Here is a 72,089-nt window from a genome sequence, read left to right as displayed (position 1 = left end):
CAGAGGTATTACACACAATAACTGCACCATTGGCATCCCTGGAAGCAACCAGATACAGGCTCCTCATGATGAGGTTGTGCAGTTGCCTGCCCATGATATCCACTTGTAAGGCCTGTTTGAGTTCCTGAATTTGACGAGGACACCACCTCTATTGCCATAATGTCTATGCCTTCCTCATAAGTTGTCTGATCTGAGGTGGGAAGAAGCCTCTCAAGAGGGTATCATCCACAGCTCCTTGCCACATTTTGGACGATGCAAAGGCTGCACTGGTCTTCCATGCACACAGACTTAGAAGGTGAAACCAACAGGAGAAATCAAAGTATCAACAGGTGATCTGTGCAGCATGACATGATCCTTAGCCTAACATTACAATAAAATAGGATGCATTGTTCAGGAGAGTGGACAACATCGTGAAGTTTACCATTGACAATGACAGCCAGACAGGCTGAGATAGCAATAGGCTTTGGTGCTGTCATGGAATTCTTTAGCATGCAAGGGACCATTAACTGTAGTCATGTGACCATAAAGGCTCCTATTGCGAAGCCAGGGACATTTGTAAACCAGAAAGAATTTCATTCCCTGTGAGTGCAGTTAGAATGTGTTTACAAACTGCACATTCTGCAGCTTGGGTGTGGCTCTGATTCCTATAGCCTCAGACACTCCCAGTTGTCAGGATGATCAAGGCTCCACCCGCAACTGAATGGCTGGTCAACAGGGGACAAGGATTATCTGTTCAGGAGTGTTTAATGACACCAATCAGCCATCCACATTCAGAGACAGAGGAGAGGTAAAATGTGAGTCATTGCAATGAAAGAGGGGACCATTGAGTTGTTAACATGAGATGTTGCTGCCATAGAAATCATAGAAACCCTACAGTGCAGAAGGAGGCCATTCGGCCCATCGAGTCTGCACCGACCACAATCCCACCCAGGCCATGTCCAGTCAGCTGGCACTTTGCAGAATGCACTGGCTCCTTTCAGCTTGATTATTCTTTGCTGTATACTGAACAATTTGGTATTGCAGCAGGGTGGGCTGTAGGGTGGGGTGATGTTATAAAACTTACTTAGGCCATAGCTTTTGTCCATGGGAAGAGTGCTGCTGGATTCTCACGTTGCTCTCTCACACACACACACACTCTCACTCACTCTCATCTCACAATCACACACACTAATCTCACACACAAATACTCACTCTCATCTCTGACACACACTCCCACATCTCTCTCTCTCTCACATACACACACACACATCTCTCTCACACATTCTGATCTCTGACACACAGAGAGGGATTTTCCAGTCATGATTGCCCTGAAACCGGAAAATCCCGCTGAGGTAATGGACGTTTCCATGGCCCGCCCCTCGCCCGCTCCGATTGCTGTGGCGAGTGGAATGGGAAAATTCACGCAACACTTAATTTCAAGATGATACAAAGGGTAAACTGGAGAGTTTCCCATTGGCGCTGGAAACGCTAACTAGGTGGGATTCAACCACTCTTTGGTGGCAAATGAATCCCCATTGAGAAACATGCTGACAAGCCAGACTTCACAGAGATTGAGGTGACTTTTTAAAGGACACCCCTATTTCTGAGTGCAGTGGCAGGCAGTAAAATCCCTGCCCCCTTCAGTTTCCTCACCCTGGTAGTGTCAACCTGGCACTGGCCCCTGCCACTCTGTAGAGATGCCGGCGCTGGACTGGAGTAAACACAGTAAGAAGTCTCACAACACCAGGTTAAAGTCCAACAGGTTTATTTGGTAGCAAAATCCACTAGCTTTCGGAGCGCTGCTCCTTCATGAGGACGACCTCAACCGGGATCTTGGGTTCATGTCACATTATCTGTAACCCCCACGACTTGCCTGGGCTTGCAAACTCTCACTAACTGTCCTGTCTGGAGACATTACACATCTCTTTAGCTTGTGCTTAACGCTCTGTCCACTCACATTGTCTGTACCTTTAGGACTTGATTACCTGTAAAGATTTGCATTCCAACCATTATTTTGTAAATAGAGTTTGTGTCTTTATATGCCCTGTTTGTGAACAGAACTCCCACTTACCTGACGAAGGAGCAGTGCTCCGAAAGCTAGTGGATTTTGCTACCAAATAAATCTGTTGGACTTTAACCTGGTGTTGTGAGACTTCTTACTGTCCCTGCCACTCTGCCAGTGCCACCCTGCCAGTACCACCCTGGCCGTGACACTCTGGCAGTGACATTGTTGCGAGGGTATCACTGCCAGGGTGGCAGGAGTAGAGCCAGGTCACTGTTGAGTCATGTACCTGACCACCTGGGGGCTCCAAATGCCTCTGAGCCTCTCTGGTGTGGTCAGAGAATTTCTATCCAGAGAAATAAACAGTGACTCTAGAAGGTCATCTTTGAAGACCTTTTGAAGGACAATCCCTGAGTTGAGCTTAGTCTATGGCTGAAAACAACTTCCAGTGCAGGCAAACCATTCAGCATAAGCGATTCAGAAAGACACACTATAAAAAGAAAGCAGTCTGACTGAACACCTGTTATTTCTGGGAAGGTCTTCCGATCAAAAGGAAAGCCTGTTTAAAAGGTCTGTGGTTAAAACCAGTGGCTGATCACATGAGAAGGCACTTCAGATCAAAGAGAAAGTCTGTTCAAAATAACTGCTGTTAGAATCCGCAGCAACTCAAGAGAGGAAGTATTTCAGGGTTAGTGGAGAATGAAATGATTATATCAATGATGAAGTCATTCATCTGCTGTGGAGCTGTCCATCAAAGCAGTCCAAAGTGATCAGGCAGCATTTGCAGCTCATTTCGGCTAGAAAGAGGTTTTCCGCTGGTGAAACTGTCCATCAAAGTTCTTCAAGGAGTTCGGGAACACCTGGGGTTTCTGCAATTATCCAAAGACAATCCCTACTCTAGTGCTTCAGTGATTTTGAAGGCTTCCAGGTGTTCAGGGAGCATGGATTTAAAAGTGACCATGTCACTTCAAAGATTTTACAGAACACAGACAAAGGGCCAGATTTTCCGGCCACACTCGCCCCAATGTCGCCTGAGGTCAACAGACCTCTGCATGGCCCATGTTCTGCCTGCTATGAATCCCGTGGTAGGCGGGACAGGAAAATTTCCCAAAGACTTTTACCAGAAAGTTGCCAGAAATTACCACCCTGAGAGTGATTTTCATGTTTCCCAGAGCGTGGTGTCTTCTTGTGAGCTATCTCCAGCATACCCTCTAATTCTACCTTTCACCCTCATTCTATGCTTTTAAAACTTAATTCTAACTCTATGACTGTAACACTATATTCTGCACCTTCCTCTTGCCTTCTCCTCTATGAACAGTATGCTTTGTCCGTACAGTGCGCAAGAAACAACACTTTTCATTGTATCCCAATAAATGTGGCAATAATCAAATCAAATCAAATCAAATTTTAAAAAAGGCAAGAGGAAGAAGTGCAGCCATGAGACCCCATCCCAGGGGATAGTCCTGAGTTCAAACCTTTCCACCCAGTCAGAGACCCCCCCAACCTCCAGGTCCCTTGAGGGACCCTCCCTCTGCAGCTGGGCAGTGACAGAGGGGCAAATGGGCACAATACTTACCTCTTTGCCATCTCCCCCTTCAGAGTTCATGGTGCTTGGTCTACACTTGTCAGGACCAGGAAGGCAGAGAGTGGGGATAAAAGGATCCTTTTCAGGATGGCAGCCAGTGACTAGTGGAGTTCTGCAGGGACCACAGTGTTGGGACCACAACTTTTCACTTTATACATCAATGATCTAGGTGAAGGAACTGAGGGCATTATGGCTAAATTTGCAGATGATGCAAAGATAGGTGGAGGGACAGGTAGCATTGAAGAAACAGGGAGGCTGCAGAAGGACTTGGACAGATTAGGAGAGTGGGCAACGAAGTGGCAGCTGGAATACAATGTGGGAAAGTGTGAGGTTATGCACTTTGGCAGGAAGAATAGAGGCGTAAACTATTTTCTAAATGGGGAGAGAATTCAGAAATTGGTAGCGCAAAGGGACTTGGGAGTCCTAGTTCAGGATTCTCTTAAGGTTAACTTGCCGGTTGAGTTGATAGATTGGAAGGCAAATGCAATGTTAGCATTCATTTTGAGAGAACTAGAATACAAAAATAGGGATGCACTGCTGAGGCTGTATAAGACTCTGGTGAGACCACATTTGGAGTCTTGTGAGCAAATTTGGCACCCATATCTAAGGAAGGATGTGCTGGCTCTGGGGGGAGTCCAGAGGAAGTTCACGAGAATGATCCCACGAATGAAAAGCTTCATGTATGATGAGCGTTTGAGGAATCTGGGGACAAACTTTTCCTGTGCTGCCCACCACAGGAATTATAGCGGACGGGACAGGACCTTTGCAAAGATCTGTTGACCTCAGGCGGGATTTTCCGGTATTGGGACAAGTGCGGCTGGAAAATCCCATCCTGGATCTATACTCGATAGAGCTTAGAAGGATGAGGGGGGACCTTATTGAAACTTACAGAATACTGAAAGGCCTGAATAGAGTGAACATGGGAAAGATGTTTCCATTAGTAGGCAAGACTACGATCCGAAGGCACAGCCTCAGAATAAAGGGATGACGTTTTAGAACTGAGATGAGGAGGAATTTCTTCAGCCAAAGGGTGGTGAATCTGTGGAATTCATTGCCACAGAAGGCTCTGAAAGCCAGGTCATTGAGTATATTTAAAACAGAGGTTGATAGGTTCTTGATTGGTAAGCAGATCAAAGGTTACGGGGAAAAGGCAGTAGAACGTGGTTGATAAACTTATCAATCATGATTGAATGGTGGAGCAGACTCGATGGGCCAAATGGCCTAATTCTGCTCCTATATCTTATGATCTTATGGGGTGGCATTTTACTGTCTCGCTCGAAAGAGACCGGAAATTCCCGTCCGAGGTCAACAGACATTTCCGTTGCCCGCCCCTCGCTGCTCCGATTCTGTTGCAGGCGGGGCGGTAGAATTCCGGTGACGGTCTGATCTCCATGTCCCTGGGTCATGTATCAGGCTTTTAAATCATTGCAGCACTCCATTCTGCAGCTGCGATTTTCTTTTCACCCTGTCAGAAGCTTCAGGTGAGAGTAGACCCCTTGGTATCCTCTGACAGAGAGGAGATGCCAATTTCATTTGGGAGGGAGAGGGGGGTTCTATTCTACACAGCTATGCACCCAGCCCCAGTGTATGCACACAACTTTGATTTGATGTTTCTGAGGCTTCGTAGCAAGCTGTGCTTGTTACCTAGGAGTGAGTTGTGCAGTGACATTCTTCATTGTGCGGTATTATTTTTTATTCACTCACTGGGCCAACATTTATTGCTCACCCCTGAGGACATTTAAGAGAAAACCACATTGCTGTGGATCCAGAGTCAAATGTGGGCCAGAGCAGGAAAGGATGACAGATTTCCTTCTCCAAAAGGCCTTAGTGAACCAGATGGGTTTTTAACAACAAGCATTTCATGGTCATCATTCGACGTTTAATTCCAGACTCTTTGAATTCAATTTCTACCATGGTGGGATTTGAATCCGGGTCCCCAGATCATTATCTCTGGATTACTAGTCCTGTGACAATACCACTATGCCAGTCCTCTTTTTTAGATTATATATATTAATAATCTAGACAGGCTACTTAAGGAAATAACAGTTGGACATTTGGAAAATCATAATACAGTCAAGCAGAGCCAATTTAGATTTAAGTAAGAGACATCACGTTTGACAAATTTATTAAAGTTCCGTAACAAGCAGAGTGTATAAAGGGGAACGAATAGATTTAAAGTATTTGGTTTTCCATTAGGTATGTGAAGATGCCACATAAAAGATTACTATATAAAATAAGAGCTTGTGGTTTTGGGGTTCATATGTCAGCATGGATAGAGGATTGGATAACTAACAGGAAGAGAGTTGGGATCAATGGGCCAGTTTTATTGTAAAAATAGGTTGCACATAACAACAAGTTCAAGTGGAAGAGCAGCGAGCGAGGCTGAGTGCGAAACTCCAACTGCAAAAGCTCAACCAGCAAAGACAGAGAAAGCAGGAAAAACTCCAGCTGTGATTGCAGGAGCTTCAGGAGTGTGGGAGAGAGGGACGTGACTGGAGGAGATGCAAGAAAGCATAGCCTGGATTGGAAAAGCAGCAAGTTCAAACTGGAGGGAGGAGAAATTATGTCCTGAAGCGAGAAGATTGGAAAATAAGGGACTAGACAAGAGCTTGAATTTTCCCCTATCCCTGATTCCACTGCAGAACCTGCTGGGAAAGGCTCGTAAAACTCTGGCCAAGTTTTCAGTGCACCCCTTTCCTTTCCCTTGTGATAGACTGAAGTCGAAATTTTCCTGTCTCCCCCCCCCACTGGAATCGGAGCGGGCGAGGGGCGGATCATGGGAAGGTCCATTGACCTCGAACACGATTTCACGGTTTTGGGCCAAGCGAGGCCATAAAATTCTGCCCTGAGTTTCGGAAGGTGAGACTGCTCAGATTCACAGTTCAGGTTGTACAACAGCAGGAAGAAACAGGGGAAAATACCCCTATAGTCAGTCAGCCTGTGAGGAGAGAGGAGATTTGAACTGAATGAAAGTGATGGGACCCGCGATACAGCAGTGCTCATCTCAGCCTAATCTTGTTCCTACACCAATCACAAATGGGGATCTTGTTAGATTTTCCTTCTCTCTATCCGGTGAGCTAACTGCAGTGGCTGAGATCAGAAAACCAGACCCAGGCTTCTTTCAGCTTGTCTGCTTTTGTTGTGCAACTTTCTTAGCAGTTGAACAGGATTTAGGGAGCTCAGTTTAATGATAAAAAAAACAAATGACTTTATCCAAAAAGATTAACAACTTCAAGCTCTGTGCAATGAACCCAACAGAAACAATAAAAATCAGAAACTGCATTTAAGTTTTTCCAGAGTTCCAGCTCTCTCAGGCATTGTAGTACAGAACAAAGAGGCTGCCAGAAAACACTGTTGATTTACACATTACTTCTTATGACTAACAACCAAAGTCAACAAGCTTTAGCAGGTAAGAGCTGTCGAATTGAATTCAACTCTTCCAGTTGTGCTTTTGTTTTATTTTCTGATTAGGGAAAACGTCACGGCAGTACTGTGAGGGGATATATCCGAGGGTTTGCCCATTGCGTCTATATGAGTTGAACTGAGAAATAAGAAGGGGAAAATCACTTTGATAGGATTGTACTATAGGCTCCCAAATAGTCAGCGGGGAATTGAGGAGCAAATATGTAAGGAGATTACAGATAGCTCCAAGAAAAATAGGGTGGTAATACTTGGGGATTTTAACTTTCCCAACATTGACTGGGACAGCCATAGTATTAGAGGCTTGGATGGGGAGAAATGTGTTGAGTGTATTCAGGAGGAATTTCTCATTCAGTATGTGGATGGCCCGACTAGAGAGGGGGCAAAACTTGACCTCCTCTTGGGAAATAAGGAAGGGCAGGTGACAGAAGTGTCAGTGAGGGATCACTTTGGGACCAGTGACCATACTTCTATTAGATTTAAGATAGCTATGGAGAATGATAGGTCTGTCCCAAAAGTTAATATTCTAAATTGGGGCAAGGCCAATTTTGATGATATCAGGCAGGAACTTTCAAAAGTTAATTGGGGGAGTCTGTGGGAAGGCAAAGGGATGTCTGGTAAGTGGGAGGATTTCAAAAGTGTCTGAACCAGGGTTCAGGGTAAGCACATTGCTCTTAGAGTGAAGGGCAAAGCGTGTAGAAGTAGGGAACCCTGGATGACTTGGGATATTGAGGCCCTGCTCAAGAAGAAGAAGGAGGCACATGACATGCATTGGCAGCTGGGATCAAGTGAATCCCTTGAAGAGTGTAGGAGTAGAGTTAAGAGAGAAATCAGGAGGGCAAAAAGGGGACATGAGATTGTTTTGGCAGATAAGGCAAGGAGAATCCAAAGAACTTCTACAAATACATAAAAGTCAAAAGTGTAACTAGTAGGGAGCAGGGCCTCTTAATGATCAACAAGGTCATCTATGTGTGGATCCACAAGAGGTGGGGAGATCCTAAATGAATATTTCTAATCAGCATTTACTGCTGAGAAAAGCATGGATGTGAGGGAACTGGGGAAATAAATAGTGATGTCTTGAAGAGTGTACATATTACAGAGAAGGAGGTGCTGGAAGCCTTAGAGCGCATCAAGGTAGATAAATCCCTGGGACCTGATGAAGTGTATCCCAGGACATTGTGGGAGGCGAAGGAGGAAACTGCGGGTCCCCTAACAGAGATATTTGAATCATCATTAGTCACAGGTGAGGTGCCTGAAGTTTGGAGAGTGGCAAATGTTGTGCCTTTGTTCAAAAAGGGCTGCAGGGAAAAGCCTGGAAACTACAGACTGGTGAGCCTCACATCTGCAACAGATAAGTTCTTAAAATCCCTACAGCACAGAAAGAGGCCGTTCGGCCCATCGAGTCTGCACCGACCACAATCCCACCCAGGCCCTACCCCCATATCCCTACATATTTACCCACTAATCCCTCTAACCTATGCATCCCAGGACACTAAGGGCAATTTTAGCTTGGCCAATCAACCTAACCCGCACATCTTTGGACTGTGGGAGGAAACCAGAGCACCCGGAGGAAACCCACACAGACACGAGGAGAATGTGCAAACTCCACACAGACAGTGACCCAAGGCAGGAATCGAACCCAGGTCCCTGGAGCTGTGAAGCAGCAGTGCTAACCACTGTGCTACCATGCCGAGTTGTTGGAAGATATTTTGAGAGACAGGATCTACAGGCATTTAGAGAGGCAAGGACTGATTAGGGACACTCAGTATGGCTTTGTGAGTGGAAAATCATGTCTTACAATTTTGACTGAGTTCTTTGAAGGGGTAACCAAGAAGGTAGATGAGGGCAGTGCAGTTGATGTTGTCTACATGGACGATAGCAAGGCCTTTGACAAGGTACCGCATGGTAGGCTGTTGCATAAGGTTAAATCTCATGGGATCCGGGGTGAGGTAGCTAAATGGATCCAAAATTGGCTTCTTGCCAGAAGCCAGAGGGTGGTTGTAGAGGATTGTTTTTCAAACTGGTGGTCTGTGACCAGCGGTGTGCCTTGGGGATCGGTGCTGGGTCCACTGTTATTTGTCATTTATATTAATGATTTGGCTGAGAATATAGGAGGCATGGTTAGTAAGTTTGCAAATGACACCAAGATTGGTGGCATAGTGGACAGTGAAGAAGGTAATCTCGAATTGCAACAGGATCTTGATCAATTGGGCCAGTGGGCTGACGAATGGCAGATGGAGTTTAATTTAGATAAATGCAAGGTGATGCATTTTGGTAGATTGAACCAGGGCAGGACTTACTCAGTTAATGGTAGGGCGTTGAGGAGAGTTTCAGAACAAAGAGATCTAGGGGTACAGGTTCATAGCTCCTTGAAAATTGAGTCACAGGTGGACAGAGTGGTGAAGAAGGCATTCAGCATGCTTGGTTCCATTGGTCAGGAGACTGAATACAGGAGTTAGGACGTTTTGTTGAAGTTGTACAAGACATTGGTAAGGCCACACTTAGAATACTGTGTACAGTTCTGGTCACCCTATTATAGAAAGGATATTATTAAACTAGAAAGAGTTCAGAAGAGATTTACTAGGATGCTACCAGGACACAATAGTTTGAGTTATAAGGAGAGGCTGGGTCGGTTGGGACTTTTTTCTCTGGAGCTTAGGAGGTTGAGGGATGATCTTATAGAGGTCTATAAAATAATGAGGGGCATAGATCAGCTAGAAAGTCAATATCTTTTCCCAAAGATAGGGGAGTCTAAAACTAGAGGGCATAGGTTTAAGGTGAGAGGGGAGAGATACAAAAGGGTCCAGAGGGGCAATTTTTTCACACACAGAGTTGAGTGTCTGGAACAAGCTGCCAGATGTAGTAGTAGAGGCGGGTACAATTTTGTCTTTTAAAAAGCGTTTAGACAGTTACATGGGTAAGATGGGTACAGAGAGATATGGGCCAAATGCCAGTTTAGGGGTTTAAAAAAAAGGGCGGCATGGACAAGTTGGGCTGAAGGGCCTGTTTCCATGCTGTAAACCTCTATGACTCTATGACTCTATGACCCAATGCAGGGAGGGTGTTGATGGAGGTGGGTGTAAATGTTATTCCATTCTTTCAATTCTGTAATATGGGGCATCATTCTCCTTTGCAGATAGTCGTGAATCTTTAACAATTAGTCTTCAAACATAGGGAACAAAAACCCTCCTCCATAAAAAAAAACAATGTTTTACTCAATATGAGAAGATGAAATGTGAATGACATAAGGAATACTAACTGTGCAGGGCAACACGACAAAATGCTCTGACCTGCAAAATTGTGCACACATCAATAATGGCCACTTCACTGCCAATCAGAGCAAATGAAGAAACCACTTCCAAGAATGGTTCCTGAGATGAGGATCTTCACTAACATGAACAGCTAGGAGAAGCTGGAGGTCGGTCCCTTTAGAGAAGAAATGATTAAGAAGCAAGTTGATAGAGGTGTTCAAAATGATATGAATCTGGTCTTGGTAGATGGAGAGAAACTGTTCCCATTGGGGAAATGGCTTGGAATCAGAGGTCATAGATTTACTTTGATTGGCAAAGGAACCAATAGTGATATGAGGAAAAACTCGTTTGTGTAGCTACTGGTTAGGATCTGAATCCAATGCTGAGAGTGTGTTGGAGGCAGATTCAAGTGTTGTTTTCAAAAGACACCTGGGTCATTATTGGAAGAGAAAAGAGTTGCCGGAAAAAACAGGAGACTGAGACTAATGGAATTCCTTTACAGACAGCTGGCATGGGCACGACCGGCCAAATGGTCTTGTCCGTGCTGTAACCATTCTATGAAAGAGTACTTCTCTTTGTTCATAGAATGTGGACATCGCAAATTTATTTCCCATCCCCAATTGCCCTTGAGATGGTAATGGTGAGCCATGTTCTCATCAAGTAAGGCCATTCCAGAGGATATTAAAAACCAATCTCATTTCTGTGGGTCTGGAGTCATGCATAGGGCAGACTGCGTAACATACCAGAGGTTTTTTGACGCATTCACACATTACTTTGATAACGGTCCATACAAAAAGTCATTCCACACATGGATGGAAAAAATTCAAGGGAACAACCGCTTACAATCTATATTAATGATCTGGATGAAGGGGTCAAGTTGCCAAATTTGCTGAATACAATGCTCAGTAGGAAAGCAAGTGGTGGGGAGGATAAAGCAAGTTTGCAAGGGGATATGGATAGGTTTAGTGCAGGATCAAACATTTAGTAGAAGGAGTATAATGTGGGAAAATGTGACATTGTTCACTTTGATGGAAGAATAAATAAGCAGTATATTATGTGACTGGTGAGAGATTGCAGCATGCTGTGGGAGAGAAGAGGGGACTGGTGTCCTCTTACATAAATCATAAAATGTCAGCGTGCTGGTACAGCAAGTATTTAGGGAGGCTAACAGAGTGTTGACCTTTATAGCATCAACGGTGAAGTATAAAGGTAGGGAAGTCTAACTATGACTGTACAAGGCGTCGGTGATATGCTGAGAGTACTATGTACAGTTTTGGTCTCCTTATTTAAGGACGGAGATAATTGCATTCAAAGCAGTTTAGAGAAAGTTCACAAAGTTGATTCTTGGGGAAAGAAGCTTTTGTTTTCATCAGGAAAGGTTGAGCAAGTTGGGCCTATGCTGATTGGAGTTTGGAAGAATGAAAGGTTATTGAAGCAAGATTACAAGGGAGCTTGACAGGGCAGATGCTAAATGAATGTGTGGCCAAACGGGCCACCTAAAATAACGATGTGTAAAGCACTCTGGGACAATTGGGCAAGAACTAAAACAGCAGGCTGCCGCCTCAAAGACAGAGATAAACAGGCTGCAACCCAGACGACTGAATACACAGGATATGGGTCATCTCCAGTACAAAAGGGACTTTCTGGTCAAACTAGGTTGTTTACCAGACATAGGGGCGCCGTAACCCCTTATTTGGGAGGGAGGTGTGTGTCCTACGTGCCCCCAGCACCTACAGACATGGCTGTTGGGGACACACCCAGAGATTGGTGTGGCAGCACCCGATTGGACTTTATCAATCAGGGTGATCAAGTCCTGATCGATTGATTGGCAATGGCCAAAAGGGGCACGAAACCCAACGGGGTATAAAGGGTGCTGCGCAACCAAGAATCTCTCTCTCTGACCCCACGAACGAGCTACAACACCGGTGACTGTCGCCAGAAACAACCAGCACAAGGAGAGCCACCACACCTGAGAAGGAAGGAAGAACAGAGCCAGAGTGCCAGACCAGATCAAAGGACCAGACGACGCAGAGGACGACCGAGACCAGCGCACAGATAAAGGCCAATATCTGCTTGGGTACTTGCCGGTCACGCAAAGTTAAGTCAAGGTCTCGTATTGGACTTGATCTTTAGTATTTTCTGTAAGATAACTTATTGTTGGTTGGGTGGGTGACTATTGATTGTGTGTTTTAAATAAATATTGGTTGTACTAACGAGAAGTCTACTCGCAATACCTTGTCCATCGTATAAGGGTTAAAACAGACTGTGCGGCAGGCACAACAATTGGCGACTCCGCCGAGACATTGACAAGAGGTAACTCTGTTGCTCCGATATCGAATCCTGCAGAATCTATATTGAACGATTATTTAAAACTCAGAGCCAACAGGTGTAAACTCCTTATTGGACAAATAACTGCTTTCGGGAAATTGTTTATTGTGCATGCATTGTTACTAACAAGGAGGAGAGGGTAAACTTCGCAGGTTTACATTAAAATCCGGAGGGATTAGGACCGGAACATAGCCCAAAGCCGTACCTGCAGTCCGATCAACTCCCTACTCCTTGTCGTTGAATATAGAATGGCAGGAAGCAGTATAGAGACAGAGAAGTGTTCCATATGGAAACAAAAATCAGGGAATATACTAAGAAGAAAGGGTGGCCCCTATGGGCAGAATCTTGTGCCAATACTGAGACAGGACCGGGATCCCTCGGGCAGAAGTATTGGGATGATCTGAGGAAAGTTCAGGGAAAACGGGCAGACAAATGTGAGAGAGTGACTGCCATTGTGAACTGCTTAGGACAGCTGCTAGGAAGAGAAAAGGAATTAAACACAGTTCGTAAGGAACTGGAGGAATCGAAGCGGGCACAAGAGGAAAAGGAGGAGGAGATTAAGAAACTAAAGGAACAACATCAGGAGAGGATAGGACAAATAAGAGCCGAAAAGGACAGAGAGGTGGATGAATTAAAGAGAACCAACCAGGCAAATTTATTACATCTGGGGAATTTTCAAACCCAGTATGAGAGAGCCTACCAAGACGCCCAGCGCACTGTCTTGGCCAAAGGTGAAGCCGAATGGGCAGTAGCACGATTGGGAGCCAAGTGCACTGATCTGCAGGCGGCAATAAAAGCGCGACATCAAGCCAGTAAAGAACAGAGACAGGCAACTGCTGACCACTCCAAATGCCAGCGAGAAATTTCACGGAATCCCTATTATCGGTTCAGAACGGATTGATGTGTACCTTCAGGACAGGAGAGGAAGAGGAGATAGAGAATGCGGATTGGGGAGAGTTAAAGGAGAATGCTAAACTTTACGTTATGCGAACAGAGGACTGGGGTCCACCACCATCTTTCCCAGGGGAAGTCATACCCACCGCCCCCAGATTCACCTCCAGTACCGATGCACCCAGTGATGACTGAACGTCGGGTAGGAGAGTCTCAGGGCCCAGCTATTACATACACAACCCCTTTTACGGTGGCACAATTGGCTGAGATCGCAAATAAAATCACAACCTTTGAGCCATCGGCTGACCCACACAGTTTCTTTGAGGATGTTAGGCAGCAGAAGATAATGCATGGGCTAGATGAAAGTAAAGAAGTGAAGCTGATAGTCATGTGCTTAAGCAAGTTTGTACGGTCTGCCCTGCCAGGCCCTCAAAATGTCGGGGAAGGAATCTTAAACAAAATTAAGGAAGTGATATTGACCGTGGTAGGATTTAATAAAGGGGATCCTGTAGATGGGTTAAATAAATGTAGACAGAGGAAAGGGGAACATCCTTTGCTGGTCGTCTATGGATCCACTTCATGGGAGTATATGGGGAATTAGATTGGGCTAGATTAAATGAGGCTGATTCATCCAAATGGGCGAGGACATTAGTCTCGCACACCACGGAGGAAGGCAAGAAAGCCTGCGCTAATTTTGACCCCGCAGAGACCACACACAACGAAGCATGGGTTCTCTGACGGTTAGCTCGAGTCTGGGAACAGGAAGTTCAGGGAGCCCCAATGTCACGGTCAGAAAGGGAGGCGAGAATGCTTCCGATGAGGACGAGCCAGGGTCCAGTATGGAGAAACGAGGGTAGAGGGGATCACCAATACCAGAGAGGTACAGCTCCACCTTACACAGCAGCCCCGGGGAGAGATAGAGGGACATGTTTTAATTGCGGGCAGCTAGGACACTTCGCCCGGATTGTAGGAGACCCCCGCCACCATATATATGGTCCCCGAGACTACCAGGACCACCGGCTCCACCAGTTAGGACAGCTCCTAGGTACGAGAGAGAACACCGCCCACCACCGATGGAAGGTCCCGGTCACCCCATGCATACCGTAAGCACGAGCCCATCACTGTATCCAACTGTCCCTGCCTATCGAACCCTAGATTGACAGTGCCCGGCCTCCCCAACCTGGTCTGTAGCACCAGGTGGGATAGCATATGGAGACCCCTGGTTAACGGCGAGGTAAGAGGCCACCTCGTAGAATTCCTTTGGGATACCGGAGGCTCCCGAACTACCCTGAATGTATCAAAATTAAAAACAGACATCCCTTGGCCAACTATGGGCACAATTACACTCAGTAGATTCACAGGACACTTGCAGGAGGGACGCATTACAGCCCCTGTACAGGTCCGCTTTGGTAACATGGTGTGTGACGATCCGGTGGTGTTAGTTGACCTTCCCCCAAACGCTGAACACATCCTTGGGTCCGATTACATGGACAAATGTAATCTTTCATTTGATCCAGCTAATCGATGCATTTGGCAGATGGCTACGATTAGCAGAGCGCCATCAATCATCCCAGTCGGGACATATGCTAATAGGATTAGCGCAATAGGGGAATTCTGGTTTGATCCCTTAACGATTAGCAGTGATCTGGCCATCAGGGAGGTGCTTCAAGGAATCAATGGGGTGTGCGTCATAAACATGACTGTGGTCAGATACCTGGGGAGGTGTTAATTGAAAGGCCGGACCCGAAACCACAGAGACAATATGGTTTCCCCAGACAGGCAGAGGGGGAGGTGGCCAAAGTAATTGATAGTCTATTAGAGCAGGGTGTGTTGAGACGAGTGGCATCCACAAACTATGCACCGATATGGCCCGTGAAGAAGGTAGATGGATCATGGAGGTTAACGGTCGATTGTCGGGAATTAAATAATGTTACCCCACTCACGGCCCCCACAGTAGCCACAAGCCCCGTCACCATGATGAGACAAATTTTTCACGGTACTAGATATTAGTAACAGCTTCTGGTCCATCTCTTTAAATCGGTCTTGCCAGTACAAGTTTGTCTTTACCTTCCAAGGACAGCAATACACTTGGACTTGCCTACCACAGGGTATCCATAATTCCCCATCCATCTTCCACAGGCGATTAGCTACCAGGCTGGAAAAGTTTTCCCGACCCGAGTGCTTGGTCCAATATGTAGATGATTTATTGTTACAGACTAACACCAAAGAGGAGCATATAACATTGCTGGATGAATTACTCGCATTGCTCCACTCATGAGGCTGCAAAGTCAACCCGAAAAAGACCCAAACTTTGCAACCCAAGGTTATATACCTGGGTACAGTGATTACCCATGGGAAGAGGGAGATCGAACAGAAAAGGATAGACTCCATAGAGCACCTCCCACTGCCCCCGAGATGTGAGAGCCCTCCGATCTTTCCTAGGTCTAGTAGGGTACTGTCGGAACCAGAGACGGCTTCGCCACCAAGGCAGCTCCACTGTCCGAATTGCTAAAGAAAAACGCAACCTGGAAGTGGACTGTGCAGCACACAGCTGCAGTAACCGATTTAAAGCGCGCCCTCGCCACAGCGCTGGCCTTACCAGTCCCTGACCCAGATCTACCATACGCCTTAGAAGTTGCAGCTACCAACCACACACTTTCAGCAGTACTATTATAAGAAAGACATGGTAGACCAGGCCCAGTAGCCTACGCCTCACGAGTATTGGACCCAGTCGAACAAGGCTTCTCCGGGTGTGAACGACACCTGCTCGTGGTATTTTGGGCCGTGCAGCATTTCGCCGACATCATTGGACTGAACCCAATAACCGTCCTCACTGAACACACCACAACCCAGCTTCTGCTGGACGGCCGCCTTAACGATAGCTCAGTAAGCCAGGTCTGTGCTGCCCATTGAACACGACTACTACAGGGTAGGGACATCACTGTAAAGCGAACCAAAGTGCCCACATCCCTGGCAGATAATTTAAATTATGGGGGAGATCTGCATGAGTGTCAGGTTATAGCCACAAAGGACCCCACAGGTCTGTTTATCCTGAAACAACAGGAGACACGATCAGGGAAAAACAGACAGCCACCCAACGGACAGACTCAGCCATGAGAATTTATGTAGACGGTTCATCCACCGTAGAGGATGGGACCAGAATCACAGGATGTGGCATTTATGTAGAAAACCAGCAGGGACAGCCACTAATAGAACTCGCCCTCAAACCACCCAGCCATTTGAGTGCGCAAGCTGCTGAACTAGCATCAGTCACATACGTAGTGAGCCACCCAGACCTATTTCCAACCCCCAACATACACTCCGATAGCATGTACGGGTGCAACAGCCTGACTGAGTTCCTACCGTTATGGGAAGCCAAAGACTTTGTCTCTGCGGATGGAAAGCCCCTACCGTAAGCCCCCTTATTAAAATATGTTCTGCAGGCCACAGAAGCGCGCACATATGGAATTATTAAGGTTAGAAGCCATCACAGGACCTCCCTGCCTGGTCACTGTAAGGCTGATGCACTAGCCAAGGCCGGTGCCAGTACGGGGCAGTTTTTGCAGCCACCTGTAGGCGAGCGAGTAAACGCTGTGGCATTTGCCAAACTAATATAGCTGACCTGGTCCAGGCGCAGCGCACTGACAGTTCCCTAAAACAAATTTTAGAAGGAGTCTACCCAGCTCCATATGAGAAATGGAAGGACAAAATACAGATTCAGGATGGTTTGATATGAAAGGCAGGCACATACGTAGTCCCAACCCAGGACAGAAATCAGCTCATCTACCAGTACCATGACAGACATGGCCATCAGGGCACAGAGACAACAATCGAGCGATTAAAAGAATTATGTTGGTGGCCCGAACTGCATGATGATGTTACCCATTATATCGACAATTATTTAATTTGTGCCTAGAACAACCCCGCTAGGTATGCCAGGAAAGCAGAGCTCAGGCACACACGCCCAGTAGAAGGCCCCTGGACAAATCTCCAAATTGATTATATCGGCCCACTGCCGCCCTGTAGGAATGGATTTGAATACATCCTGGTAATAATAGATACTTTCATCAAATGGGTCAAGGCATTCCCCACTCGATCCAACACAGCTAAGGCCACCGCAAAGATATTAGCCCAGCAGGTGTTTACATGATGGGGTCTTCCCTGCAGCATAGAGTCCGACCAAGGGACACATTTCACCGGGCAGGTGATGCAGAATGTTATGGCTGTGTTTGGCATCAAGCAGAAATTCCATATCGCCGACCATCCACAATCCAGTGGAATCGTAGAGCGCATGAACCGAACACTAAAAGAGATAATTAGAAAGACAGTGCAGCAAAACAACACAACATGGGATTGATGCGCGACAATCAAGCACGAGGTACAAGGCTTCAGCTATTGAAGGCTTTTATTAGCAAACAATGGAACTAACTAACACGAGTACACCAATTCAGACTGGAGGGGTCCCGCCTGAGCAGAGGATCTTATACCTCTCCCCAGGAGGCGGGGCCCGACCGGGATGTGCCATAACAACATCTACCACAGGTAAACACCCTAACCCAACAACATTATACAACCCCCACAGTGGCAACACCCTAACCCAACAGTAACATAGGAATAACCCCACAGTGGTAACCAACGATGGTTCACCACAGGGATACAGTACTTCCCTTTACCCTCATGATGGTACGTAACACCGTCTCCAGTTCTACTGGGTTCACCCCCCCACACATTAATGACTGGTCGACCTATGCGGGGAGCTGAATATTTATTGGGGTTTGATTTAACTGAGCCTGTTATCACAGCGCTCACTCACGAGAAAGCCGTCCAGCAGATAACCGAAAACATTAAAGCAGCCCAGTTAGCCGCGGCTGTCCGACTAGGAGTTAAAAAGAAACAGAGCAAGGCATATTTGGATAAAAGGGTACACCCAGTAGAATATATAGTTGGCCAACAGGTAATGATTTCCCTCTACAACCCCAGTTCTTTCTTGTCCCTGAGATATGTAGATCCGCACACCATCACCGACAAAATAGGCCCCTCAGTGTATAAGGTCCTGATCGCCAACGGGGAAACTGGTTGGTTCCACGTCAATCAACTGAAAGCTTACGGGACTCAGAATAATCACTTCCACCATCTCTCATTAGAGATAGGGGAGGATGACACTAGGCGACCGGAATGGCCTCACCCAGGAAATGTATTTCCTCGGACACCTTCTCATCCACTTTCAGGTTCAGACTAGACCCTTACCCCTACCACACTACAGCCCAGAGCCTCGTCCACACCTGGAGTGCCCCTCGGGGTACCGATCGACCCAGACATAACAGGAGACTTGCGCACCCGAGAGGACTGGCGCGACTCACCAGATATCGGCCCTCGCAGCATTATGGATTCTCCCATAGACATAATCCTAAACAGCCCCAGACCCAACAGTGAGGCCCTGACTAAACGACACCGGGTTATTGTGATGGGGACACCCGATGCTGCATCCCCCACCTGGGTAAGGGACCAGGCACATAGATTAATTAGACTGGAACACGAGGATGAAGGACCCCTGAACCCTGATTCAAAGGCAGACCCCACAGTGCAGTCCAACGAACAGACACGGGTATGGAGACCAGGTGAGGAGATAATGATGGAGCCCCATGAGACAAACGATTCAGAAGCTGAGTCTCTGTTGGGCAATTTGTTAACGGAAATGCTGAATGAAGGAATCTAAGGTGCTCCAAATGATGAAATTCAGCCTACAGTACAGACCAATGCAAGGTACAAGAATCTGTGATGGAAGCACCCACTTAAAAAACCCCGCAACCTGCGGGTCCACCGTTACCGACAGACAGTAAAATGTCCACGGTTAAGTACAACCGACCCGTTTCCCAACTCATTTGTACACTGCTAGTACGATTAACCGGGTTATTTATACAATCCAACGCCTTGCTCTTTCGTCACCTTTCTCTAATTAAGACATCATTAAGGCAACTATGCAAATCTTTGAGGCAGCTATGCTAAATTTTAACATCGTCAAGGCGACTGGGCTACATTTTCAACTCTTAGAGGCACTTGTGCTAAATTTTAAAAGCGTTCCGCCTTCAAACTCCAAGACACTCATAGAACGGACACCTCTTCAGGTCATCACAGACCGACTCCAGTGCTATTCGAATCCCTAGGGCTAATGATGACTGCTGCTAGAATAAAACAGGCCGCCTTGATTTTGCTGGCCAGTTAAACAAGCTCTTTTCCAACCACCCCACGACTCGTCCATTTATCGATCTGAACAAAAATTTGCTCAGTAGTGGTTCACAATTATAATTTTTAAAAAACGACATGCAAGCGACAATTGAGATACCCGGGTCCTCCTGACCACACCACTGTCAATAGTGTTAAAAAAAAAGGGGAGGGGACATGGACAGTTTAAATATATGTATATACATCAAATATTGGATGGATAATAGCATAAATTACACTGATCTCCTCAGGACAATGACAGACGACGACAGAGATGCAACCTACAATCTACCTCATTGGACTCATCATCGGGATAAGCACACAGGACACTCCAAGCAAGATGAACTTGTGGCATCCTGGTTATTTATAGCTTGCTCCACCTGACGTGGGGGAATGTGAGGAAGGTGTGTTATGGGTGCATCCTGATAAGAGTATAATGTTTGGGTGTAACAACCAGTGACTGATATACAAAAAATCAAATGGCAGCTCAACTGGCTGTTATCTGAGTGTCACCAAAGAAGGAGACTGGTGGGGATTTTCAAATAATGGGTGTCCTGAAATTGGATGTCTGGCCAGCCCAGAAAAAGATTAGAGCTCGGGCAGCGGTGTCCCGGGACACTCATAGAGGGGAACTTTGCATTGTATGAAATAAGAACCGGGCCGAAGCCAACCCCAAACCCATCCCACTCGGTTTGTCCTAAAGCCACCCCCGGACCACAGAATGGATTGATACTAAAACACACAGGGAAAGCCCTGTATGACAACATCCACCACGAATTGGTACCTGTGGTGGTGGATATAGCTGGAACCCAACTGCCAGAGTGGTGCTCTCCCCAACCGAAGAGACTATACCTCCACTTAACTCGCAGACTGTTAGTATGGAAGGTAGGAATGGATAAAAGACAGGAAAGATCCAGGAGGGAGTTAGTCAATGACATGGCCACAGCATACGGGGCAGGGGTAGCAATCATCAATGCCCTTGATTTAGCCGACCTGGACAATAAACTTAGATTCTGACCCAACAGGTTAAACAGACACTAAGTTCTATCAACGAGGACAATCGGCAAGATGCTGAAGGGGAACTGACTGGGAACGCAGCCAACAGCCACATGGTAGCTGTATTAGAAGGACACGCCAAGACAATCAATCAAATTATCAGGGAAAAATTAGAGGATGATGACCGACAACAGAACTGGACTTTATGTAGTGCATACAGACAGTGGATGATAGAACAGCTAAGGGAAAACCTAGAGCAGGTACACAGTGGGCAGGTTCCGTCTTGGATTAGTGACGAACAGATGGAATACCTATTTACGGGTAAGAAACACCCCGAGTTATCTGGCTGCCAGATGCGACAATTGACCAAAGTCTGGTTCAATGACGACTGGAAGGGGACTCCAGGGAAAGCCCTGGGAATGATATTAGGGCTCCCCATAATCACTGATGACCCGGTCGGACTGAGGGTCTTTGAAGTGGAGAATATAGGGACTATCCATGAGGATATCTGGATAGGGTACGATGGCACTTTACCGTACGCAGTGGAGAAAGAAGGGAGACTCATCGGCACTACTCTGGACAGATTTCAGCAAACTGACGAAATAATCGCATGCCCCCCGTACCCAGTTTACTTAAATGAGCATGCACTGTGTGGCTTCAGAACAAACACTAGCTCGTAGCCTGGACACAGACATAACTCGGGCGGCTTACAAGGGAGCAGGGGGATACTGTCTCACCACCTCCCTGAAACAATATCAGTATGGCGCGACACATTGTAACATTACTAACACTACATTCTGCATCAAACCAAACATACCAGCCAGGGTGGGTCTCATTCAACTTATAGACATCCATAAGAGGGAGAGGGTAGATTTGAACGCCACTGACGAGCTCCGACAGACTCTAGGGGAGTACCATGAGAAATATGACACAAGCCTAAAACCCCTGCCGGAGGAGTTGAACCAGATTCGGGTAAAATTGGCTGCAGCCCACAGAGCCTTCACCAAAGTAATACAGCAGACCCAAGAGGTGAAAAGGGGAATTAAAGAAATTAAAGTCACCTCTTGGTGGGATGACCTTTGGAACTGGGGCTCAAACATCCAAATCCACCCATTTGTTCGCATAATGTCACACCTGGCGGTAGTACAGATTTTGTTCACCTGGTATATCTAATCATCCTCACAGTCCAATTCAGCCGATGGAAAAAGAGGATCACCCAGAGGCAGGACGTAGGGTCCGCCTTTGAACCATGGTCCCCTCTAATTCAGTAGAGCAATGTTTACAGGAAGCCTGCCATTTTGCGATTTGTTCTAATGAGCCATTGGAAATCCTACTACCAAAATGTGCCTCAGATCTGCGAATACTTTATTGTAATGTTTGGTTTGAATGTTGGTTTACAATTAGCTTATTGTAATAATGGTGTTTAGAATATGTGGTTGTTTGTGTTTGTAGAGGGTTGTTGTCTGTAGCTTCTGGAATGTCAATATGTTGTAGGGATGTATTATTACTGTGCATGCCAATGCCTGGGCCTTACTTGACTGTTGAGTGACTGGGGAATTCCTGACAGATACTGGTCCGGAGTTTGTGATCCATCACGCTTCGCGTTCAGGATCAAAGTGGGGGACTGTGGCCAAACGGGCCATCTAAAATAGCGATTTGTAAAGCACTCTGGGACAATTGGGCAAGAACTAAATCAGCAGGCTGCCACCTAAAAGACAGAGATAAACAGGCTGCAACTCAGACGACTGAATACACAGGATATGGGTCATCTCCAGGGCAAAAGGGACTTTCTGGTCAAACTGGGTTGTTTACCAGACATGGGGCACCGTAACCCCTTATTTGGGAGGGAGGTGTGTGTCCTACATGCCCCCAGCACCTACAGACATGACCGTTGGGGACACACCCAGAGATTGGTGTGGCAGCACCCGATTGGACTTTATCGATCAGGGTGATCAAGTCCTGATCGATTGATTGGCAATGGCCAAAAGGAGCGCAAAACCCAACGGGGTATAAAGGGTGCTGCGCAACCAAGAATCACTCTCTTTCTCTCTCTCCCTCTGACCCCACGAACGAACTACAACAATGGTGACCGTTGCCAGCAACGACCAGCACGAGGAGAGCCACCCCACCTGAGAAGGAAGGAAGACCAGAGCCAGAGTGCCAGACCAGACCAAAGGACCAGACTACACAGAGGACGACCGAGACCAGCGCACAGATAAAGGCCAATATCTGCTTGTGTACTTGCCAGTCACGCAAAGTTAAGTCAAGGTCTTGTATTGGACTTGATCTTTAGTATTTTCTGTAAGATAACTTATTGTTGGTTGGGTGGGTGATTATTGATTGTGTGTCTTAAATAAATATTGGTTGTACTAACGAGAAGTCTACTCGCAATTCTTTGTCCATTGTATGAGGGTTAAAACAGACTGTGCGGCAGGCACAACAAATGTTTCCCTCACAGAGGAATCATAGAATTGACGTACAGTTTCAAATTCAGTTGCCGCCCATTTAAGGTGTGATGCACCATCAATCGAGTGAAGACTAGTTTGTATGCAAGAACAAATAGGCTTTTATTAGCAAAAGACTTGGAGCACACCCATGCCGATGAACTGGTCCAGACTGAGGCAGGGGGGTGGGGAGCAGTCGCCTTTATACCTGGACCAGGGGGGGGAGGAGTCCCGGGCAGGGCCGGCAGGGACGTGTCCAGGCATGTCACACACACACACACAGGCAATAAGCTAACAGTGGTTTACCACATTCACTCACTGTTTTTAAAAAGAGTCCGGCAGGGGTGAGGTGGATGGAACGATATTTACAGAATTACAAATTTAGTCTCGCTGGGGGCTTGATCTGCCGCTGCGACCGCCGTAGTGCCGGTTGTGGTGTCGGTTCAGGTGGCCGCGGTGTTGGATCAGGCACCAGGTCGTAGTCGCTCGAGTCGTCTGTAATCCCTTCAGATTGTCAGGTGTGTGGTGGCGGCTCCTGGGGCTCAGGCGTGCTGTATACGGGGGCTAGGGGAGCGTGCTGCGGCCCTGGTGCTGTATGGACAACGTTGGGGGTCTGGGGTTGTGGGTCGTAGTGGTCCCTGGGGCACCTGCGGGTGCCAGGTCTCGAATAGAGGCCGTGTCCTCCCGCCCGTCGGGGTACGCCACATAGGCGTATTGGGGGTTGGCATGGAGGAGTTGGACCCTTTCAACTAGGGGGTCCGACTTATGGGTCCTCACGTGCTTCCGGAGCAGGACAGGGCCTGGGGATGTCAGCCACGACGGTAGTGAGGTCCCCGAGGGGGTCTTCCTGGGGAAAACAAACATTCTTTCATGAGGGGTAGCATTGGTAGCTGTGCAAAGGAGTGATCTAATCGAGTGTAGTGCATCAGGGAGGACCTCTTGCCAGCGGGTGACTGGAAGACCTTTAGATCTCAGAGCTAGTAAAACGGCCTTCCAGACTGTCGCGTTCTCCCTCTCTACCTGTCCGTTCCCCCTGGGGTTGTAGCTGGTGGTCCTACTCGAGGCTATGCCTTTGGAGAGCAGGTACTGTCGCAGCTCATCACTCATAAAGGAGGATCCCCGGTCGCTATGGATATAGCTAGGGAAACCGAACAGGGTGAAGAGGCTGTGCAGGGCCCTGACGACTGTGGCCGAGGTCACATCCGGGCAGGGAATAGCGAAGGGGAAACGTGAATATTTGTCAATGACGTTGAGGAAGTATATGTTGCGGTCAGAAGAGGGGAGGGGGCCTTTGAAGTCGACGCTTAGGCGTTCGAAAGGGCGGGTGGCTTTTATGAGGTGTGCTCTGTCTGGCCGATAGAAGTGCGGCTTGCACTCTGCGCAGACCTGGCAGTGTCTGGTTATAGACCCGACTTCCTCAATGGAGTAGGGCAGGTTACGGGCTTTAATGAAGTGAAAAAACCTAGTGACCCCCAGGTGGCAGAGGTCGTTGTGGAGAGTCTGCATTTGGTCTATTTGTGCGCTGGCACATATTCCCCAGGACAGGGCGTCTGGGGGCTCATTGAGCTTCCCGGGCTGGTATAAGATGTCGTAATTGTAGGTGGAGAGCTCGATTCTCCACCTCAATATTTTATCGTTTTTGATTTTGCCCCGCTGTGTGTTATTAAACATGAATGCAACTGACCGTTGGTCCATGAGTAGGGTGAATCGTTTACCAGCTAAGTAGTGGCGCCAGTGCCATACAGCTTCCACTATGGCTTGGGCCTCCTTTTCGACAGAGGAGTGTCGAATTTCAGGGCCTTGGAGGGTTCGTGAGAAGAAGGCCACGGGTCTGCCCGCCTGGTTAAGGGTGGCGGCTAGGGCGAAGTCAGACGCATCGCTCTCCACCTGGAACGGGATGGATTAGTCTACAGTGTGCATCGTGGCCTTCGCGATGTCTGCTTTGATGCGGTTGAAGGCCAGGCGGGCCTCTGCCGTCAGGGGAAAAGAGGTGGATTTGATGAGCGGCCGGGCTTTATCCGCATAACTGGGGACCCACTGGGCGTAATACGAGAAGAAACCCAGGCATCTCCTCAGTGCTTTGAGGCTGGTGGGGAGGGGGAGTTCTAGGAGGAGACGCATGCGGTCGGGATCGGGACCGATGACCCCGTTTTTCACAACACAACCAAGGATGGCGAGGTGGTGTGTGCGGAATACGCACTTCTCCTTATTATAGGTCAGATTTAGGAGTGTTGCGGTGTGGAGGAATTTGTGGAGGTAGGCGTCGTGGTCTTGCTGATTATGGCCGCAGATGGTGACGTTATCCAGGTACGGGAAGGTGGCCCGCAGCCCGTTCTGGTCTACCATTAGGTCCATCTCACGCTGGAAAACCGAGACCCCATTGGTGACGCCGAAGGTGACCCTAAGGAAGTGATAGAGGCGGCCATCCGCCTCGAAGGCAGTATATTGGCGGTCCTCCAGGCGGATAGAGAGCTGGTGGTATGCAGATTTTAAGTCGATGGTGGAGAACACCCGATATTGCGCAATCTGATTAACCATGTCAGATATGCGGGGAAGGGGGTACGCGTCCAGCTGCGTGTAGCGGTTAATGGTCTGACTGTAGTCAATGACCATGCGATGTTTCTCCCCAGTTTTAACAACTACTACTTGGGCTCTCCAGTTGCTGGTACTGGCCTCAATGATCCTCTCTCCTCGGAGCCGTTGCACTTCGGACCTGATAAAAACTCTGTCTCCAGCACTGTACAGCCTGCTCTTGGTGGCGATGGGCTTGCAATCGGGGGTGAGATTTTCAAACAGTGAGGGGGGGCGACTTTAAGGGTCGAGAGGCTACAGGTGGTGCGCGGTGGGCGATCTAAGAACTGCTGATTGCAAATGGAGAGCAGGGGAAAAGGCCCATTATACTCCATGGTGACGCTCTTAAGGTGACTCAGGAAATCTAGCCCCAGGAGTACGGCAGCGCAGAGTTGTGGCAGCATGAGGAGCCTGAAACTTTTGTACACTGTGCCCCGTACAGTCAGGGTCGCCATGCAGTACCCGAGGACATCCACCGAGTGGGACTTTGAAGCCATGGAGATCGTTTGCTTCACTGGCAGTACTGAAAGGGCGTAGCGACTCACTGTGTTAGGGTGAATAAAGCTCTCCGTACTCCCACAGTCAAATAAACAGTTTGTAATGCGACTGTTTACCTCGATGTCCATCATGGACCTGGCGAGTTGGTGAGGCCTGGATTGGTCCAGCGTAATCGAAGCCACCGTTGGATTTTGCGAGTAGCCGCATGCAGCTGACGGCGTCCAAGATGGTGGCCCGCACACGGCTGATGGCGTCCAAGATGGCGGCCCGCATGGCTCACACGCGGCTACCGGCACCCAAGATGGCGGCCCCCGCAGGTCGCACGTGGCGCTACTGGGCTTGGAGGTCGATTTCGCTCTGCATACCTTCACGTAACGGCCCTTCTTTCCACACCTGGAGCAGATCGCATCCTTCGCCGGGCAGCGTTGTCGGGGGTCCTTCCCCAGGCCGCAGAAGTATCACTTCGGGCCTCCGGAGGCTGCCACAGCGGTTGGGTCATTGGTGGGACGTGGCGTGGCGTAGGCCTGCGGCCCTCCCGAGTATAGAGGTGGCAGCGGTTGCGGTGCCCACGATGCGCCCCCGTGGTCGGGGGTGTAGGCCTCGAGATTATGGAAGGCCACTTCTAACGAGTCGGCAAGCACCACAGTCTTTTGTAGGTCCAGCCCACCCTGTTCCAGCAGTCGTTGTCGGATATAGTTTGACCTGATACCCGTGACATAGGCATCCCTGATTAAGTCCTCAGTGTTTTGGGCGGTTGTTACGGTCTTGCAGTCGCAGGCCATGCCAAGTGCTCACAATGCACGCAGGAATTCATCACCCGATACTCCTGGCTGTTGTCTGCGAGTAGCCAGAAGATGTCTGGCGTAGATTTCATTCGACTGTTTGTTGTACTGGCCTTTTAAAAGTTCGATCGCATCCGCGTAAGTTTCAGCGTCTCTAATCATCGAGAATACTTGATCGCTTACCCGGGCGTGGAGCACGTGTAGCTTGTCGGTTTCGGTCCGGACGACGGAGGAGGAGGTGAGGAAAGTTTCAAAACAGCGCAGCCAGTGATCAAAGCTGTTAGAGGCTCCTACAGCTTGAGGGTCCAATTCGAATTTGTTGGGTTTCAGTATCAGCTCCATCCCAAAACTTTTGCTAATAAAATTGATGCACCATCAATTAAGCAAAGGCTAGTTTGTATGCAAGAACAAATAGGCTTTTATTAGCAAAAGACTTGGAGCACACCTATGCCGCTGAACTGGTCCAGACTGAGGCAGGGGGGTGGGGAGCAGTCACCTTTATACCTGGACTGGGGGGGAGGGGTCCCGGGCAGGGCCGGCAGGGACGTGTCCAGGCATGTCACATACACACACACAGGCAATAAGCTAACAGTGGTTTACACAAGGTGAGAAGGAATTTCTTCTCTCAAAAGGTTGTTAATTTTTGGAATGCTGTACCCCAGAGAGCAGTTGAGTTTGGGTCATTCAATATATTGAGAGTTGAGTTAAACAGATTTGTGATCTACAGGGGAGTTAATGGTTACAGAGAGGCAGGCAGGAAAATGGAGTTAAGGTCACATGTAGGGCAAGCATGATATATTGAATGGTAGAGCAAGCTCATGGGACCAAATGGCCTGCTCCAGCTCCTATCACTGATGTTCTAATGTTATATTCACAAGGTTCCTGGTGATGAGGTCCCCACTCTGGGATAGCAGGAGGGCAATTAGGGTCTTCCTGGTGGCCTCCCAATATGGTATGGCCTTCTACCCCAACACCGCCAAATACATGCAGTGGCAGAATGAGGCCTTTAAGTAGCCTGTAATTGGCCACTTCAGGGCCTCAATTGATCCAGGAGTAGGCAGGTTGACTTCAAACTTTGCCATCCCTGAGTTAATTCAAGGAGGATGTTGGTGGTGGGGGTTTAGTCAGGGAGGTGATATGCTGTCAACCCAGAAACTTTCCGCCTGATTATATGGCTCAGCCCACCTCCCAGCATGCTCCTGGGGCTGCGCACTAACTTCCCCCATTGATGCATACACACAGGTCTTTGAAAGTGACAGGAGAAGTTGAGAAGGTTGCTTTCACAGCAAATGGGATACTTGACTTTATTAATAAAATAATAGGATAAAAAAACCAAGGAGATTAGGCCTCAGCTGGTAAACTGTATTCTTTTGTGCACCACATTTAAGGCAGGGCATCAAGGCCTTTAGAAGGATGCAGAATAGATTTATTGGAGAAGATTAAGAGAAGATTGATAGAGGTGTTCAAAATCATGGTGGCTTGATAGAGTAAACAAAGAGAAACTATTTTCAGAGGTGAAATGAGGTGATAATTGTTTACACAGTGACTGGTTGTGATCTGGAATGCATTGCCGCAGGAGTAGTCGAAGCAGATTCAATATTAATGTTCAAAAGAGAGCTGGATAAATAGTGGAAAGGGAAAAAAATAAATTTCTACAGGTAAATTATCCAAAATCCATCTGTCTAAAAACTGGAATTGTCCAAAAACAGGACAGCCTTTTCTCAGGAAGTCTGGGCACTGCCCCCAGAACAGAATAAGCATGGTGATGAAGAGGTCATTCTCGGGCTGATCCCGAATCGGCAAGAGCTGTGCACACGCAAGGCGGCTGTGCGTCATTTGGTAAAGACAATTAATACACAAGCCTAGGTTCAATACCCAGTCGATGCTAAATCAGGGGATCTCTAAAGTGGTTGCGATAGGTTTGGGAAAAATACAATTAGTCTAAGAAAGGCTGACTATAGAACATAAATTCAGCCATCTCTTTTCTACTATCTGTGTCCTGGTGTGAAAATGTCATTCTTTTGAAGAATGAGTTGAATGCTTCTGTGGTGTGAAGTAAATATGTGATTGTGAAATTTTCATGAAAATGAAGAGCAAGCACTGATAGCCTTTTCACAAAACAAATGTAAGTACAACTTCCTTCCTCCAATATCAGAATTTGTTCAATCTGACAGTGCATAAGGAGGTTTCTCTAAGTATTGACATAACACCCGATTGATGGTAGATATGAGAAGTCACCATCAACAGATATGCAAATCAATGTGAACATTGTGAAGTCTACATGGTCTTGCCATGAGGAGAATTGATAAGGACTGAGACTTGTTTTGAGAACGGCTGTACCAGGCCTCAATAGGTTAGATTGAAGCAAGAAATTTGGCTGAAAAGGATGCTGCTTCCTGGACTGAAGGCTGAACCCCTAATGGAATGGTCACCACTGAAAATGGGAGGAAGGGCCAAGAATGGACTGACTGACCATAGGGCCCCCCCATTTTTAAAGTTTATTTATTAGTCACAAGTAAGGCTTACATTAACACTGCAATTAGGTTGCTGTGAAATTCCCCTAGTCGCTACAGTCCGGTGCCTGTTCGGGTCAATGCACCTAACCAGCACGTTTTTCAGACTGTGGGAGGAAACGGGAGCACCCGGAGGAAACCCACGCAAACCTGGGGAGAACGTGCAAACTCCACACAGACAGTGACCCAAACCGGGAATAAAACCCGGGTCCTTGGCGCTGTGAGGCAGCAGTGCTAACCACTGTGCCACCGTGCCACCCCATATAAGGTTACTCAGTGACTTGATAATGTAAGTACCAAGGGGATGGTAACGTATGCACCAATTTAGGGTGCTTTCCTGGAACAGGCTAAGTTGTGGTTATTCTTTTTGTGGGACAGACTAATTTGGGGTTATTGTTTTTGCTTTAGAATAATCTGTCTTTCTATTTTTCTCTTCTCTTTTTTATATTATCAATTTTGATTGTCTTATTAACATTATAATAATTCAATATCCAAAAAATTGTTGTTTTAACATATTACTTGTCATAGTCAAACATTCCTGTTACGTCCAGAGTATGGTTCTGAACCTAAGTAAGGCTCCTAGAGGGCTCTCACACCCAACATCCTAAATCTTCCTCACTTTTATCCTTAAAACCTACCATTTTAGCCAATTGTTTGGTCAAACCTTTTGTCTCCTTCTGTTGCTCGATGTCATATTTTCATTTATAATGCCCCTGCGAAGCACCTTGAGATATTTTGTGACATTAAAGCTGTTATGGTGTGAGCTGGAACTCAGTTGGCTGCACCCTCACCTGTGAGTGTCAAGGTTTTAAGTTCAAGTCCCACTTCAGGATTCAAGCACAAAATCAAGGTTGGCACATTGTTTGTGGTATTGGTGGAGCATTGCACTGACGGAGGTGCTGTTAAACCAAAGTCATGCCTGCCTGCTCTTGTGGATCTAGAAGATTCCATGGCACTATTTCACAGAAGAGCAGTGGAATTATCCCCAGCATCCGAGCTGATATCAACATCACAAAAAACAAACTGGTTATTATCGCACTGATATTTGTGGGAGCTTGTGCAAATTTCCTGCCATGTTTTCTACATTACAACAGTGACTACACTTGAAAAGGTACTTCATTGGTTGTAAAGCACTTTGGGACATCCGGGGTGGAATTTTCCCATCCAGCCCTCCATGGGAATATGTAGTGGGTGGGACACGGACCATGCAAAAGTATCCGTTGACCTCGGGTGGGAGTTTCCAGCCTTGGGGTGAGTGTGGCCAGAAAATCCTGCCTCGGGCGTCCAGTGCTATGTAAACACAGATCTTTCACTTTCTATGCATACACGTCGTTGTTGTTGGTGTTGCATCAGGCTGTAATTATATGATGTTGACGTTGTGTGTGGAATACAGTAATTAAATATTTACCCTGCAGTGTTATTTTCTGTTAATCAGTGAAGGTGAATCAGCACGTTTATCTGCAGTGGACATTGGGTACAGTAGAGATTTCCCTCTGCCTAAATTATAACTATGACTTCAAAAGAACTTCTTCAGCTATCAACTAATTACAGATGATTTGAAGTCATGAAAGAAGCTGCAGAAGTACAACTTGGTTCTTTATTTCTAACCTTCCTTTACTTGTGAGATTAGATGTTAAGCCAGCCTTGATTACTGGCTGAGAGGTACGGGTGCAACCCATTGTCCCACAAGGGTTCCTACAAATTATAACAATGACTTCAAAAGTACTTCTCTGACTATTAAATATTTAAGCATGTCAAATCATGAAAGAAGCTGGATAAATGCAAGTGTTTTTTTTTTAAACAGACCCAGCATGATAGATGTATGTTCCTTCTGTAGAGCCAGATCAAAAATACTAATGGTCTAGGATACTCCTCCCATCACTATCAACAATCACCCTCACACACCCATAACAGATCCACAGGGAGCTCACTCACTGCCAGCTCATTCTCCTATACATATCTTCATCTTGCCTGTGGGTTATCTCCTCATCACCTCAAAGCTACTACTCACCATCCACAAATGGCGGCACGGTGGCACAGTGGTCAGCATTGCTGCCTCACCGCGCAAGAGATTCCCGGCTTGTGTCACTATCTGTGTGGACTTTGCACGTTCTCCCCGTGTCTGCGTGAGTTTCCTCCGGGTGCTCCGGTTTCCTCCCACAGTCAGAAAGATGTGCTGGTTAGGTGCATTGGCCATGCTAAATTCTCCCTCAGTGTACCCGAACAGGTGCTGGAGTGTGTCGACTAGGGGATTTTCACAGTAACTTCATTGCAATGTTAATGTAAGCCTACTTGTGACGCTAAGAAATAAACTTTAATGCTAGGCATTCATATCATCCACCTGGCATGCATCCTGCTTATACTCTCGCCATCTGTTTTCATGCAGGAAAAGTTAGCCTACAACAAGAGGGAGAAATCCCAGATGGGGGAGGGATGTCCATGTTGAATGTCCTCTCTTATTTTGAGGAGAGAGCCCTCCAGCTGGCTGGAGAGGAACTCGACCACTCCTGTACCAAGTGTGAGGTGGTTGTAAGGTTCCAGAAACTGTCATCCATCACACCAAAGTGATGTGAGTCATGTCTCCTGTATCTGAAGGCCCCTGTCATTAAATTAACTAATGAAGTCTCCCTTCTCTTGCAGGCACATCAAGGAAGCATCCCCTGGGCCTCCACCAGCCAGGCACAAGAGTCCACCTCCAGCACCATCACAGATGATTTCTTGGAAATAAAGATCACCAAGATCCTCCACCAGCTCAGTGGCACCCACTCTGGTGAGACTTAGCATTAGAGAGGCCTCAGGGTCACAACAAGTCAACACCTCACTCTCTCTGATCCACTGCAGGCGGAGGCAGGGACACCCCAGAGTGCCGGCTCTCATAGGATTGCTGGAAGTGAGAATGTTCCTTTGGACTTGGTCATGTCTCAGTTCCTGGAGCTCCAAAGGCAAATTTGGGAACATCAGGAAGGGATGTCAGCTACGTTCCTTGGATTGAAAGACAGAAGGGAGGTGGCCTACTGTTTTCTGTCCAACAAGATAGTGCTGACACCCTGAGGCAACCAGGACAAAACAGCAAAGGTTGTTGCTGCAGTGGAGAGTTTGGTGCAAGACCTTTGTCCCGCACTGCTGCAGAACATGCAGTCATGATGCAGGATTCATATTCCATGGTTCAGGCCATCAGTGTCAACACCAGAGATCAGTGGGACTTCTTGAGCTCACTCCAGCTGCCCCTCTATCCCGAGGAGGGAGACAGGAGGAGCTGATCTCCATCCATCCTGGTGACTTCGACAGTATCCAGACTATCCGAGAACCTTCTTCCTGAGACTGCCTTAGCTCCAGCTCCACAGACCGAAGAGAGTGTCACTGCCACACAGCAGCACCCTGAAAGCAGGCCAGGGCTCGTTAATGTAATGTTCTCTGGATAAACTGTGAGTGGAGATAGTCAGACTAAACTCTTTTGATTTGATTTGATTTATTATTGTCACATGTATTAGTATACAGTGAAAAGTATTGTTTCTTGCGCACTATACAGACAAAGCATACTATACATAGAGAAGGAAAGGAGAGGGTGCAGAATGTAGTGTTACAGTCATAGCTAGGGTGTAGAGAAAGATCAACTTAATGTGAAGTCGGTCCATTCAGAAGTCTGATGGCAGAAGGAATGACAGGATCATAGCAAACCATCAATTCCAAATATAGAAAGTGGTGGTATTTCTGAGATTTTGTTCATATTTTGTTCAACATGTTGGGAGGTGTGCAGAGGATGGAGAATGAACCCACCCTTCGTTCATCCTTTTACAGCTCTGGATGGCCTGTCTTACTTTGCGGGGAGTTGATGCTGAGCATGGTGCAACCACCTCCCATGCTGGGTTAGTTTCCTCACATGCTGGTCTCCTTCCTGTGCTCGGGAGCAGGATGTCATGGCACAATTACACTGTATCCAGCATTCTGGTGATGGAAGCCTCTGAGAATCTAAGGACAGATGCCTTTGCAGCCATCCTGTGTGTTGGACCATGAAAAGGTGGATGGGGAGCGCTGGGGTGGCCTTTCATGGAGTGCCCCGCTGATGGAAATGCTCAGCTGATGGCGGGGCAGACCAATCTGAGACCGTCTGCCACAGAGGTGGCGTGAAACCTGTGGAGAACATTTTTTTTTTCTCAGAGCAGCTAGAATTATGGTGCGAAAACCCACCATCACCGTAAGCGGGCTAAACTTTGTTTTCCCACCGCTATCGCAATCTCTGCCAGATTCTGGGGCAATTCTTCCCCTAGTATTTACCCTACATAAATAGATCACTTGGTCCGACTGGTTCATATCGATGTTAATGATCCACAAAAGCCTCCTCCCCCTCTTCATCTAACACCATTAATATATCCTTCTGTTCCTTTCTGCCTCATGTGTACATTTAGCTTCTGCATAAATAAGTCTACCCTATTTGCCAGAACTATTCCTTGTAGTGGTAAGTCCTGGTATCATCTCTGTAATATTTTTAATGCACTTTCTCCCGTGCATCCATATCCTTTAATGATATGAGAACCGGAAATGTTCACAATATTGTAATTGTGGGTCAATAAAAATTCTCTACAATTTTATACACAAACACTCAGCTTTTCAATTTCATCTCTCAAGAATTAAATTCTAGAGTTTTGTTTGTATTTTTTTTTGTTTTATTCCAATTCAATCAAATCAAGTCCAATTCAGAGTCTCAACAAGTTGAGACATTCCTGATCCAAGCTGACAACACAGGGCTCTCACCTCCTGTCTTGGGCTTGATCTGCATGATCCAAGCTGATTGGAGTAGGCATAGCTCCTCCGCCAAGGCGTGATCTCATTTGCATCTTAGCCAAAAGGCCGAGATGCCGCTTTTAAAAATTGCTTCAAATGAAGCTAAAATGTAACCGAATGACTTCAACCGAGCACAGCATGTCGACACTACACTTGATCTTAGCCAAAAGGCCGAGAAGTTTTGTTTGTATTTTTTATCAACCACTGTTGCTGTTTTTAATATTTGTATTTCAGTACCTTTAGATCTCCTTATTCCTCTATCCCATTTAGCCATTCAAGCACCAAGGACAATGTGGTTTCCTTACTTTTCCTATCAAATTGTACCTCCTCATATTTGTGAATAATTATACACCAGGTGTAAATGTTTATTGCTCCTGTATTTTGCTACAGCCCTTCTCCATATTGACTTTATCTGCTAACTTTAGACCATTTAGAAAGATGCGGATTAATCCGGGATAGTCAGCACGGATTCGTGAAGGGCAAGTCGTGCCTCACAAATTTGATTGAATTTTTTGAGGAGGTAACTAAGTGTGTTGATGAAGTTTGATGTCATATACATGGATTTTAGTAAAGTGTTTGATAAGATCCCCCATGGTCGACTTATGATGAAAGTAAGGAGGTGTGGGATAGAGGGAAAGTTGGCTGATTGGATAGGTAACTGGCTGTCTGATCAAAGACAGAGGGTGGCGGTGGATGGAAAATTTTTGGACTGGAGGCAGGTTGCTAGCGGAGTGCCACAGGGATCAGTGCTTGGTCCTCTGCTCTTTGTGATTTTTATTAATGATTTAGAGGAGGGGGCTGAAGGATGCATCAGTAAATTTGCTGATGACACCAAGATTGGTGGAGTAGTGGATGAGGTGGAGGGCTGTTGTAGGCTGCAAAGAGACATAGATAGGATGCAAAGCTGGGCTGAAAAATGGCAAATGGAGTTTAACCCTGATAAATGTGAGGTGATTCATTTTGGTAGGACTAATTTAAATGTGGATTACAGGGTCAAAGGTAGGGTTCTGAAGACTGTGGAGGAACAGAGAGATCTTGGGGTCCATATCCACAGATCTCTAAATGTTGCCACTCAAGTGGATAGAGCTGTGAAGAAGGCCTATAGTGTGTTAGCTTTTATTAACAGGGGGTTGGAGTTTAAGAGCCGTGGGGTTATGCTGCAACTGTACAGGACCTTGGTGAGACCACATTTGGAATATTGTGTGCAGTTCTGGTCACCTCACTATAAGAAGGATGTGGAAGCGCTGGAAAGCGTGCAGAGGAGATTTACCAGGATGCTGCCTGGTTTGGAGGGTAGGTCTTATGAGGAAAGGTTGAGGGAGCTAGGGCTGTTCTCTCTGGAGCGGAGGAGGCTGAGGGGAGACTTAATAGAGGTTTATAAAATGATGAAGGGGATAGATAGAGTGAACGTTCAAAGACTATTTCCTCGGGTGGATGGAGCTATTACAAGGGGGCATAACTATAGGGTTCGTGGTGGGAGATACAGGAAGGATATCAGAGGTAGGTTCTTTACGCAGAGAGTGGTTGGGGTGTGGAATGGACTGCCTGCAGTGATAGTGGAGTCAGACACTTTAGGAACATTTAAGCGGTTATTGGATAGGCACATGGAGCACACCAGGATGATAGGGAGTGGGATAGCTTGATCTTGGTTTCAGATAAAGCTCGGCACAACATCGTGGGCCGAAGGGCCTGTTCTGTGCTGTACTGTTCTATGTTTTATGTTCTATAACTTGGTATCATCTGCAAATTTTATAATTGTACTTACGATTCGTCAATCCAAGTTATTTATGTGAAAAGGGAACAACAGTGGTCCAGCACCAATCCCTGAAGAACATTTCAGTGTAAATACCACAGAACTATAGAATCCCTACAGTGCAGAAGGAGGCCATTCAGTCCATCAGGTCTGCGCCGACTCTCCAAAAGAGCAGCCTAACCATCCACTGCCCCTGCCCTATCCCCATAACCCCTCACATTTACCATAGCTAATCCACATAAACTGCACACCTTGGGACTCTAAGTGGCAATTCAACATGGTCAATCCACTTAACCTGCACATCTTTGGACTGTGGGAGGAAACCGGAGCACCCGGTGGAAACCCACGCAGACACGGGGAAAACATGCAAACTCCACACAGGAAGTCACCCAAGGCCAGATTTGAATCCGGCTCCCTGGTGTTGTGAAGCAGCAGTGCTAACCGCTGTGCCGTTCACTCACTCTAAGCTTTCTATTTTTTTAAAATCGTGACATTGTGGGACCCACCCCTTCCTTTTTTTCACTAATTTCCTAAAATTACTGATGAGGAAGCTGTCCTTGGGGATGGTGCCTTCCACTCTAATTTTCCCGCCCGCTGCGGCATTCTGCAAAGCAATCAGAAAACGCCACCCCATGTTTCCACTGCTCTTTATGTGCTAAAGTGTGTCTAATGATTCTCCTGATGACTTAAGTGGCCTTGCTCTAATATTAAATGTATAACTCATCTTTGACAATGGTAAGTGATGCTTGTTATGTGAAATCTACCAACATTAACACAATGAGCACCTATGCCTTATTGGAGTAGATATTTGTCTCGGGCCATGGCACAAGACAAGAGATATCAGTTTCCCCATGCACACATGGCCTGATCTTCAATTCCATAGACTGCAATGAGGCTGAATATTGGACATGGATCCAAACCATTCATTTTGCTGCATCGCTCCACTTGAGAACATCAGTTGGTGTTTAAACCTTTCAAATATCATTTCCTCAATTAAAAGAACCCATCTAAGAATCTATTCTTAAATCACCACTACTAATGGAAATCTTCCCTTCAGTGTAAAGCACCTTTATATTTTTAATCCACTACAAACACAGGAATCGGGTGTATTTTTGCAACTTAATTCATATAACCTATGCAACCCCTTGCTTCCACGTGTCCACACTGTTTTGGACTTGTACAGCTGCTAAGCTATATGACATGATAATTCATTAAGTGCTCGAGGCTGAAAAATACAGCCACACTTAACATGTTCTAATGGTACAGAGCAAAAATGTCTATTTAGTTTAAATTATTTTGGACTGATATAAAATATGTATCCAGGATTTTAAACATTGTGGAAGTTATCTGCATCATTGACTGCACTTTATTATTGTTTGAGAAAATGATAACATAGTTAAAGTTGATGCCTTTGGTTTTCCAGTTGGACTCACACTGGGTCTTCTCTGAGCCAGGCTGAGTGCAGTGGCTGGAACACCAGCTCTATAAATGTACCAGGTTCGAGCTTCAATCAGACAGTGAAGAGTCCACTTGATTCCGCTGACCCAGTGCAGACTGAAGTCACGAGTGACAGCGAGGAATCGACAGCGAAACAACACAACTCACTCACTCTGTCAGCATCATGGAGTTGCAGCTTTTCACTGTGAGCTGCAGCATCTTGCTGCTGGCTCCACAGTTCGGCATTGTGCAGACAGGTAATCGTCTCAAAATAGTCTGATTTGTGGAAATTGAGATTATTTTCATTTGTTTTAAATAGCAAGGATTAAAAACATTTCTGACTTTCGAGAAAAATAATTGTGATGCACCTTCAAAGTGCAAAGGCATGGTTCAATGCAATAAGACCTATTAGTGAAGTGTAGCTAGGTAGACAACTTTTATCACAACCTCCTGTGTTAACAGCAGAGGTTTACTGCTTGAGAACTAAAATTTGTTCTCAGCTTTGCCAGTAAAACAACAGAAATGAAAATTGGACAAACATGTGGAGTGTTGTTTATTTTTTCAATCATTTCCAGATGTGGGCATTGCTGGCAAAGCCAACATTTGTTTCTCTGCTGAATTCTGTCATTGTCCTTGTCATTTTTATGTTATATTTATTTTTGACATATGGGATTTGTTTCCATTTTTTTCAATTCCCACACTTAGTGATACACCAAGGCAGACTTCCAACAGTTTCCATGGCTAGTTATTCCTGGAACAGGTTACTAGTCTGTTGTCAGAGGCCTATAGGTTGGAGGGCGGCACTCAGCATCAAGTGTGGCGCATGAGTCTCTCTCACACCTGGGTGTCTCTGTTGCTCTCCCCATGTTCTCTTATCATTTTTCTTAGGTAAGGAGACCAAAACTGCACACTGTACTCCAGGTGTGGTCTCACTAAGGCCCAGTACAGCTGCAGTAAGACATCCTTACTCCTGGACTCATGTCCTTTTGCAATGAAGGCTGTCATACCATTTGCCTCTTTAACAGTTTGCTGCAACTGCATGCTTGCTTTCAGTGACTGGTGTACAAGGACACTCAGGCCCCTTTGCACGTCAACATGTTCCAATCTATCACCATTTAAATAATACTCTATCATTCTGTTCTTCTTCTGAAATGAGTAACTTCACACTCATCAACATTATACCTCACCTGCCATGTATTTGCCCACTCACTCAAGTTGTCTAAATCACCTTTAAGCCTCTTCACATCCTCCTCACCATTCACATTCTCATCAAGTTTTGTGTAGTCAGCAAACTTTGAAATATTACTTTTGGTTCCCACATCTAAATCATTTATGTATACGATGAGTAGTTGAAGCCCCAACACTGATTCGGGCCCCACTAATCACTGCCTGCTACTTTGAAAACGCCCATTTATTCTGTTTCCTGTCTTCTACCAATTCTCAACCCATGGTGCCCCCCGCCGCCCCCCCCCCCAGCAGACTGACCACCCCCACCTTGATGGCTAGCCTCAATTGCTGGCCACCCTCCCTCTGTCACCGCCGAGTGGCAGCGGGACCCCCCAACCCCACCGATCACCCTTCCCCCTACAAGCCCTGCCCATTAGGCCCCGACCTCTTGTCACTGCCCAATGCCCAATGGGAAGTGCCAAGGTGCCCCTTGGCCATTGCCACTTTGCCCCTTGGGCAGGGCCAGTGGGCCAGGCTGGCAATGCCCAGGGGGCTCCCACCCCTTTACCCCCAACCTTCTGGGGGGGGCCTCCATGACCCTCTTCACTCCAGTGAGGTTGGACTGCCAGCTCCCCGCAGGTGGGGAGCTGTTGTGAGACGTGAGCGGGCCTGGAGAATTCAGTCCCGCGCCTGTTAATTTCATGCTAATTTTACTTTAAATAATTTATACAGCTCCGCACCGACTTTTGGTGTGGAGTAGATGACGTTGGAAATCCAGTGGCCGGAAACTTGCAGCGACCGTGGCGCCCAGCGGGGAGCCCACTAAATGGCCTCATCTTGAGTCTAATCCTATCTCATTGATATTTTCCAAGCGTCCTGTTCGTACAGAGAGGATCACATTCGTATTTTTGCTACTACTGACGTCAGGCTAACCTGTCTGTAATTACTGTTTTATCCCTTCCTCAGTTTTTGAAATAGAGGGGTTACATTTGCTGCCCTCCAATCTGCTGGGACTGTTCCAGGATCTATAGAATTTTGGAAGATGACAACCAATGCATCCACTATATCCATAGCTACTTCCTTCAGTACCCTGGGATATAGATTATCAGGCCCTGGTGATTTATTAGCTTTCAGACCCATTAATTTCTTCAACACAATTTCTTAGTAATACTAACTGCCTTCAATTCCCCCTCTTACTAGACCCTTGTTCCCTAATATTTCTGGGAAGTTATTTGTCTTTTGCTCTATGAAGACAGAGCTAAAGTAATTGATTAATTTCTCTGAGATTCCCTTCTTCCCTATTATAAATTCATCTGTTTCAGACTGTAAGGAACCTACATTTGTCTTCACTAATCGTTATCTTTTATATACTTATAGCAGCTCTTTTAGTCTGCTTTTATGTTCCTTGCAAATTTACTCTCATACTCCATGTTTGCCCTCTAATCAAGCTCTTGCTGAATTCTAAACTGCTCCCAATCCTCAGGCTTGCTATTTTTTCAAGATTTGGTATTGTGCAATGAGGAGGAATTAACTACTAAGCTTGTTGTGAGGGGTCCTTTTGGGAACAGTGATCATAACATGATAAAATTCTTCATTAGGATAGAAGGTGAAGTCATCTGATCCAAAATTAGGGTCCTAAATCTATCAAAGGAACCAAGAAGTTATGAGGCATAAGTTGGCAAGGATAGATTGAGAAACTTCATTGGAATGTATGATGGTGGAGACACAATGGCTAATATTTAAGGAACGAATGCATGCATTACAATAGTTATTCTCCTGTTCCTGATCTCACTCACACTTGGCACGGGGAGTAATCCTGAGGTGACTACTTTTGCGGTCCTGCTTTTTAATTTATTTCCTAGCTTCCTGTATTCTGCTTTCAGGACCTCATCCCTCTTTTTACCTATGATGTTGGTACTGACATTGACCACTGCCTCTAGCTGTTCACCCTTCCCCTTCAGAATGTCTTGCAGCCTCTCAGTGACATCCTTGATTCTGGCAGCAGGGAGGCAAAATATCACCCTGGTTTCACACATATCAGTCCCCTTCACTGTGCCACCCAAGTAACTATTCTTCATATGTTAATGAATCATTCAATAGGAGAGACCAGCATCATGACAAACTCAATCTCTTCCTTACACAAAGACTACGCACATAAACAGTGTCTATCAGGAGTGATAAGTCACGGTCAGAAGTGGGAATAGAGTTGATTTTCTTCTTCCCAGTTCAGCAATAGCAGTTTGATATTGTACTGGCAAACACTAACCGCCTGCATTAGATATTATTACGAGTCAGTAATTGTTTGGTTTTCTGTTGTTTTATATTTCTGGGCACCAAGACATTTGTTCACTAACTCAGTTGTTTTGCAATTTTACAGAAGCTACATGCAGCAATTTGCATTTTTTTCCTAGATGAACGAGAAGCCTGCTATTCCTTACCAAGAAGTCTCACTGTGCTTACCCCAGTCCAACGCCGGCATCTCCACATCATTCCTTACCAAGCCCAGGAAGGTGCAGGGCATCAATGCCCCGTTTTTTTTACAGTAGGAGTACTGAGACTTGTGAGCAGTTCACATATGGTGGCTGCGGGGGTAATAGAAACAAATTTCTCACCCTCAATGGATGCACAAACTTTTGCGGTGGAGTTAACAGTAAGTATTTGTGGAAGTATTTCACCCTGTTAAGTACTGTGCAGCTTTGTCAAAAGAGCATAGTCACTTCAGAAAAAGAAAACATGACAGAAATGGTGAGAGTTCCTGCTTATTGGAACTGTTTTAAATCATTTGAATAGTTGAAAAACCAAACTGTGCAACCGGCACTGATAAACGACCAGAAGAACAAAATACATGTTTGCACTTATTCTCACAATGTGGATTTCTGTTAATATTTTAAAGCTTAAATCTTTAAAGTTTTTTTGTTAGTGTCACAAGTAGGTTTACATTAACACTGCAATGAAGTTACTGTGAAAATCCCCTAGTTGCCACACTCCCACGCCTGTTTGGGTACACTGAGGGAGAATTTGGCATGGCCAATGCACCTAACCAGCATGATTTTCAAACTGTGGGATGAAACCGGAGCACTGAGAGGAAACTCACACAGACACGGGGAGAATGGGCAGACTCCGCTCCAGTGATCCAAGTTGGGAATCAAACCTGGGTTCCTGGCGCTGTGAGGCAGCAGTGCTAACCACTTCCTGTAGGGATGCTATGCCATTTCCCGCTTTTTAAAACATACCTGTAAAATATTTTTCAAAACCATTCTATCAAAACTTTAAGATTTGTAAAAAACAAGATTAATTTTAAATTGCCTTTTTTCCTCAAAGCACATTTCCAAGAAAAATTCCACTTTATCTTGGGAAATTATACCCAATAAGAACCTTTATTTCCAACTCCACCTGTATCGATGGTGCCTGGAAAATATTTTTGCTCAAAGTGCTTTCACAAAACCACTTGTAAGAAAATACAAAGGGTGATTCTCCCACCCTGCCATGCTAATTTTCTAATGCTGTGGGGTGGGAGAATCTCGCGGCCGGGCATGTGTGGGATTCGCACATGCGTTCCTGCAATGCGCGAATTTCCCACTGCTGGATTTCTGGTGCCATCAGGTCTGCGCTGGAAACCGGTGGGAAGACAGGTAGTAACTTTAATCTGTTTTGAATATAACTTAAATGTAATTAGCGGGTCCAGGATGAATTCTCCAGACCTCTAGCCTCCCTACCCCGCTAGAGTGTTTCACTCTAGAGGAGTTTATAGTAGGTCCCCACTTTCGAGGAACTATCAGCCTGACCCTGCTGGAATAAGGGGGAGCAACTGGGGCCCCCAGGGGGTCAGGAGCAGTGGGTGGTGCCTCCTGAGCATGGGCACCCTGGCAATGCCAGCCTTTGCCCCCTGGCACAGCCCAAGGGGCAAATCCATGCCCAGGAGGCACCTTGGCACTGCCCATCGGGCATAGAGCAGTGCCGAGGAGGTGGGGCCTGATGGGGGTGGGGCCTGGTGGGGGAGGGCGTAGGGGGCAAACGATGGGGGCGAGGGGCCCGCTGCCACTCTGCATTAGGGTCTGATCGGGGCAGGATAGAGGCCAGCGATCATGGTGGGCTGAGGGATTCAGCCGGGGGGGGGGGGGGTCTGCCAGAGGGGGTGTCTGCACTGCGGGGAGGGGATCATCACTGGGGGAAGGAGGGGGGCTGAAGATCAGGGTGGATTGGGGGGTCCTGCCTGCTGGGGGGTTCTTGGAAATCATAGAATCCCTACAGTACAGAAAGAGGCCATTCGGCCCATCGAATCTGCACCGACCACAATCCCACCCAGGCCCTACCTCCATATCCCGACATATTTTACCCGCTAATCCCTCTAATCTACGCATCCCAGGACACTAAGGGGCAATTTTAGCATGGCCAATCAACCTAACCCACATATCTTTGGACTGTGGGAGGAAACTGGAGCACCCGGAGGAAACCCAGGCAGACACGAGGAGAATGTGCAAACTCCACACAGACAGTGACCCAAGCCGGGAATTGAATCCAGGTCCCTGGAGCTGTGAAGCAGCAGTGCTAACCACTGTGCTACCGTGCCGCCCTGCCTGGAGGGGTTCAGGGCTGGCCCGGGAGTCATTGGGGCTGCGATTGGGGCTATGGTGGGGTTGGGGGGACAGCACTACGGGAGTCCTGGGCTGGTGACTGAAGGGAGGCTGACAGAGGCCCGCTGGTTTCAGCCTCCTGGTCAGGAATGTGCCCCGCTGGTGGCCTCCGCAGTGCTTAGAGTGTGGGAGATTCTAGTGTGAACTCCCACTGAAAAAAACAGCGTGAATTACTCCAGTTTTCCTGCAAATTCGGCACTTTGAATTTTTTTGGGAGAATTCCGGCCTATATAATCTTTTTTTTTAGCAGAAAGTTTAAGCTCTTATTCTCTGAAGGCATTGTCACTTTTTGAGGAGGCTTCCGGATGGCCTCTGCGATCTTTCCTAAATGACCATTCCTCATATGTAAACTTAGACATGAATTCCAATAAGTTCTTCAATTCTAAGATACCTGACAATGAGCGTGATCCTGTCTGGATTCATGTTCTCAAACTTTGCAATTGGATAATGAGCAGGAGGGGGAACACAGCCAGAGCAAAATGAAGCTAGCACAGATTTTGATTAACCTCATTGAGAGGGATAGTGAGCTTGGTCATTCTCTGTAATAAAGGGGTATGGCCTGTAAGTAGCAGTTGTACAGGTCAAAAATATCACGGCATGCAGTGAAATTTATGAAGATTGTAGAGGAGATGTAAAAAAAAAATTAAGAATCTCAAGCTTGACCCCAACACATCCAGTTCCATGTTAATTGGAAACAGTCAAATTCCTCCTTGGATTTGGGATGATCATTTAAATATTATAACAAGGCTGGGAGCCTCATATTTAACTTCCATTATAGGCCTTCCCTGGCCAGTCAGGTCACCTAGGCCTCAGAGAACTTGGTAACTGAGGGAAGGAGGAGAACTTCAGGAGATAGGTTCGTGCCTTTCACAGTGGCACGGTGATTAGCACTGCTGCCTCACAATGCCAGGGACCCGGGTTCGTCTGTGTGGAACTTACGCGTTCTCCTCGTGTCTGCGTGGATTTCTTCCAGGTGCTCTGATTTCCTCCCACAGTCTGAAAGATGTGCACATTAGGTGCATTGACCTGAACAGGTGCCAGAATGTAGCAACTAGGGGAATTTCACAGTAATTTCATTGCAGTGTTAATGTAAGCCGACTTGTGACACTAATAAATAAACTTTAAACTAGCTCTGCTTGTGGGTCAGGAGGAGCAGGAATGCTTCCCACAGGCAACTCTTCCCTGAGATCAGAAACACAGCCCTTACGTGCCCACCCCCTCACTGATCAGGGATTGGTGTGGTTCAACCCTAATACCAACTCCCAGCACCCCCCAGGCTTTCCTCCCAATCGCAGCCTCAACTGGTTGATATGTCTGTTGTCTATATTCCTTTCCAGGACTTTTATCATAAAATACATGTTTAATTGCAAATTTCCAATCCAAAACGCCACCACTCGCCCCAATTTTGATAATCTGACTATTCTCAATATCAGGACCTCCAAGTCAAGCTTTGATCTTAACATGGAGCCTGTGTTATTGTAACATACAGGCCTCGCTTAAATACACAAAGTCTAGCTTCTACCTCAAACTGGTGCCAATGATGCCAGGCTGACAGATATATGTCAGGTGAAGGCAGCACATGTCCTGATGCTCAAAGCAATGGTCTCTGACAGTAAAGGCAGCAATGGCGAGGGAATAAGTGAGTCGGGTTCATTGTTCAGGACCCCAGAGCCCAGATTTTCAGAATTCGGGCCCTTTCCTGACTTCCAAAATGCAGGTTCACCTCTAAATTCCATCCCCACCGAATTTCCATCTCTAAGAGATGTGGGTAGGGAAGGGTGGGCTTTTCAGATCCACAAAGCAGTGCAGGAGAAGAATAGTTATGAAGGCAGGCTAGTGTGAAGGCATTTCTCAGTTCTCAGAAACAGCAGCCAAGTTCACAACATCATTGGTATGCCTGCTAAACCTTACTCTGAGTGCCCCTACTCACCCTTCATGCCCCCATGTATCCTCCTTAGCCACTCACGCTGTATCCAGACCAGAAGAACCATGTTTAAGAAATGGACATTTAAAAAAATTAGAACAATCTAATAGAGCTGTTATTCTGCTCCTATGTCTTATGATCTTAAGATCTTACTTCACATTGAAAAAAAAACTAATTCATAAAAGCCGTTCAAAATTCCCCTCAGGTGTTCAATCTGTTTGAAATGCATACAGATACTCAATCACTTCCCATATCAAACTGAGAACCTATTAAAACGGTCAGCCAATCTTTGCACACTGTTCTTTGCTGAGGTAAATGGTTCTGATGCTTTGCAACCATCCAAGCATTAATAATAGGCCCAGCTATCGAATCAAACTCTGGGAAATGTAAACAATAGAGTCCATTGAATCTGAAAACCAGATCAACTTTTTAAAATCCAGAGACAGTGATTTTTCAATTTCAAAGCAGGTGGCTGACCAATCAATCAAGTGGAGGTTTTTTCACATTTTCAACAGCTGAGCATTTTCATTTCAAAGGTAAATATGTCTGGCATTTAAACAAATGTCCCATTCCTCACACAAGCATTTTCCAGCGCATGTTTCTGCAGTTCTAAATGCAATATGCCACTTTTTCAATTGGGGTAAAGTACTTTAATACATCTCAACACTTAAGCAGTGCTTGTCAATCTAATGGTCAAATTATCTTCTCAGGACAGAGTCTTACGATGAATCATTGCAACTGCAACACATCTCCATTACAATTCAACATCTACTAATGATGTTTAAAGTTGTAAAAATATTTAACACTTTAAAGTTTATTTATTAGTGTCACAAGTAGGACACAGTGGTTAGCACTGCTGCCTCACAGCACCAGGGACTTGGGTTCGATTCCTGGCTTGGGTCACTGTCTGTGTGGAGTCTGCACATTCCCCCCATGTCTGCGTGGCTTTCCTCCGGGTGCTCTAGTTTCCTCCCACAGTCCAAAGATGTGCGGATTAGATGGATTGGTCATGCTAAATTGCCCCTTACTGTTAGGAGGACCAGCAGGATAAATACATGAGATTATGGGGATAGGACCTGGGTGGGATTGTGGTTGGTGCAGACTCGATGGGTTGAATGGGCTCCTTCTGCACTGTAGGATTCTATGATGCAAGTAGGCTTACATTAACACTGTAGTGAAGTTACTGTGAGATTCCCTAGTCGCCACACTTTGGTGCCTGTTTGGGTACACTGAGGGAGAATTTAGCATGGTCAATGCACGTAACAGCATGTCTTTTGGACTGTGAGAGAAAACTGAAGCACCCAGAGGAAACCCATGCCGACACGGGGGGAACGTGCAGACTCCTCACAGACAGTCATCCAAGCCGGGAATCAAGCCCGGGTCTCTGGCACTGTGAGGTAGCAATGCAAACCACTGTGCCACCGAGCCACCCTTACCTGTCAGAATGATCCCAACTCCTCAACAGTCTCTCATCAGTGTTCATGATTCAATGGGTTTTCTTCATGCCTTCCAAAACCTGCAGCAGTATGAAAAACATGGGGGAGAGCAGCGGGATGGCTGTCACCCAGAACTAAAACCAGGTGTGTGTGTGTGTGTGGTGTTGCGACCCAAAGCCTTCCTGACCCATATGAAGACCACACAATAATAGCATGGAGCCATCTATTGTTATTATAATGATAATAACTTTGCGACAAGTCACCTTGCCCAAAGAAGTACTGTGTAACTATTTTAAAATGTATTTTCTTTATATTAATTCATTTTAAATGGAATAATATTTTAAGGCAGAAAGTTAGCTGGTTTGAAAGCTATGATTTCTTTACAGTTGTGCCCCATTTATGTAACCTGGCCTGACACACAGGACGTTGTTCAGGTCGAATGATATGGTATTACCACACACAAACGACCTGTAGTTGTGCTTCATTCTATTACTCTGGCTGCGGTGGAAATGACAACAACTTTCTTACGCTTGAAACTTGCCAGAGGGTTTGTCCCACACGTAAGTAACATAATACGTAACACACATTAACCCAGATAGTAACAGGGAGGTGTGTTTGGAGCAGTGGGGAAGGGACATGGGGGAAGAGTTCTGAATGACAGACGTGGAAATAAAATGTCCTACTTGGTCTATGGATATTGGCCGTGAGTCTCCCAGATTGGGGCTAAGTGCCCATGTCAGTGGGAAACGTGTGCCACTGTTTCTTGCTGGTGTTAGCACGGACTTATCAGGTGGGGGAATAATTTATGCATAGTGGACAACCCACCGGCTAGCCCCGCTGTTCCCAGATCCGATCTCCACGCTCGGAGACAGGATCCCCCCCACCCCCACAAAATGGTGACTGGGATATTCCATTCAGGTCATAGAGTCATAGAGGTTTACAGCATGGAAACAGGCCCTTTGGCCCAACTTGTCCATGCAGCCCTTTCTTTTTTAAAACCCCTAAGCTGATCCCAATTGCCCGCATTTGGCCCATATCCCTCTGTACCCATCATACCCATGTAACTATCGAAATGCTTTTTAAAAGACAATATTGTATCTGCCACTACTACTACCTCTGGCAGCTTGTTCCAGATACTCACCACCCTCTGTGTGAAAAAAATTGTCCCTCTGGACACTTTTGTATCTCTCCCCTCTCACCTTAAACCTATGCCCTCTAGTTTTAGACTCCCCTACCTTTGGGAAAATATATTGACCATCTAGCTGATCTGTGCCCCTCATTATTTTATAGACCTCTTTAAGATCACCCCTTAGCCTCCTACGCTCCAAAGAAAAAAGTCCCAGTCTATCCAGCCTCTCCTTATAACTCAATCCATCAAGTCCCAGTAGCATCCCAGTAAATCTTTTCTGTACTCTTTCTAGTTTAATAATATACTCTCTGTATTAGGGTGACCAGAATCGCACACAGTATTCCAAGTGTGGCCTTACCAATGTCTTGTACAACTTCAACAAGACATTCCAATTCCTGTATTCAATGTTCTGACTGATGAAACCAAGCATGCTGAATGCCTTCTTCACCACTCTGACACCTGTGACTCCACTTTCAAGGAGTTATGAAGATGTACCCCTCGATCTCTTTGTTCTGTAACTCTCCCTAATGCCCTATCGTTAACGAGTAAGTCCTGCCCTGGTTCAATCTATCAAAATGCATCACCTCGCATTTGTCTAAATTAAAATCCATCCATTTGTCAGCCCACTGGCCCAATTGATCAAGATCCCGTTGCAATTGGAGATAACGTTCTTCACTGTCCACTATGCCACCAATCTTAGTGTCATCTGCAAACTTACTAACCACGCCTCCTATATTCTCATCCAAATCATTAATATAAATGACAAATAACAATGGACCCAGTACTGATCACTGAGGCACACCGCTGGTCACAGGCCTCCAGTTTGAAAAACAACTCTCTACAACCACCCTCTGGCTTCTGTCAAGAAGCCAATTTTGTATCCAATTAGATACCTCACCCCAGATCCCGTGAGATTTAACCTTATGCAACAACCTACCATGTGGTACCTTGTCAAAGGCCATGCTAAAGTCCATGTAGACAACATCAACTGCACTGCCCTCATCTACCTTCTTGGTTACCCCTTCAAAAAACTCAATCAAATTTGTGAGACATGATTTTCCACTCACAAAGCCATGCTGACTGTCCCTAATCAGTCCTTGCGTCTCTAAATGCCTGTAGATCCTGTCTCTTAAAATACCTTCCAACAATTTACCCACCCCAGATGTGAGGCTCACTGGCCTTTAGTTCCCAGGCTTTTCCCTGCAGCCCTTTCTAAACAAAAGGTACAGCATTTGCCACTCTCCAATCTTCAGGCACCTCACCTGTGACTATCGACGATTCAAATATCTTGGCTAGGGAACCCGCAATTTCCTCCCTAGCCTCCCACAATGTCCTGGGATACACCTCATCAGGTCCCGGGGATTTATCTACCTTGATGTGCTTTAAGACTTCCAGCACCTCCTTCTCTGTAATATGTACACCCCTCAGGACATCACTATTTATTTCCCCAAGTTCCCTAACATCCATGCTTTTCTCAACAGTAAATACTGATTAGAAATATTCATTTAGGATCTCACCCATCTCTTGTGGATCTGCACATAGATGACCTTGTTGATCCTTAAGTGGCCCTACACTCTCCCTTGTTACTCTTTTGCCCTTTATGTATTTGTAGAAGCTCTTTGGATTCTCCTTTGCTTTATCTGCCAAAACAATCTCGTGTCCCCTTTTTGCCCTCCTGATTTCTGTCTTAACTCTACTCTTCAAGGGATTCACTTGATCCCAGCTGCCTACGCACGTCATGTGCCTCTTTCTTCTTGATCAATTTCCCGAGTCATCCAGGGTTCCCGACTCCTGCCAGCCTTGCCCTTCACTCTAAAAGGAATGTGTTTACCCTGAACCCTGGTTAAGAGACCTTTGAAAGCATGCCACTTACCAGATGTCCCTTTGCCTTCCCACAGACTCGCCCAATTAACTTTTGAAAGTTCCTGCTGATACCATCAAAATTGGCCTTGCCCCAATTTAGAATTTTAATTTTTGGGACAGACCTATCATTCTCCATAGCTATGTTAAAACTAATAGAATTATATTCACTGGTCCCAAAGTGATCCCTCACTAGCACTTCTGTCATCTGCCCTTCCTTATTTCCCAAGAGGAGGTCAAGTTTTGCCTCCTCTCTAGTTGGGCCATCCACATACTGAATGAGAAATTCCTCCTGAATACACTCAATAAATTTCTCTCCATCCAGCCCTTTAATACTATGGCTGTCCCAGTCAATGTTGGGAAAGTTAAGATCTCCGACTATTACCACCCTATTTTTTTTGGAACTATCTGTAATCTCCTTACATATTTGCTCCTTAATTTCCCGCTGACTATTTGGGGGCCTATAGTACAACCCTATCAAAGTGATTTTCCCCTTCTTATTTCTCAGTTCAACCCATATAGACTCAGTGGCCGAACCCTCGGATATATCCCCTCTCAGTACGGCCGTGATGCTTTCCCTAATCAAAAGTGCAACTCCCCCTCCTCTCTTACTTCATGTTCTATCTTTCCTATAGCATCTGTACCCTGGAACATTAAGCTGCCAGTCCTGTCCCTCCCTTAGCCATGTTTCAGTAATAGCTATAGTATCCCAGTCCCAGGTATCCACCCATGCCCTGAGTTAATCTGCCTTGCCTGTCAGGCCTCTTGCATTGAAATAAATGCAGTTTAATCTGGACTTCCCTTGCTCTCTGTCTTGCTTTTGCCTGATCTGTCTCGTACCAGGATTGCTGACACTGTCTTTACTATTTAATGTGCTCTCTTTAACTTCTGTGCTGTCCTCAACCTTCTCTTCTGTCTTCCTACTGCTTTGGATCCCACCCCCCTGCCAAACTAGTTTAAACCCTCCCGAGTGGCTCTAGCAAATCTCCCCGCCAGGATATTTGTCCCCGTCCAGTTCAGGTGTGTAACCCGTCCCTCTTGAACAGGTCACCCCTTCCCCAGAAGAGATCCCAATGATCCAAAAATCGAAATCCCTGCCCCCTGCACCAGTTCTCATGCCAGGCATTCATCTGCCTCATCCTCCTATTCCTACTCTCACTACCACGTAGCAGCGGTACTCGTCCTGAAATTACTACCTTCGAGGTCCTGCACTTTAGCCTTCTGCCTAATGCTCTATTTTCACATTTCAGGACCTCATCCCTTTTCCTACCTATGTCGTTGGTACCAATATGTACAACGACCTCTGGCTGCTCACCCTCCCCCTTAAGAATGTCCTGCAATTGCTCAGAGGCGTCCTTGACCCTGGCACCAGGGAGGCACAGTAAGAAGTCTCACAACACCAGGTTAAAGTCCAACAGGTTTATTTGGTAGCAAATACCATAAGCTTTCGGAGCACTGCTCCTTCGTCAGATGGAGTGGATATCTGCTCTTAAACAGTGCACAGACACAGAAATCAAGTTACAGAATACTAATTAGAATGCGTATCTCTACAGCCAGCCAGGTCTTAAAGGTACAGACAATGTGGGTGGAGGGAACATTAAACACAGGTTAAAGAGATGTGTATTGTCTCCAGACAGAACAGCTAGTGAGATTCTACAAGCCCAGGAGGCAAGCTGTGGGGGTCACTGATAATGTGACATAAATCCAACATCCCGGTTTAGGCCGTCCTCATGTGTGCGGAACTTGGCTATCAGTTTCTGCTCAGCGACTCTGCACTGTCGTGTGTCGTGAAGGCCGCCTTGGAGAACGCTTACCTGAAGATCCAAGGCTGAATGCCCGTGACTGCTGAAGTGCTCCCCCACAGGAAGAGAACAGTCTTGCCTGGTGATTGTTGAGCGGTGTTCATTCATCCGTTGTCGTAGCGCCTGCATGGTTTCCCCAATGTACCATGCCTTGGGACATCCTTTCCTGCAGCGTATCAGGTAGACAACATTGGCCGAGTTGCAAGAGTAGGTACTGTGTACCTGGTAGATGGTATTCTCACGTGAGATGATGGCATCCGTGTCGATGATCCGGCACGTCTTGCAGAGGTTGCTGAGGCAGGGTTGTGTGGTGTCGTGGTCCCTGTTCTCCTGAAGGCTGGGTAGTTTGCTGCGGACAATGGTCTGTTTGAGGTTGCGTGGTTGTTTGAAGGCAAGAAGTGGGTGTGTGGGGATGGCCTTGGCGAGATGTTCGTCTTCATCAATGACATGTTGAAGGCTCCGGAGGAGACGCCGTAGCTTCTCCGCTCCGGGGAAGTACTGGACGACGAAGGGTACTCTGTCCACTGTGTCCCGTGTTTGTCTTCTGAGGAGGTCAGTGTGGTTTTTCACTGTGGCGCGTTGGAACTGTTGATCAATGAGTCGAGCGCCATATCCTGTTCTTATGAGGGCATCTTTCAGCGTCTGGAGGTGTCAGTTGCGATCCTCCTCATCCGAGCAGATCCTGTGTATTCGGAGGGCTTGTCCGTAGGGGATGGCTTCTTTTACGTGTTTAGGGTGGAAGCTGGAGAAGTGGAGCATCATGAAGTTATCCGTGGGCTTGCGGTACAGTGAGGTGCTGAGGTGACCGTCCTTAATGGAGATGCGTGTGTCCAAGAATGCAACCGATTCCGGAGAGTAGTCCATGGTGAGTCTGATGGTGGGATGGAACTTGTTGATGTCATCATAGAGTTGTTTCAGTGATTGCTCACCATGAGTCCAAAGGAAGAAAATGTCATCAATGTATCTAGTGTATAGCATCGGTTGAAGGTCCTGTGCGGTGAAGAAGTCTTGTTCGAACCCGTGCATGAAGATGTTGGCATATTGAGGTGCGAATTTTGTCCCCATGGCTGTTCCGTGTGTCTGGATGAAGAACTGGTTGTTGAAGGTGAAGATATTGTGGTCCAGGATGAAGCGGATGAGTTGTAAAATTGCATCTGGAAACTGGCAGTTGACGGCATTGAGTACTGAGGCCGTTGCAGCAATGCCATCATCGTGGGGGATGCTGATAGAAATCATCATAGAAATCATAGAAACCCTACAGTACAGAAAGAGGCCATTCAGCCCATCGAGTCTGCACCGACCACAATCCCACCCAGGCCCTACCCCCATATCCCTACATATTTACCCACTAATCCCTCTAACCTATACATCTCAGGACACTAAGGGCAATTTTTTTTTAGCATGGTCAATCAACCTAACCCACACATCTTTGGACTGTGGGAGGAAACTGGAGCACCCGGAGGAAACCCACGCAGACACGAGGAGAATGTGCAAACTCCACACAGACAGTGACCCAAGCCGGGAATCGAACCCAGGTCCCTGGAGCTGTGAAGCAGCAGTTCCACCCACTGTGCTACTGTGCCGAGACACCCATTGTGACGAGGAGTGCTCCTGGTTCAACTGCTCCATGTGTGTTGAGTTTCTGTAGGAAGTCCGTAGTGTCGTGACAAAAGCTGGGGGTTCTTTGTACAATGGGTTTCAAGATGCCCTCAACATAGCTGGAGAGGTTCTCGCACAGGGTTCCATTTCCTGAAACGATGGGACGGCCGGGTGTGTTTGCCTTGTGTATTTTTGGGAGGCAGTAGAGATCTCCAACGCGTGGAGTACGTGGGATGAGAGCACGGAGGGTGTTTTGAAGGTCCGGATCAAAGGTTTTGATCAGAGTGTTGAGTTGACGGGTGTGTTCTTTGGTCGGATCTGTGGGTAACTGTCTGTAGTGTTCCTCGTTGTTCAGTTGTCGGTACACTTCTTTGCAGTAATCCGTTCTGTTCCCCAGGGAGGCAACACACCATCCTGGAGTCTCGATTGCGGCCACAGAAACACCTGTCTGTGCCTCTAATTAGCGAGTCCCCTATTACTACTGCTCACTTGCTCTTTGCCTGATCCTGTCCCACAGCAGAACCAGCTGTGGTCGCACAGGCCTGGCTGCTCCTGGCATCTCCCCCTGACAGGCTATCCCCCTCAACAGTATCCAAAACGATATACCTGTTTGAAAGGGGAATAGCCACAGGAGACTCCTGCACTACCTGCCTGCCTGCCTCTCCTGGCAGTCACCCATCTGCCTGTCTGAACCTGTGGTGTTAACAACCTCCCTGTAATTAGTGTCTATCACACTCTCTGCCTCCTGTATGCTCCGCAGTGCATCCACCTGCTGCTCTAACCAAACAATGCGATCTGTGAGGAGCTGCAACTGGACACACTTCCTGCAGACAAAGTTGTCAGGGAGACTAGATTGCTCCCTAATTGCCCACATCTGGCAGGAGGAGCATGCCATATTGCCCGTATACAGGTAAAAGGATAAAAGAATCTCAACTCGCCTCTCCTTTGTTTGTGGTCCTCCTGCCAACTTTTTTTTGGTTAGAGGGGGAGGTAGGGAGGGAAACACTGAAGTAGTGTTTGGGGTTTAACTGTCCCTTCATAGCAGCTCCTCCACAAACCACCTTCTGGTCACAGTGACTGCATTTATGCAAATGTGACCTGCAACTGCCAATCACTTTTGCCACTCTGCTACCCTCACCTGGACCAACCTGGTCAACCTGGGAACTACATTGAGAAGCAAAGAGAGTCTTTGCTAGGAGCTGTAGAGCAACCGAACACCAAGGGTATTTCCTGATTTTGGAGTCACTGGGTCAGAAAGCAGTGAGGTCCATGCTTGAACTGGAGTGCCCACATTATAAGGTGCTTAAGAAGAGTTGTACATTTGCTAAGGCAGTCAGGTCTTTACTTGCTAATTCACAACTCATCAATGAGTTGGAACAGACATTAGTGCAGGGAGATCTAATGGAGAGTCTCTGTTGGTGGGTTCAATCCTCTCCAAGCTCTGTTCCGGTAAACAAAGAAGCTTAATCGCAGGGTGCCTTGTTAGGAGGAAAATGCTCCAGGTGCATCAGCGACTTAGTCAGGTACTGACAGGCAAGTCACACCCACTCTTCACAATAGTGTCAGGAGAGCAACTCAATTGCAAATGAATGGGCGACATTGGGAATTGTGGGAATATCTACTGTGGAGAGAGAGAGAGAGAGAGAGAGAGACTGCCTTTCTGGAGTTTCAAGCAGAGTTCTGAAATGATGCCATGAGCACAGGTGTTGAATGCTGTTACCAGCTTGCCTTAAATTCAAGAGCAGAGGTTGGTAACTCAAAGTCCTGACAGATCTTGGAGTTTTTGCACGTGCGCAGACCAAGACCAAGCCTTGCAGATGCAATTCAGTATTTTAGGTTCTTTGAGCCAAGGATGCACCTAATTAATCTGCCTGCGTGAAAAGCCAAATCATGTGTCCGGGAACAGAGTCTCCATTGCAGACCAGTGTCTCAGGGAGAGGACTAGGAGAGGGGACAGGAAGAAGAAATGGAATGGTGCCAAAGGGAGAGGGAACAGGGAGAGGTCCCAAAAGAGGAGCCCCAGGCAGGGCACAGAGACAGGTTCCAGTGAAGGTAAAAAGAGTGGAGCAGAGAAAGAGTCTCCGATCAGAAACAGAGCTGCAGTTGGCAGACCTTAAGTGAAAAAAATAAGCCCTGGTGATTGAAGAGGGCTCAGAAGAAACCCTGTTGATCAAACAGGGCTCAAGAGAATACTTGGTGATTGGAGAAGGCTCAGGAGAAGCTTTAGTGATCCAAGAAGAAAGCATGATTCAAGACTTCATGCTGCGTGTCTTTTGGGCGGAACTACCGCTTTGGAGCAGTAGCATTCTGGTTGGTGTGGCCAAAGCATTGAAATTGTGCTTGTAAATGGTGCTTGAGTACATACTCAGGCATCCAGGGGAATAGAATTTTGGAAGCCGGGACTGAAACCCTACAGGATGGGTTGTTAATCTAGCGGCTCTCTTAAACTGGCTTTACAATATGTCTTAACCTTCACCAATCTTGTATCAGATTGGTAGGAATGAGGCTAGCTCAGCAGAAGGGTAATGGTGAAAGTGGACATTGAATCAGGAATTGCACTAAAAATGCTCCCACTTCTCCCATGCTGTCCCACTCTCAGCTAGTAGCTGACGTGTTGCCTCTCCTCCTGCTGGTGGAACTTGACCCTGTATTTATGCAAGTAGAGCAGTGTTTGTTGGGGCCATAAAATCCAAAGGACATCAGCCAAGATCATCTGAGTCTTCAAGACAGGGATCAGAGCATCCTGGCAGCAGCCAGGTTGCAGCAATATAAGAAGCATAGAGTAATTCACCAAGGGTACGCAACTTCTTTTACATAATGTGTTACAATGTGTCACATTCAGTTCCCTTTTATTTTGTAATGGTGTGAAAAATATAATTTTGCATTTGCTTTACTGCCACAAATTGCCCATTATGGCATCCTGATGGTCAATTCAACTTTTCACTAGTTTTATGAAGAATGTGGATACCTGATGGGACTCACTGAATGGACATATCATGGGTGGATGAATGGTTACAGAACAGTTTAATGTAAAGGGTGTGGTAGTGGTGAGGAGGTTGGTGCTAGTGGTGGGAGGTAGCCACGGTTTACCTGCGTGATGCGCGTTATCACACACGAGGCTTGAGAAGCTCAGGAAATAAAGGCTTTTATTTGCTGTAACAACGAAGCTACTAATTATATACACGATCCCAGACTGAGGGGTCCCAGACAGAGCAGAGACCTTTATACCTCTCCCAGGAGGCGGAGCCCGACTGGGAGGTACCACAATAACTATAATACAAGGTGTAACAGCCCAACACTAACCCCAACAGCAACAAGTAGAACAACCCATCCCTACCCCAACAGCAACATATATACATACTTGTAGTACTGGCCAGACCCTGGCTCAGTACTATCTAGTGGGAACCAACGATGGTTCACCACATTCACCCCTCCTTTGAAGACAAAGGCCGACGGGGTACAAAAAGAACAGAATAATTTGTCATCAGTCTATAAGTTCAGACGGTCAGGGGGACCGCACCATCGTTGTGACCTCCTCAATACCGGCGATGACACCGGAGTAGGCACTCGCGGTGGCGTTCTCCCCAAGGCGATGTCCAACTGTTCCTCCACAGTTTCACGGGCCGGTTGACCCTGAGGTGATGGTAATCCATGGAGTTCCGACACGCCCTGAAGTGGCGACCATCCTCTGGACTCAGGCAAGCTGTACACGGGAGTAAAAGGGTTAAGTAATAGTCCCGATGCTGCCCGCGCCGTGTCCGGAGGGGAAACAAGAGTTATGGGGTTTGTAACAGGGGGTATGGGAGCGACAGGGGTTTCTACGTCCCCTGCTGGCGCCAGGTCTCGGATCGAGACCGTGTCCTCTCGCCCGTCAGGGTATGCCACATAGGCATACTGAGGGTTGGCGTGGAGGAGATGGACCTGTTCAACCAAAGGGTCGGACTTGCGGGCCCTAACATGTCGCCGCAGGAGGACAGGTCCTGAGTACGTCAACCAAGACGGTAATGAGGTCCCAGAGGAAGACTTCCGAGGGAATGAAAACAGCCTCTCATGGGGAGTAGCGTTGGTTGCCGTACACAGGAGTGAGCGTATGGAATGGAGCGCATCAGGGAGCACCTCTTGCCAACAGGAGACTGGAAGGCTTTTTGACTTCAACGCCAGTAAGACAGCCTTCCAGACTGTAGCATTCTCACGTTCTACCTGTGCGTTACCCCTAGGGTTGTAGCTCGTGGTTCTACTAGAGGCAATCCCGTATGAGAGCAGGTATTGCCTCAAGTCATCGCTCATGAACGACGAGCCCCTGTCACTGTGAATGTAGCTGGGGTACCCGAACAGGGTAAAGAGATCACGGAATGCCTTGATAACCGTGGCAGCGGATGTATCAGAGCAGGGAATAACAAAAGGGAATCTCGAGTACTCATCAATGATGTTGAGGAAGTACACATTCCGATCTGTTGAGGGAAGGGGGCCCTTAAAATTGACACTCAGTCTTTCGAAGGGACGAGTGGCCTTGACTAATTGTGCCCGGTCAGGTCGGTAAAAGTGCGGTTTGCATTCCGCGCATACCCGACAGCTTCTTGTTATGGACCTGACATCACCCGCCGAGTAGGGCAGATTGCGGGCTTTTATAAAGTGGTAGAGCCGAGTGACCCCAGGATGGCATAGGTCATCATGGAGAGCCTGCAAACGGTCCTCCTGTATACTGGCGCATGTTCCACGCGAGAGGGCATCCGAGGGCTCAATGAGTTTCCCTGGACGATACATGATGTCATAGTTATAGGTGGAGAGTTCAATTCTCCACCGCAAGATCTTGTCGTTCTTGATCTTGCCCCTCAGCGTGTTATTAAACGTGAACGCCATGGACCGCTGGTCCGTGATCAGGGTGAACCGTTTTCCCACCAAGTAATGGCGCCAGTGCCTGACGGCCTCCACAATGGCCTGGGCCTCCTTTTCCACCGCTGAATGCCGAATTTCGGGGCCTTGGAGGGTGCGGGAAAAAAAGGCGACGGGCCTGTCCGCCTGGTTAAGTGTGGCGGCCAGGGCGAAATCAGATGCATCGCTCTCCACCTGAAAGGGGATGGACTCATCAACAGCGTGCATTGTAGCTTTCGCGATATCGGCTTTTAGTTTATCAAAGGCCAATCGGGCCTCTGATGTTAGGGGAAAAGAAGTGGACTTGATGAGCGGACGGGCTTTGTCCGCGTAATTGGGAACCCACTGTGCATAATAAGAGAAGAAGCCTAAGCATCTTCTCAGTGCTTTTGCACTAGTGGGCAGGGGAAGTTCAAAGAGGGGACGCATACGGTCTGGATCAGGGCCAATGACCCCGTTTTCCACCACGTATCTGAGGATGGCTAAACGGCGCGTACGAAACACACACTTCTCCCTGTTGTAGGTCAGGTTCAGGCGAGATGCAGTGCGTAGGAAATTCAGGAGATTTGTGTCGTGGTCCTGCTGGTCATGGTCGCAGATGGTGACGTTATCCAGGTACGGGAAGGTAGCCCGCAGCCCGTTGTGGTCCACCATTCGGTCCATAGCACGCTGGAAGACCGAGACCCCATTGGTGACACCAAAGGGAACCCTGAGAAAGTGATACAAGTGACCATCCGCCTCAAAAGCCGTGTATTGTCGGTCCTCTGGGTGAATGGTGAGTTGATGGTAGGCAGACTTGAGGTCTATGGTGGAGAACACCCGGTACTGCGCAATCTGATTGACCATGCGCGGGAGGGGATACGCATCCAGCTGCGTGTATCTATTAATGGTCTGACTATAGTCAATGACCATCCGGGGTTTGTTCCCACTCTTGACCACCACAACCTGCGCTCTCCACGGACTAGCGCTAGGTTGTATGATCCTTTCCTTGAGGAGCCGCTGAACTTCAGATCGAATGAAGATCCGATCCTCAGTGCTGTAACGCCTACTCTTAGTCGCAATGGGCTTGCAGCCTGGCACAAGATTCTGGAACAGGGAGGGTGTGGTAATCTTCAGCGTCGAGAGGCTACAGGCGGGGCGTGTTGGGCAATTTGGAGGCTGCTGTTCTCCCACTGAAAGCGAAGGGAATGGCCCACCGTACTGTAGTGTTACACTCCTCAAGTGGACCATGAAGTTTAGTCCGAGAAGTATTGGCGCGCAAAGGTGCGGCAACACCAGGAGCATGAAACGCTCGTAAACTGTGCCTTGCACCGTTAAAGTTACCACGCAACTCCCTAGCACGGTGACAGACCGGGACCTTGATGCCATAGAAATTGTCTGTTTGAGAGGTTGAATCCGGAGTCCACACCGCTTCACAGCGTCTGGGTGGATAAAACTCTCAGTGCTCCCGCTGTCAAACAGACAATAAATCAAGTGGTCATTTACCTGAATGTCCATCATAGACTTGTCAAGTCTATGAGGCTTGGCCTGGTCCAGGATGATCGACGCCACCGTTGGTTCATGAGCGCCACTGCAGGCGGCTGAGATTGACGAGAATGACCCCTGCTGGTCGTTCGCGGTCGGTGCCGACCAACATGGCCGCTCCCATAGGTCGCAAGTGGGTGATGGCGCCAGACTCAGCGACCCCTGGTGGTCACACCTCTCCGACTCCGTCGACCGTAATGGCGTCGTCCTGGCCTCGCACGTGGACGAAACCCTCGACGATGCCGACGACGAAGAACTGGGCTCCGAGGAATCGCAGGCCGCACTGCTGTTCCGAGAAGCAGATTTAGATCGGCACACTTTCGAATAGTGCCCCTTCTTACCGCAGGCGGAGCACAACACAGCTTTAGCGGGACACCGTTGCCGAGTATGCTTCGCTCCCCCACAGACGTAACACCGCGGGCCGCCCGGAGCTGCTGCCGTCGTCTGGCCCGAGTGTGAGCACGCCATCACGCAGCTTTTCGAACCCGAGGGACGAGGAGGGATCAGCGACTGCTCCTGCCACGTTGTCTCCACGTGGTCTTCAGGATACAATACTAGGCTTTTGGAGGCCGTCTCCAGCATCTCCGCTAGTTCTATTGCCTGGGTGAGGTCAAGATTACCTTTCTCCAGTAGTTTGAGTCGGATGTAAGATGATCCGACTCCCGCCACAAACGCATCTCGAGCGAGGTCGCTCATATTCTGCTCAGCCGACACAGCTTTGCAGTTACAGCCCCTGGCTAGCTGTAGGAGCTCGTTCGCGTATTCCTCCGTCGTTTCGCCGGACTGCCGTCGTCGAGTGGCTAGGAGGTAACGAGCGTGCATTTCGTTGGGCGGTTTAATATAACGCTTCTTAAGAAGCTCGAGGGCCTTTGTGTAGTCGGTGGCCACATGGATCGCGAGGTAGACAGTGTCGCTTACCCTTGCATGAAGGACCCGGAGTCTGTCATCATCTGTGGTGACCGCTGCGGAGGCTGCCAGGCAGTCCTCAAAACATTTCAACCAGTGGTCGAAGGTGTTAGAGGCACCCGCCGCACGTGGATCCAGTGTAAGGCGTTCAGGCTTCAGTATCTGCTCCATACTCTCTATATCGTTTTTTCCCCGACGAGCGATTATTTACAGCAAATAAAATTGATGCGCGTTATCACACACGAGGCTTGAGATGCTCAGGAAATAAAGGCTTTTATTTGCTGTAACAACGAAGCTACTAATTATATACACGATCCCAGACTGAGGGGTCCCAGACAGAGCAGAGACCTTTATACCTCTCCCAGGAGGCGGAGCCCGACTGGGATGTACCACAATAACTATAATACAAAGTGTAACAGCCCAACCCTAACCCCAACAGCAACAAGTAGAACAACCCATCCCTAACCCCAACAGCAACATATATACATACTTGTAGTACTGGCCAGACCCTGGCTCAGTACTATCTAGTGGGAACCAACGATGGTTCACCACACTGCGCGAATTAACATTAACTGAATCTTTGTGTTACTGGGGCAAACCAAAATCAATGTACATAGCTGGACTGACAATACTCCTCTGAAGTCATCCTTCACATCCAAAGATGGGTGAAGAGACACTTAGTCCACTTCTACCTGAAGTTCTGTTTCCTGTGTGATGTTCTATGGGATCCAGCTTACCACCATTATTCTGCATTCTGGATACCTGTCCATGAAGAGCACGATGTAGAGATGCCGGCGTTGGACTGGGGTAAACACAGTAAGAAGTTTAACAACACCAGGTTAAAGTCCAACAGGTTTATTTGGTAGCAAAAGCCTCACCTGAAAAAGGGGCTTGGAGCTCTGAAAGCTTGTGTAGCTTTTGCTACCAAATAAACCTGTTGGACTTTAACCTGGTGTTGTTAAACTTCTTACTATGAAGAGCACATCCAGACCTACCTCAGTACAGCTTCAACATTTCACCGGCTTACTCCCTCATACATCTGATAGTTGAATGGTTATGGTTGTAGCAATCATGCATCTTACTGGCTCCTCCAAGCTGTCAAGAGCTAACAAGTAACCCTTGCGTCCGATAAGGCAGCTCTTAAATCCTCTTCCTGGAATGAGACAGTTTGGAATAAGCTTGCCCAAATGTGAATGCAAGCTGACAGCTCCCAGGGTATCTGGTGCTGACCTGTGTGAAGCCCTGATTGTGGTTGCTCATGCGTTAGGCATCAAAAGGAGAATGACACTTGGGGTTTATTTAAAAACAAATTCCAGATTGCTGTGGTGCCGCTCAGGTTACCATAGACACGCAGCTGCTAACATCTCATTCATGGCAGACCCCAGCTGGCAAGCTGAGTCCAATTGCTCAGTCATTCTGGCTATTGGCAATGAAGAGGAAATTTACCAAATCACCCCTGGAAACACTCCCTTGCTGTGCAGTCGACTGAAAGGATCTTGTGCTGAATTCAGTAGCGCCTGGAGACGATGTTTCAGGTCAGCCCCTCTTTCACAGCCAATGCTAAAGTCAGGGTGTTTTTTTTTCCCAAAGCAACATTTATTGTTATAATTTCATAAACATTGCACAAGTTTGAACAAAATACACAGTAAGCTTCCAGATGGTGGTCATTCTTCTGTAACCCATTTCGTTAAGCGGTGGGTTAGGTCCAGAAGGAACAGATTTTCCTACAGGAAACTGCAAATATGCATCACTGCAAACTTCCTCCTGTGGGAGGACTGCTCGTCCAGGAAGTGAAGGAAACTGACCCTCTGTCTGCAGATCTGTGATGTGGATATTGCCTCCTGTGACTGCAGCCCTTTTCCTGTTCACCTCCCTCTTGTGGCATGTGCCGGTCCCACCGCAGCATGTTGTAATTGCAATGGATGGTGATGATAAACCTTAAACATATTCAACACGCTTCCCATTCAAAGTCCTTAGTTTAGAAAAAGCCATATCCACGTAAGGGATGTGAATATTGTTTCAGTGCCTGATTAAATACTATTAAGTGTGTGCTGTCGTATCAGCTGCTTCTGGAGAGCAGGGGAGGAGCTCTCATTGAGAACAGGATGCTTTTGAAGTGATGTTATCCTGACGTCCTGGCTTTCTAATTTGGACCATACATGTCCTTCTAACAAATTTGTGAATCACTCAGCACAGAACATGCATTGAGATGCAAGTTGTGTCCCATACCCTAGGTTATTTAAAGGGACAGATACCCAACTTATAGTTGAGGTAATTCTCAAGAATTCTGCGATTGAAAATAGTGTGAAAATACACTGAATTGTTTCTTGAGGTGTTATGGTGGCTTTGCCAGGAGGTGTTGCCACATCCTCACAGTGAGGGCAAAGGAATAGATAGTTAATTGTGTAAAGTAAGGTTAAGCATATACGTCTGATACTCCAGTTGGGTAGTAGAATTGGGGCAAGGCACTTATAATGTTTCCTTTTGTGAACAAAAAAGAGGGCACATCTAAAGTGTGTACCTGGGTTAATTCAATCTTATTACAATTACATGGATCTTCCATGATGTTTTTCTCTGTCTGCTTGATGCTCTGTAACTAGAAAACTGAAAAAAAATGTTCATTAAGAGCTTCCAACTCACTGAAGAGCCTTTGGCCACATCCAACAATCTGCTCTGAAAACTTTGTTCACATTTTGAGAAATCGCAAACAACCTCTTAAACAATCCACAACATCACAAAGCAATCAACAACATTCTAAAAAAAAAGTCAGTTCACCATATCTCCCAACAATAACTTAAAAACCAAATTCCAGGATCTGGATCTGCATCTTCACCAAAACTGATTCAGTTCTTTCTTGGGTCTTACCCTATGTGCACCAAGTTACATTGAAATATGTCCATTGTTGTTTGAGATATTGTTTACAGACAGGCTAACATGGGTGAAAACATTACCTCCTCCCACCTCTAGGGGCAGCCATTATAATCTAAATTCAAGTAAAGATTGACTGTTAGTCTCTGCCTTCTCAAGAGTTTAATATCGGTAAACTGGCCACACAAAGGTTGCAACAGGTTTGCATGCTGTCATTGCCATGCCTCTGGGTCTGTACTTTGACAGGGAAATGGAGCAGGGGAGTTGCCTTGGGGAAACACTCTGCAAGTTGCAGCCAGAAACTACAATGCTTTTTGATATAACAAGAGACTGTCTGGCAGTTGAGTTACTCAAACCAGCATCTCAATGTGTGTATCCATGCAGCACTCTCCTCTCTGCCACACCACCACTGGGCTTCTCACCCAGAAAACTATCCTTCACCCTAAATATGGCTGTAGCCCACTCATGCTCAGTAATTCACCATGTGCTGAAATCAGCTCTATACCAAACTCCAAGGTCTTTGCAGTGCCAGTATCTGAGCTGGTGACTCTCAGGGCAGGATTTTCTGACCACGCTCGCCCCGAAACTGGAAAATCCTGCCCGGTGTCAACAGATCTTTGCATGGTCTGTGTCCCGTCCACTGCAATTCCCGTGGTGGGATGGGAAACTTCCTCCCTAAGTATTTGATCAGTTAACAATGCTTCCTCATTATTGTGTTGTTCTCCCTATTCCTTCAGGGTTTTCTGTTTGTAGCTGGGCAGCTGTTCTTGGCTGTCCGAAAGCAGAAGATCAGAAGGGGGATGTTGATATGGAGGAAGGAGCGATGTGACAGGGGCAGTAGATCCATTGGCCACACCATCAGCAGCTTGTTTATCAGAATGTGGGTAAGCTGGGAGTTAAGACAGGGCAGAAGGCAGGAACACACCATCATTCTCAATGTTCTCAGTTATGCCAAAGGCAACCCCAGGATGTTGATGGCCATCTCCTCCATAAGGTACAGGAGATGCAATTGTCCTTGTCTCCTGCCAGTTCTCCTCTTCTCTCTTCTACTGTATTCCACTTTGTTTTTCAAGAGAGAGGGTAGAAAGTCAGTGACTGTGTTGGACTAGGTTGGGTGATATGCCTACCATAGCTAAATAACAAGATGTATGTGGAGGCAATGAGCGTGGATAAACATTCAGAACATTGGTAGATGTTTGTGTGGAGGCAAAGGTTATTGGAGTCTCTGAATGTTAGTTGTGAGCAAGCTACAAATCAGATGTCCTCGCTCAAATAATGCCATGTCTTCATATTTAGCCCAAGAACTCTGCCTAAATCTGCCAGCCAGAAATGAGACACCGGCTTCAATAGGTGAGCTTGCATTCAGGTGGGACAATCAAAAGTTATGGACCCACCTGAACTATGGTTGAATCTCTCTTCTGTTTCCCTGCTCAGATTCCCAAACCTGGGAAAATCTGTATTAGACATGTTCAATTTAAAACTAGGTAAAATTCGAATGAAGAATACCTTATTCATGTCACCAAAGTATGTTAATTGCTATGATAGGCACCTGCCTATCTGCACTAATGAAAGCTCTCACTTTAAATGGGTTATTCATGAGTATCCAAACACTCCTTCTTAAAACCCAGAGCTTGGAGCTGGGTTGAGCTCATGATCTTCAAATTCAGTCATTTTAACTCACCCTGAAGTCCCAAACCATCTGTCCTTGGGAGTTAAGACTCAGCCCAGTGTGTCTAAACCCCCGAATTCTTGTAGTGACCCTGGTTGCCGATTCCAGAGTTGACCTCCCTTTCCTCGAGGAAAAAACAATGCAATTAGCTTGTTTTCTACTGTGCTGTTGTTCAAGCATTGTTTATGCTAAGACTGGTGTTAAGTCTTGTTGTCACACAATAAGTGGATCGGTTGCAGCCATCTTCTGTGCACGGTGGAAGTCAGCAACTTTCAATTCCTTCTCATTAACCAGATGAAGTTGAAGATGGAAAGCAAGTTCAGGACTGATACTCCATTTCATGTGAAGATTGAGTGGATGGAGGTTGTCTCTTTGAATCAACCTTGTATCAATCCTGAGAATGATTACCATTATATGATGGCCAGCGTAAACAGATGACAAAACAACATATTTGCAAAGACGGAAGCCCAGCAAGCTAATACTTACCGGGATCAACATACTGGACGATATCTATTTGAATGTAGAATCTTGGAGGATATCTGTTTAGTTATAGTATGTGTTCAATGTAATCCTGTTATATTCCTGTGAGAATGTCTCAGCATCCTTTCCCAGGCCTTAGTGACTGATGGTTTGGGGTCTAGCACAACATAGCTTCATTTAGACACTGACCCAGTAATGGGCGCACCCAGAATTTCCTATAACGGGACTCCAGGTGGAGGGCTGGGTATTACCATTGCTGATTCACTTGGTCATTTGGGACATTTAAATCTCTTGCTTCTAGCACATCAAGTTGATGCCTATTTTCTTTGTTTCTTCTAACAGCTGATTTACTTTTGACTCATTAAAGGTCTTAACTGATTCATATGAATCAATTTGTAACATTTCTTCTTTCCTTGCATTGGAAATTGATTAACCAGGGCGACAACTGACAAGGTAAGGGCCTTTCAAGGTTGATAAACATGTCTGAACTGTTTTAGTTTATGAAATGTATACTTATAAGTGATTATTGTCCCCAGGTTTGCATTGCTTCAAAATCGAGTGAAATCTCAAGTACAAATACCATTCCGTTTTCTGGTCTAACTGATTTGCAATTTCTGTTTTGACTTCAAGTACAAATTCAGGTCTGCCTAGGCATAACAGTCCTTGTAGGACAAGAAGGTTCTGTGCACCAATTATAGTTGCTCGCATTTATTTTATGCCTTTAACTCGGTTGGGACTCTTGTGTCCTAGAAGGTGAAACTCAGGAAGGCGAAACCCCGGAAGGCAAAATTTCAGAAGGCACATCCCAACTTAACTCCCAATGGATTCCATATTCATTGGAAGCGAAGTTGTTTACTGCCGTATTAAGGGGTAGAAATAGTAAAGCAAAATAGTTAACAGTATTGATTGCCATTAAACCCACACAATGACTGCAATTCTCCCATTGCGACTTGCAACTTTTCTGGCAGGATGGGGTGGGAGATGTACATCGCCGGCCTTGTACCGGGATTTGCACAAGCGTCGGGAATACACGCGCATCTCCCAGAGTCGGCGAACAGTCGCCGGTCAAACCATGTTGGAAACCGGCAGGAAGGCAAGTAAGCCATTTGAATCTTTTTAAAAAGTATTTTAAATATGTTTAGCAGGTCATTATTGGGTGCTTTCAGGTCCTGATCAAATCTCCCACCCTGCCAGGAGTAATCCATTCCGGCAGGGTTTACACTAGCTCCTCACATTCGGGGAAGTAGCAGGGGACCCTGCTGGAATGAAGGGGAGGCAACTGGGGCCCTCCAGGTGGTCGGGTGGGGGGGGGGGGGGCTGATGCCCCCTGGCAGTGCCCAAAAGCATTGGGCAGTGCCAAAGGGGTGGGGCCTATTGTGGGCGGGGCCTAGAGGAAATCTGTCGGGGTGGGGGGTCCCGCTGCCACTCTGCATGGCGATCTGTCTGGGATGGAGGGAGGGCAGCGATTGGGGTGGGTTGAGGGGTGAGTGTCTGCCCGGAAGGCCTGCCTCCCCGGGGGAGGTCTGACCCCCAGGGGGAGGTCAGCAGGGGGGAGTCTGCTGGTGTGAGAGGGGTGGGGGGGATCACCACTGCTGGGGGGGAGGGGTGGGCTGTGCCTCGGGGCGCTGCAGGATGGGGGGGGGGGTGGGGGGAGGTCAGGGCTGGCCCGGGAATTGTTGTGGAGGCCGCGATCAGGCCGTGGGTGGTGGCTGGAGGGGCAGCGCTGTAGCGATCCCGGGCTGGCCAGCGATCAGGCTGGCCAGCAAATGGGGAGTCTGACAGATCGGGACCACTGCACATGCGCAGAGTTCCAGAACTGTCAAACTCCGACGCAAATAGACCCCACCCTCCTGGGTTTTTAATGAGCTTCACAACTGGGACCTCTGCAGTGCACAGAGTGCGGAGATTCAGGGGAGAAGCTGAACTGAGAAAACAGTCGGGATTTAGAACAGTTTTCCCGCCAATTCAGCACTTTTGGGAGAATCGCAGCCAATATTTCAATTAACCAGTTCACATAATTAATGTACAAGAATATGAACTGTTTTCATTGTAAGAGGTATAATTGCTGTTGACATTGTGATTACATCAGCTTGTTGTTTTAATAATTTATCAATGTATAAAAACATTCAAGCAAGTAAGTGTGTGTATTGGAGTGAGACGGAGAGGTGTAAAGATTATTATGACAATTTTAGACACTAAATTATTTTAGTCAGTCCTCCCCAAGTCATTAACCTTTGTAGAACAGAGAGTGGTACTGGCTGTCGACCATGTTTCTTCTGCCTGTAGTGTGTGTGTCAGTGGGAGTGATGTTTATTCTGTCTGTAGTGAGTGTGTCAGTGGGAGTGATGTTTATTCTGTCTGTTGTGAGTGTGTCAGTGGGAGTGATGTTTATTCTGTCTGTAGTGAGTGTGTCAGTGGGAGTGATGTTTATTCTGTCTGTAGTGAGTGTGTCAGTGGGAGTGATGTTTATTCTGTCTGTTGTGAGTGTGTCAGTGGGAGTGATGTTTATTCTGTCAGTAGTGAGTGTGTCAGTGGGAGTGATGTATATTCTGTCTGTAGTGTGTGTGTCAGTAGGAGTGGTTTATTCTGTCTGTAGTGAGTGTGTCAGTGAGAGTGATGTTTATTCTGTCTGTAGTGTGTGTCATGATGTGGAGATGCCGGCGTTGGACTGGGGTAAACACAGTAAGAAGTTTAACAACACCAGGTTAAAGTCCAACAGGTTTATTTGGTAGCAAAAGCCACACAAGCTTTCGAGGCTTTTCGAGGCTCACGGTACATACTCTTGCAACTCGGCCAACGTTGTCTACCTGATACGCTGCAAGAAAGGATGTCCCGAGGCATGGTACATTGGGGAAACTATGCAGACGCTGCGACAACGGATGAATGAACACCGCTCGACAATCACCAGGCAAGACTGTTCTCTTCCTGTTGGGGAGCACTTCAGCGGTCACGGGCATTCGGCCTCTGATATTCGGGTAAGCGTTCTCCAAGGCGGCCTTCGCGACACACGACAGCGCAGAGTCGCGGAGCAGAAACTGATAGCCAGGTTCCGCACACACAAGGACGGCCTCAACCGGGATATTGGGTTTATGTCACACTATTTCACATAAATATTTCTGCTTTTTTCCTCCTGAGTCTTTATCATGCGATCCTAGAATCAGAATTTATGTCACACTATTTGTAACTCCCACAGTTGCGTGGACCTGCAGAGTTTCACTGGCTGTCTTGTCTGGAGACAATACACATCTTTTAGCCTGTCTTGATGCTCTCTCCACTCCCATTGTTTTGTTTCTTAAAGACTGGATTAGTTGTAAGTATTCGCATTCCAACCATTATTCATGTAAATTGAGTCTGTGTCTTATAAGTTCTGTTTGTGAACAGAATTCCCACTCACCTGAAGAAGGGGCTCAGAGCCTCGAAAGTAGTGTGTGTGTCAGTGGGAGTGATGTTTATTCTGTCTGTAGTGAGTGTGTCAGTGGGAGTGATGTTTATTCTGTCTGTTGTGAGTGTGTCAGTGGGAGTGATGTTTATTCTGTCTGTAGTGAGTGTGTCAGTGGGAGTGATGTTTATTCTGTCTGTAGTGAGTGTGTCAGTGGGAGTGATGTTTATTCTGTCTGTTGTGAGTGTGTCAGTGGGAGTGATGTTTATTCTGTCGGTAGTGAGTGTGTCAGTGGGAGTGATGTATATTCTGTCTGTAGTGTGTGTGTCAGTAGGAGTGGTTTATTCTGTCTGTAGTGAGTGTGTCAGTGAGAGTGATGTTTATTCTGTCTGTTGTGAGTGTGTCAGTGGGAGTGATGTTTATTCTGTCTGTAGTGAGTGTGTCAGTGGGAGTGATGTTTATTCTGTCTGTTGTGAGTGTGTCAGTGGGAGTGATGTTTATTCTGTCTGTTGTGAGTGTGTCAGTGGGAGTGATGTTTATTCTGTCGGTAGTGAGTGTGTCAGTGGGAGTGATGTATATTCTGTCTGTAGTGTGTGTGTCAGTGGGAGTGATGTTTATTCTGTCGGTAGTGAGTGTGTCAGTGAGAGTGATGTATATTCTGTCTGTAGTGTGTGTGTCAGTGGGAGTGGTTTATTCTGTCTGTAGTGAGTGTGTCAGTGAGAGTGATGTATATTCTGTCTGTAGTGAGTGTGTCAGTGGGAGTGATGTTTATTCTGTCTGTAGTGTGTGTGTCAGTGAGAGTGATGTATATTCTGTCTGTAGTGAGTGTGTCAGTGGGAGTGATGTTTATTCTGTCTGTAGTGTGTGTGTCAGTGGGAGTGATGTTTATTCTGTCTGTAGTGAGTGTGTCAGTGGGAGTGAAGTTTATTCTGTCTGTAGTGTGTGTGTCAGTGGGAGTGAAGTTTATTCTGTCTGTAGTGAGTGTGTCAGTGGGAGTGAGGTTTATTCTGTCTGTAGTGAGTGTGTCAGTGAGAGTGATGTATATTCTGTCTGTAGTGTGTGTGTCAGTGGGAGTGAAGTTTATTCTGTCTGCAGTGAGTGTGTCAACAGGAGTGATGTTTATTCTGTCTGTAGTGAGTGTGACAGTGGGAGTGAAGTTTATTCTGTCTGCAGTGATTGTGAGGTACCAGGCTGGCTAGCAATCTTGCCATGGCTTTGTGCCAAGATTGACTGTGGCAGTTGGTTTAATACAGGTGACAGTTTATGGGGAATTTGACAATTCTCAATTAAGTTGAGAAGGAACCGGGCCAATTCTGCCAGTCTGTCAATACTTAACTCTGAACCATGGGCGGGATTTTCCGGCCACACTCACCCCAAGACTGGAAATTCCCGCCTGAGGTCAATGGACCTTTGCATGATCTGCCTCCCGCTATGATTCCCGTGGTGGACGATGGGAAAATTCCACCCATGCTTCAGTAGCGCCTATTTTGATGAGGCTGATGAATGGACTTCTGGAATTATATTGTATTTGGGTGAATTGTTTAAAAGAAAAGAAAGTTGTGACATTAAAAAAAAGAGCCAAGCTGCTTCACAGAAATGTATGAAATCCTGAATGCCAACTCAAGGAGAAGGAATTGTCTGGAGTAGTTGACAAAGTGGATTTTTAGAAGGGGAAATAGATGGAGGAGTTTCACCAGGAATTTACAGTACATGAGACCTAGGTGGTTAAGGCATGACTGCCAATGATGGAGTGAATGAGAGGCAAATGCACGAGTCAGGAGTCCGGAATGGAGAGGTAGCTTCAGCAGGGGTGCATGGCAAGGTTAGAGGAAGCTACAGAGATGGAGAGGGATGAGGCTGTGAAGGGATTTAAAAGGAGGATGATCATTTTAAATTTGAGACATTGGGGGCAGGAGGTAATCTAGATAATTGGGTGGCAGAGCAAAGTGTGCAGAGGACGCTGAAAGTCTGCAAAGAGATATAGATAGTCTAAGTGAGTGGGCGAGGGTCTGGCAGATGGAGTACAATGTTGGTAAATGTGAGGTCATCCATTTTGGTAAGAATAACAGCAAAATGGACTGTTATTTAAATGGTAAAAAATTGCAGCATTCTGCTGTGCAGAGGGACCTGGTGTCCTTGTGCAGGAATCTCAAGGAGTTGGTTTGCAGGTGCAGCAGGTAATTAAGAAGGCAAATGGAATTTTGTCCTTCATTGCTAGAGGGATGGAGTTTAAAAACAGCGAGGTAATGTTGCAGCTGTATAAGGTGCTGGTGAGGCCACACCTGGAGTACTGTGTACAGTTTTGGTCCTTACTTGAGAAAGGATATACTGGCACTGGAGAGGGTGCAGAGGAGATTCACTAGGTTGATTCCGGAGTTGAGATGGTTGGCTTATGAGGAGAGACTGAGTAGACTGGGACTATACTTTTTGGAATTCAGAAGAATGAGGGGAGATGTTATAGAAACATGTAAGATTATGAAGGGAATAGATAAGGTAGAAGCAGGGAAATTGTTTCCGCTGGCGGGTGAAACTAGAATTAGGGGGCATAACCTCAAAATAAGGGGAAGCAGATTTAGGACTGAGTTGAGGAGGAACTTCTTCACACAAAGGGTTGTGAATCTGTGGAATTCCCTGCCCAGTGAAGCAGTTGAGGCTACCTCATTGAATGTTTTTAAGGCAAGGATAGATAAATTTTTGAACACTAAAGGAATTGAGGGTTATGGTGAGCGGGCGGGTAAGTGGAGCTGAGTCCACGAAAAGATCAGCTAAGATCTTATTGAATGGCGGAGCAGGCTCAAGAGGCCAGATGACCTACTCCTGCTCCTAGTTCTTATGTTCTTATATGAGTGATCATGTGATGAAATCTTGCAGTATAGATCCAGACAGAATTGATCTAATTATATCAGAGGTAATTACCATCTTTTTTCTTTGCAGTGGAGTATATGAGGGGGAAGGGGAATTATCCAGGCTCGTTAGCTGCCAGTGAGAATTGCGATGGCCCAGAGAATACGGTGTCGGGCAAGAAACGGGTTTTGGACCAGGTGCCAAACCTATTGTGATGCTTCTGGCCTTCCACGCCGGCTCCAATCGGTCAAGTTGACTAGTTTATATCTGATTCGCGGGTTTGAAGCCCGATTCCCTCCCATTATTCGCCCACCTTCCCAGTGGAATCTCCACTGGGCGGGCTTCGGTACAGGTCCTCACAATCATGGAACTGGCATGTTAGACCCCGAGGGACCAGGGAGCACCACCAACCCCTCAGCAAAGAGGGGCACCCTCTGACCCACCCCACACCATGCAGGCATGAGGGTAACCCAACCTGACCCCCTTCAACACACCCCCATTCCCCTCAGACCCCCACTCAGGCCCACCTTCAGGCTACGTGC

General features: G+C 46.8%; 1 protein-coding gene across 1 annotated transcript; it reads left to right on the top strand.

The window, feature by feature from the left end:
* The first annotated feature begins 37,568 nt into the window (after positions 1-37,568).
* On the top strand, positions 37,569-71,762 carry LOC144504286 (U-actitoxin-Avd3l-like). Its single transcript, XM_078229394.1, has 3 exons — positions 37,569-37,711; positions 41,128-41,271; positions 71,638-71,762. Exons 1-3 carry the CDS (start codon positions 37,639-37,641, stop codon positions 71,760-71,762), a joined length of 342 nt encoding a protein of 113 aa, XP_078085520.1. The 5' UTR covers positions 37,569-37,638.
* The last annotated feature ends 327 nt before the right edge of the window (positions 71,763-72,089 follow it).

This window comes from Mustelus asterias, chromosome 2 (genome assembly GCF_964213995.1).
Source record: "Mustelus asterias chromosome 2, sMusAst1.hap1.1, whole genome shotgun sequence".
Taxonomy (NCBI): domain Eukaryota; kingdom Metazoa; phylum Chordata; class Chondrichthyes; order Carcharhiniformes; family Triakidae; genus Mustelus; species Mustelus asterias.
Note: the sequence above shows the minus strand (reverse complement) of the source record. Positions and strands in the feature narration are given on the sequence as shown.

Coding starts and splice junctions, on each gene's coding strand:
- LOC144504286 (XM_078229394.1), top strand. CDS start 37,639: ATGGAGTTGCAGCTTTTCACTGTGAGCTGCAGCATCTTGCTGCTGGCT. Junction 37,712..41,127: donor GTTCGGCATTGTGCAGACAG/GTAATCGTCTCA, acceptor TACCAAGCCCAG/GAAGGTGCAGGGCATCAATG. Junction 41,272..71,637: donor CTTTTGCGGTGGAGTTAACA/GTAAGTATTTGT, acceptor TTTTCTTTGCAG/TGGAGTATATGAGGGGGAAG.